Below are 71,602 nucleotides of genomic sequence, written 5' to 3'. Positions count from 1 at the left end.
TTATTTTTTAATTTTTATTCTAAAATTATCTGGATGTACAGTTAGGATAAAGTTAATTATTTACACTGTTTAAATATCTTTTCATTTAAGATTAGTTATTTAAATTATTTTAATATTAAATTTGACATAAAATATACTTTATCAATTGAAAATAATCACATTTACTTTATATATTTTTATACGTACATATATATTAACTTGTACTTTTTTTCTCCTAAAATTTTTGTATTCCGTCCATATTTTAAAAATTTGAAAGAAATGATGACCTAATAATATACTATTTAAAGTTTTTATGTACTATTAAATATAATACATGTAGTTTAATTCATATTATTGTCTTCTTTTATAAAATAAAAATTTAATTTCACACCTCAATTAGAAAAATGTGTGTACTGTAATATTCAAACACTTTGAATATATAGTATATATGCTAAATATAGATTTTTTTTTATCTTCTATATTTTTATCTGTGGAGGAGGCTATTGTCACATTTTATGGCTAATGCTACTCGCGTTTTGTTGTTATTATTTCTAAAATGTCTTCGTTAATGTAAGTTAATCACTTTGTCTATTGTCGTTACCCTATTTTAGTAGTGAAATGTTCTTACTTTTTTTTAGCTGAGTTTGTTTATATGTTGTATTTGGAATTCATATTATTGAGTAGGAATTGTTTAATTTATACAATTTAGAGGAAGATGAATTAGTAACTCCATGTCCCTTCCTGCATTAGATTAATGAACATGACAATAACATAAACATAGAAATTTGTAAGATAAATATACAGCTTTTTTTTAAAATAAATCAAAATTTCTCAAAACAAATGAATACATGTAATGAGATATATGGTATAATATAATCCATTTCTATCAAAATAATGATCTAAAAAAATACATATATTAACATATAAGTAAATCTTAGTAATGTTTGAAATATATGAGTTAATAATAAAACCACTCTTAAATGAATAAACATACTTATAACCAATGAATTGAACATTCAATCATTTCAATTAAAATTTTAATAATAATTTATTATTTATAAATCCTTCTTAAATTTATCGTATTTTTATTTTTACTCCATTTGTTAACTATTTTTTTTGTTTGCTATATCTAAAATCTAAAATAAATTGTTAATTTTTTTCTATGTCAACGCACTTCTTTATGTAAATAAGCATGCTTAACTAAAGGTTATTTTAATCAAGGCTGTGAAAACCGAATCAATCAATAAATTAATAGAATGAAAATAGTCTAATTAAAATTGACCATAATCAAATCAATTTAATTAAATATAAAATAAAATGATAAAAAATTTAATATATAATTTTAAATATCAAAATTTTATAATTTTTAGACTAATAAAATTTCACAATTTTACATAGTATGTAATTTTTCTATAATTTATTATTAAAAATTTACAAATAAATTTAAATTTTAAAGTCTATAACTAAAGAAAAGTAAAATGCCCATAAATGATAAATACATAAAGTTGTTATACAAATGTTTTTTAAATAATACTAATAATAGTAATAGTAATAATAATAATAATAATAATAATAATAAAACTAATTCACACAAATTTAGGTTATTGGATTGTTAAAAGAGAGAGAAACCATTTTTTTAAAAATTAAAACAACTTTGTTTTAGAAAGATTAACACTAAACCAGAAATCTTAAAAAAAGGACCGATTTACATGATTTACTGGTTAATCACTAATTCGTTGATTTTTTTACGAATTTTTTATCAAGCAATTTTTATATCAACCGAATCGATTAGAAGATCGATTCTAGATTAACTTAGTTAAATTGGCTAGTTCATTCGATTTTTCAGACCATGATTTTAATGATTTACTATACAAAATTTTACTAAAATTTTATCTTAAAAACAAAGAAAAAGAAACAAACAAATTGTGGCTCCCCAAATTAATTAGCTACAGCTCTAGACCTAGATTTAGTGATCTTTAAATGTATACTTTCCAAAATAAACAAAATAAATAGTTTATTATTGAAAATAGTTGTTTTAAAATTTTCTAACAAAGTCACATAGAAGGCATGTCTGGCTAAATAAACATACTTAAATAAAGGTATTTTAAGGATAAATATATAAAATGTTACTAGATTTTTATCTTTCATGTTAAAGAAAAAATAAAAGAAAAACAAACAAACAAACTCTTGCAATGACACTTCCCCAAATTAAATAGCTGGACTTGGATTTGGTGACTTTTAAATGTGTATGTACAAAAGAAAATAATTTATTATATATGGAAAAGAGTTGTGTTTGAAATTCACTGTCAAATTTTATTATATTATAAAAGATAAGATTTACAAAAAATTTATAAGTGTAAAATGTTTTTTACTTAATAAATTAGTTTTTGAGGTTAAGTTAGGTCTATTTAATTTTAAATTTAATACAGTATTAAAATTTATTTTACGAGTTAATGTTGTTGGTCATCTGTTCACATTCCAGATGATAAAATTTGCATGCCAAGGAGTATATTACAAGTTTTACATCTCAAAAATAAAGTTTTTAAAAAATTTATAAATGTGAAACAAAGCTTTTTTTTATGATTTGGAGGGAATTTATATGTTTATTAAAAGAATTGATGTTTCTCTTTGTTGAGAAGTGTTTTTGTTCTTTCGAATTTAAGAGTCATTTGAATAAAATTGTAGAGAGTAGGTTGGAGACATAATATTTTTACCATCCTCCTATTTTGAATTTTCAATGTTTCGAATTCGTCATTTTTAATGGTAGGGTGATGTTTCTCTTTGTTGAGAAATGTTTTTTGTAACACCCCGTTACCTTAAGTCTTACTCGCGCCGTAAAGCGAAGGATAACAAAGTGTCATGTCAGTTCTAAGACTCGTATAATATTATGTATATATATAGAAGGAAATAGTAATACAAGAAGACCGATGAAAGAATAAAAACTCAAATTGCATAAAGCGAAATTACGAAACACAAAGTATTCACACACGATAACTAAACACATAGGTACGAATAGAATAAGATATAATATATATAAAACCTTGTAGATAACTCCATGATACACAAGGTAATAATTTAAGTAAACAAGAGTGTGTGTATATATATATATAAGTGTGAAATACCAAAAAGAGGACTAGTCACCGCCTGCGAAGTTTAGACCGGCTAATCAAATTGAATACAACAGAGTTTTGAAGTTTTAAACAGCAACAACCTATCTCTCAAGTTTTTAGAAATAAAGCCTCTAAAGCAACAACGTTAAATATACAAAAAGTGAGAGAATACTACAATAAAAATAAAGTGAAATAAAACTTAAAGAAGATCATACTTTGCCCTGTTACCACATCCGCAAACTCACCGTGGTGGGTTGCAATCTGCATCTGAAAAAGAACAACAATATATGGTATGAGAACCGGAGATTCTCAGTATGGTAACAGTGCCAATATATAAGATGTAAGGTTCCGGAACGCCAAAGGCAATCCTAGAACTTCACATCGATACAGATATTCAAACTTAGAATAAATAAATAACTTAAACCATAAACAATAAACATGGTTATCTAAATTTAGGAGATTTCTAACTAGTACTAATCACAATGCTGTATCTCAAAGCCTTCACCAACCTAACCTCCATGCGATCCCATCGCCACCGTCTACCGAGCCTCCTCAATCCCATCAGAAAACACAGGTAATGCAGACAAGTAAAGCACAAGTAATATACATATACAACAAGTAGACATGTGATTCATTTAGGCATAACTAAAGTTAAGCATAGCAAACAAGCATATAGAAGATGCATATGATGAATGACTGTCCTATTGGTTCATGATATCACTTGTCAGTCTATAAATGCCAACCCGACACATCCTCTCAGATGTAGCCTTCCTGCCACGCCAGAGATATAGGCTTTGCACACTCATGCAGCAGAGAAGGAAACAACAACAACTGTCTTATTATAAATCATTCCAAAGATATAATGTTGGGCACACTCTTGCAGTAGAAAAACTGCCACGCCAGAGATATAGGCTCTGCACACTCCCATATAATCCAATAATTTCGTCATTCTTTTTCAAGTTCTCAACTCATCATAACCATCACCGGTTTTCAACTTCTCAAATTCATCATAAGCATTTCCATTTCTCAAAAAATCTCTTCAACCATATACCTCACAACTCGACATTCACGAACTCAAACTAGAATTACACAAACCTTCAAAACCTATGTCACCGGCTTTAATCTCAAAACTAAAAAGACCCTTTTTATTCCTTTATTATTTTCTCCTTTGATTCAAGACCCTAAAACTGGCAAAAAGGTTTTAAACAAGTGTTACAGAAGTTTGCAAGTCTGTCGGGAAGGTAAAATGGTTAAAAAGAAGATTTTTATTGAAAAATAGGGCAGTGTGCGTACACATGATGTTGTTGCATACGCAAAACTTGCAAATTTCACAGAATGTGTGTGTACACTAGAGTGTGTGAATGCTCTGAATAGTAGGTATATCCCTGTGTGTGCGTGCCCACCAGAGTGTGCGTACGCACGTTTTCTTAAAAATTACAGGATGTGCGTGCGCATAAGGGTGTGCGTATGCACAAGTAAAAACATTACCCCTGCTCAGAGCACGCGCACAGCAGTGTGCGTGCGCACACAAACCAGAACTCACAATTTCTGCAATAACACAGAAATCAGATTTCTGACACCAACTTCCAACGATCATATCTTTTCCTACATAATTTCGATTTTCACAAAATCTATACCGTTTTAAAGCTCTTTGAATTATCTTTAATTTGATACAAACTTTAATCAATTTCAAAACCCATAGCTCAAGATATGATCTGTCAAAATTAGCCTAAAACCCATTTTACCAAAAATACTAAATTCAATTTTACCAAATCTCTCAATTCAAAACTAAACCAAACCAAAATATACCCAACTTCATTCCAAAACACTACCACATACTACATTCTACTATTCTATTGCATTTCCATCACTTCCACACCTAATTCACTCAACTATTACACCATAAATCAATGCAAATCCACAATTTCCAATTCAATCATTAATCAACACTCATAATCATTATTCACAATTCTCACCAATTCATCTCTAACATCACAAGCACTATCTTAACAATATTACATTATTATACTCATCAATATCCATCATCGCACATAATAATCATTATCACTCATCATCATCATAATCATATATTGCACATTCCAATATTCCATATACTCATCTTCATCATACAACATAATTTCATATATAATTAAGCATACACCAACACCACTCAATCCTATCTGGTCCACTTATCTAAATGTCTAGAAATATTACATATTACATAAAGAAAATCAAAACCGTACCTTGACTGATTCTCAATATGTATAACACACTAAAACTTGGATCCCACAAGCTTCCAAAAAGCCAAGGCGACTCCAACAAGTACCAAAGCTCAAACTAACATCAAACCTAGGGTTCACAAAAATAACTAAACACAAAGGTTTAGTAAGACCTTATCTTACCCAACAAGATTAGAGGCAAAAACTAACTATTCCAATGCTAAATCACCCCTAAACAAACAAAATTACAAAATCTACTCAAAAACCATAACAAAAAGCACGAAAATGCTAGGGTAGAAAATTGGAGTGAGAATTTATAGTTCTTACCTATAAAACTTTGTTAGAAATGATGGGCTCGGTGAGAGCGACGCGTGGCCACAAACGGCTCGTCAATCGGAATTTCGTAACTCAAGTTACAAACAAAAGAATGAGAGTGTGAATATTAATCTTCTTCCTCCCTTCTCTCACCCAGCAGCAGCGCCCCTTTCTCTTATTTTGGAGTGGAATGAGCTGATTTGGCTCATTAATAAGTTTATATATGTTGGGTCTTTGGTCCAATTTCGGCTCGATCCAATTCGTTAGCATTTTTGATACGTTTGACCCACTTTGGGCTAAAACCTTTAAGATTAGCGCCTGATTTTAAATTCTAAATTATTTTTGACCTTTCAAAACAATAAATCAAAATTTTAAAATCTTATTTTCTAAAAATACACGGTACCGGACAGACTACAGCCGGTATTGCTGGCTTAAGCACCGATACGCATTTTTACAAAAATCTTTTGCAAAAGATATATTTTCCAACTCAGAAAAATTCATTGAATTCAAATTCCACCTTCATATTTTAAAAAGAATATTTTTATATTTTTTAACCTATTTCGGACAATTAAAATTATTATTTTATTAAAACAATTTTATGTGAAAAACTCTGGTTCTTACATTTTTGTTCTTCCAAATTTAAGAGTCATTTGAATTAAATTGTAGAGGATTGGTTGGAGATGCGATATTGCTACCATTCTTCTATTCTGAATTTTCAGTGTCCCGAATTTGTCATTTTCAATGGTGGGGGTGCACCTGCAAAGACTCTGACGCTCAAGTCAGCATAGGTCGCAAGAGACACTAAATTAGAGATCATACCTTAGTGCACGTATTTAGAATATTACATATATTATGAGACCACAATAGGACCCATGCTAACTTGAGCATCGGAGTCGTTGTAGGCGCACCCTCCACCATTGGGAATGACAAATTCAAGACATTAAAAATTTAAAATAGGAGGATGGTGGAAACATCGTATCTCCAACCTACTCTCTACAATTTTGTTCAAATAACTCCTAAACTCAATAGAGCAAAAAGACTTCTGAATAATAGTGCCATCTGTGGAGACACGTCACTTGTCACATTCTCTTCTTTCTAAGTTCTACCCCAAGATGAGTTTAGCATGAGATATGTTCACAAGGTGAATAATGTAGAAAAAAGAGTAGAAAATGCATGGTCACAAAAGACAAGTATTAAAGCACATAATACAAGATTTTCACCAAAGAGGTAAAAAGGTTTACAAATTTAAATTTGTGACTATATCACTATACACTTTAAATGCTTATAATTGCTAAACCAATTAAATGGTCAATGATTTGGAGGTTTAGTAACATCGTAAAAGTTGTGAAGCAAGAATCGAAATTTTTTTTTTGCAAATTTACCAAAAAATACAACTTGACACCCACAGATCGAAGTTTACAAAGTCGAAAGACGGAAACTCGTTCTCATGTTGAAAATTTTAACTAAGTTCCTTGAAACCAAACCACATTCATATTTAAACACGTACAAGTATGATTTGTAACACCCTACCACACAGAGCTTTACACCTAGGATGTAAAACAGAGGTGGTGTGGTATTACGACCTCTAAAATAAAAATATATAATTATACATAAGAAAGGATATAGTATAGTAGGAGCCTTGAAAAACGGGTAAAGCATAATCGCAAAATAAAAAGCGCAACACTCAGAAAATGGAATTACTTGCGTGCTAAGAAACCAAAAGGTTATAGATATGAATAAGCGAAAGAGTGAATAGAGAGCCAAGAATACGGCATAACTAGCTCCTGATTCAGCCTGCAAAGTCAAGGTGATCGGAGAATATTTACATACATATACAAGTATCCCAAAACATGCAAAATACAGAAACAAGGCCTTAACTCTCCTGTAACCTCTATGAGGAACAAAATAATCAAGTTCTTGGAGAGAAAACTAAGTACATATATACATAAACTGATAAACACAAGAACCCAGGAACCGCTCCGCTTTAGGGATCCATACGCCTAGCGAGGTACCTCTCGACCTGCATCTGAAAATAATAACACAGTATGGGGGTGAGAACCAGGGGTTCTCAGCATGGTAGAGGTGCCATGCATATAATATATAAGGTCTTGGGAATGCCAGAGGCAATCCTAGAACTCCAATATACAGTTATAAAACTTAAACTCTAAGCAGAAGCCATAAAAGGGGGTAGGTGACCTAAAAGGTTCTAAACTTACCTACCCTAATCCTAACATTAACCCCAAACCGGTCCACCCTTCCTCCGCTCCCCCATCACCAATGATTCAGCAGAGACAAGCAACCAAACAATTTCACACAAAAGTAGGAAACAGATAGTGCAAGTAGCAAATATAACGGGTAGCATAAAATATATTCAGTTAGGCAATCCCAAGTAATGCATAGCAGACAAAACAAACAAATGCACATGATGGATGCCTGTCCTATGGCTGATGAGACTCATCTATCGGTTATCCAGCCAACCTGACAAGTCCGAAAACCTTAGACTGTCCCTTGTCGCGCATCCCCATGAGTCTATGCATATATTTCTCATTCATTCATCATTTATACAATCATTCATTCATTTATATATCACTCAATGGGGGATATTCATTCTTGAAAATTTATATGTGCCCGATCACCCTTACGACGTAGGGTCAACAGAGTATCGAGTTTCAACCTAGAACACGTGGTGGCAAGCCATGGTTCTGTTACCCAGGAAAATTCGTATCTCAGATATCATTAATTCATAAGCCGTTTAATATTCATAATCATTATATAATCATTCATCATAGCCATGGGCATCAAAACTTCATTTAACATCTACATCTTTTTCTTATAACTCATCATGTTTACCCTTTTCTTCATCCTTAAGTTACCTTAATTCCCTAGCTTCAACTAGCTACTAGGCTTAGTATTATACTTTATGACTAAAAGGATGAAAATAGAGGTTTAGAAGTCTAAAATCTAGTTTAAAACACAAAAATCTAGTTTTGCAGGAAACAAGGGACACGCGTACGCGTGAGCCACGTGTACGCGTGGGAGTATAAAAGGCAGCTCGCGCGCGCATTCCCTTACCATGCGTACGCGTAGGCGAGAACCTCATGTCACACGTACGCGTGGGCCATGCGTATGCGTGGTCATGCATGCTAGTTCATTACGCGTACGCATGGGGCTACTCGCGCACGGACAGTTTAAAATTCTATACCACGTGTACGCGTAGATGTACGTTCTTAAAAAAAACACCAGATCATCCAGAAAGCTGCATAAACCTGTAGTATTCACCTGCATAATACATAATTCACACTAAAACTTCTGACGTGCATAACTTAATCATTTTAAATTGTTTTTCTTCCGTTCTTCGAACAGCGTAAACTTTACGAACCCAATTTTCATTTAAAATAAGTTAGAAACAAACTGAGGGTCTGAAAGCCAAGTTATGCCTCGGTGAAATTCGGCAAAAAACCAACTTTTTGCAAACTTTTAAAATCTCATTTTCAACCATGACAAATCCTATGCCAATAATCACCAAACCTACACTTTTCAACACTTCTTCATTAACACATCAACCACCGTAACAATTATGTCTCATACCAATAATAATGCTCATAGATTTCCTCAAAATCCACCATTCAAACTATAAGTCACAACTTTAAAATTTATTTGCTTATATCCTCAATTCATTTAAAATAAGTTAGAAACAAACTGAGGGTCTGAAAGCCAAGTTATGTCTCGGTGAAATTCGGCAAAAAACCAACTTTTTGCAAACTTTTAAAATCTCATTTTCAACCATGACAAATCCTATGCCAATAATCACCAAACCTACACTTTTCAACACTTCTTCATTAACACATCAACCACCGTAACAATTATGTCTCATACCAATAATAATGCTCATAGATTTCCTCAAAATCCACCATTCAAACTATAAGTCACAACTTTAAAATTTATTTGCTTATATCCTCAATTCATTAACAACAATCCATCAATCATCATCAACCAACCAACAAGAAACAAACCAAAATAATTCATCAAATCACTAATTATCCAGTAAGCACCAAATCAAACATATCCATCATTAAGATACTAAACATTAAATACACACCTGCACTCCAACTTATCCTACAGTCATCTAACCTAAGTTTTCACAAAATATTATATATTAAATGCGTGAAACCTAAACCATACCTTGGCCAATTTCCGCGTATTTTTCCAAGGCAACCCATTAGGCGAGATTGCAAGCCTCAACACCAAAAATTCATCATCTAGTTTCCAACCCCAAGCTTTCAATTAAGCTTCCAACGTTCCTAATTAGCTTCATACCACATATATACACCTCACCTATACCATATCATGAATATCCATACATACACACTTAATTTCCAACATACATAACCAAGCAATCCAATAGGGCTTGATGATTCTCACCTCACCAACAGAGAATTGGGACAAGACTCGGCAAGTCCACCAAGTTAATTCAATCCTAAACACCGAAATTACACAAAATCTCAATACCAAAGTCCAATGATTTTTGAAACTGTAAATGGAGAAATTGAGTAAGAAAATGTGAATTTCTTACCTTACAATGTACTGGGCTTTGTAGAGCTCGACGCCGGGTATGCCTGGCCATAAACGGTGCGACGATCGGAGCTCCGGATCAAAAGTTACGTAGATTTGAAGTTGAAGTGAGGGTTAGGTTTTGCTTTTGTTCTTCTCGCTCCATGAAATGTTTTCCAGCATAAATGATGAAGAAGAAAGGAAATCTGAATAATTGTGTATTGAAAAAAATTTATGAGTCAACTAATCTAAATTTGAAAAATCCATCATTCAATTGTCTAAATAATTGCTTTGGATTGGAAAAAGTTTCATTTATAGGTTGCACTTAAATGAAAAAATTCATCAAGCAATTGTTTTAAGAGAAATAATTTCTTTATTTTAAACTCAACATTTTCATGATTGAGTTACTATTTCATGCATAATAAATTTAATAATTATTGATTTTGACAACACTTGACTTTAGTCTGATATGTCTTCATCGGAATCTTGAAAACTCGGACGCTTGAGCCTACAAGCTACGAGTTCGGAGTACCCACCACAGGAAGTCCATGAAACCGAATAAAAAATTCAAAAAAAATATTTCAATATTCAAGGAATGAAAACGTTGACTCTTGATTTTAGAATCACAATATGCAAAGTTTTATTAAAAAATCTAGCTTCTAATCTCATAAATCAAGGTAGTAACCTATGATTGATAGAAGTTATGGTCAGAATTCGGACTTTATAAGAAAAATAAGCAAAATAAAAAGTTGCTCTACCTTAAAGGATGAGACGCTTGTGTTGAGATATGAAACTCGAAAAATCTTTCTAAAAAAAAGACATACTGAGTTTGGGGGTCTGTTATAGAATATTTCTATAGTCCCAATACTAAAAATCGGATTCAAGAGTATAAGACATTTTAAGGAACTGGTTTGATAATTAAGTATTCTCTCGGATTTCAAAAGATATGTTACAAAGAGGACACTAACTCCTCATAGCTCATTCTAATGCCTAATAACTCAATTTCATATGGTTAATTATTACATTGTAACCATCATTCTACTATTAAAGGAGAATGTTATAATATTAACTATTAAAGGCTTAAGAGCATCGTATGAAGGGAGACCACAAAAGGCATCAAACATCTTATGATGAGAGTAGCTCATGAAAATAGCAATCCACCTAAAAGAAGCTTGTAACATGGCTCAGGATTCGGTGGTCCCAAAATGTTTGGACCATTAAATGGTCCCATAACAAAACATATTTTTTAAGTTTTTTAATAACTGCTAAATAGTCCTTTTTTAAATTTCATTACAAATTAACCCCATATATTTTATTTAATTATAAAAATTATTTTTATTTTATGAATAATTATTTTATCATAAATCTATCATGTTTATTAACAATCAAGAACAAAAACAATAACAAATTAGATCTCCTATTGATCCTAATAAATTTTTTGGCTATTCCAATCGATTAAAAGATTAAATTTAATCCGTCACGTTCGTGAGGAATCATAAAATCGTGTTTCCTTGAAATTCAATCGATCGATTGAATTATAACTTTTCATAACCCAATCGATTGGACTACAGCTTGTTATCACAAAATAATGGTTTTCGCATCGATTGGTCATATTAACCAATCGATTGAACAATGAATTAAATGTAAATTTTTTATAATTCAATTGATTGTTTAGAATTTTCAATCGATTGAATGCTTCAAAACAAGCTGAGATCTCACTCTTCAATCGATTGATTGTGATACCCAATCGATTAAATTCATGAAAACAATATGGATATGCCAAATTCAATCGATTGAAGTGTGCTACCCAATCGATTGAAATGTGTATTAGCAACTTGAGGTCACACTATTCAATCGATTGGTTATGTTACCCAATAAAAATCTTATCTTTTTATTTATCCTACAAAATAAAAATTCATATTAATAGTTTTGAATAAGAGAATTAAAATAAAATATAAAAATAAACCTTGAATAAAAAAAATACAAAGTTTTCAATCTAAAAATATAAAATAGTTAAAAGATAAAAAATTATTTAAATATGATTTTTCAAGACACTCTATGACTTAGATGAATAAATATTATTTTTTAAATGAATCATGATATATTGATACAAAAATTATTGTGTGTAAATTTTTTTTAAAAAATAATAAACCTCTCTCGTTAATAACAATATTGGAACTTAAATTTGAACGCTAATTGATATTATATATTGTGTAGGTACTTAGAGTATATTAAAAAAATATGTTAATAATTTGAAGAGAAAATTTATTAGTGTAAATTTATTTTTTTTAAAATTATCCTTATTGAACTATTTTACTTTTATTCCTTCAAAACATATCTTAATAAAAATATTTGTAACAATAATTTACATCCAATAGGAATATCTTAAAGAGGTTACTGTAAAAATGGGTAGAAATTTTTTAATTAAAGAAATTGACAAAAAAAATTTTAATAATAAACTTCTCTTTAAGAGTAATATTAGAATTTAAATTTAGACACTAATTATCATTATATATTGCATATAAGCATCAAGAGTATATTATTAAAATAGTATGATAATAATTTAAAGAGAAAATTTATTCTTTGTACATTTAATTAAAAAAAATTACCTTGTTTAAACTATAGTGTAAGTGGAGCCATTTTTATAATCTTACGATTGAAAGTGAGCAATTTTTTTAAGTGAAGCAGTTACTTCATTCTATCATGGGTTAATGTAAAATTTACAGAACGTGAGTACGTGATTGAGTATGTAGTTGTAGATTATAAAGATAGGGGTAAAATAGGAAAAAAATATTGGACACCAAACCCTCTATATTCCTATTATATATTGTTATAGATAAGTATGGTTTCTTAAAATTTTGGGGTATACAGGCCATTACTCGCCCCCTCTAAGTCCGTCCCTGATTGCTAGCTAATTAATAATAAAAAATAATAACATCTATTTACTTTTTAGTATTTCTCAATATCTGTGAATTAATAAAAGATAAAAAAATATTTTTTTATTACATAATCAATTTCACGAATAAAGCATCGAAGCGAATAATTGCAAAATTAGAGATTCTATTCACTGACCTCGATTTTGTAATCAAAACGATGGTTTATACTCTGAACACTACAATGAAAAACTTGATTGGATTGCTACAACGATGATTAACAATGAAGAAATAATGGATATTAAATAGACAGATAAAAAATTAAAAAAAATGGATATTGAGTAGATGGATGTTCCAAAGAAAAATAATGAAATTTTTAATAATCAAAGAAAATGATACACGATTTCAATGGTGATATTAATAATTGGTGATGGATTATTCACTAATTTATAATGTTAATATTAAGGAAAAGATAAGATTAGAGTATCTAAATCAAAATAAAACCGCAAAAATTGAAGATAGAATTTTAAAGATAAGATAGATGAATAACAAGATAATTTCTAAAAACGACAACAAGATTGAAATAGGCGTAGTACATATTTCAATCGATTGGGTAGCACACTTCAATCGATTGAATTAGACAAATCCATATTGTTTTGGTGAATTTAATCGATTGAGTAACAAAAGCAATCGATTGAATTGTGAAACCTCAAGTTGTTTTGAAGCATTTAATCGATTGAAAATTCTAAACAATCGATTGAATTGTAAGAAACACACATTATTAGTCATCGTTCAATCGATTGGGTATATGATCAATCGATTGATTTTTGCGAAAATCATGCTGCCCAGCAATTTTCAATCGATTGTTTAGTGGTAAATTGTAATCCAATCGATTGAGTTATAATTCAATCGATTGGTTTGATAGTCCAATCGATTGGTTTTCAAGGAAACATGATTTTATGATTCCTCACGAACGTGACGGATCAAATTTAATCTTTTAATAGATTGGAATAGTCAAAAAATTTATTAGATCAATAGAAGATCTAATTTGTTATTGTTTTTGTTCTTGATTGTTAATAAACATGATAGATTTATGATAAAATAATTATTTATAAAATAAAAATTGTTTTTATAATTAAATAAAATATATGGGGTTAATTTGTAATTAAATTTAAAAAGGACTATTTAGCAGTTATTAAAAAAACTTAAAAAATATGTTTTGTTATGGGACCATTAATGGTCCAAACGTTATGAGACCACCGAATTCGGTGCCTTGTAACATCACATCCTCACGATATATGCATTATTTTAAATACATGCACTAAGGTATGATCTCTAAGTTAGTATCTCTTGCGATCCATGTTAACTTGAGCGTCGGAAATTTTGCAGGTGCACCCCACCATTAGGAATGACAAATTCGGGACATTGAAAATTCAGAATAGGAAGATGGTGACAACATCATGTCTTTAATCTACTCTCTACAATTTTATTCAAATAACTCCTAAACTCAAAAAATATGAGTCATTCATGTACATAAATATAAGAGTCAGAATTGTTACATTGTAAAAATTTTAAAAATTTAGGTACATAAATTAAACTATTGAAGGTTAGATTTGTGTATTAAATAGCAAATTAATTAACTTGATTTTTGTCTTCCACACCCTAGTTAAACATACCATACTCCAATAACATTGCAAAATATCATTGTCTCCCCAATATCAAAATTAAAAAGATAAAGTATTATTTTGGTTTTCAATATTTATACTAAATCCTAATTTAGTCTCTAACATTTTAAATGTCTTATTTTAGTCCTAAAAAAATTTAAATGGGTTTAATGTTGTTCCACTATTAAATTTGATACGAATAATTAACATGTTGAAGAGATAATAACGTTCGATTTTAGTATGTCAGAGAAATTGACCTTTAACAATCACCAATATAAATTATTTTCCTTTGATTTTAGAGCGTTGAAGATTAATTGTTAAGGTTTGATGTTTTATACGAAAAAGAGAATGAAAAGAAGAAGTATTACAAAAAAAAATTTAGTTATGTTTTTCTAACACACAGAAATAAAAAGACATGATTTAACTAAATGTATTTTTAATGTTCACGTTACTCACTCCATTAATTATTCATATCAAATTTAAAGGTGGGATAATATTAAATTTGTTTAAAATTTTTTAGATTAAAATAAGACATTTAAAACGTTAGAAACTAAATTAAGATTTGACCTAAATATTAAAGACTAAAAAAATATTTTATCTAAATTAAAAAAATAAAAAAATTTTCGGATTTTTCTCTGAAAAAATAAACAAATATTATTTTCAAAATTAAATTATTTCAACTTTCAATTCTCATAAATAGCTGACTTACTCAAATTTTTAAGCTTTACAATGGGTAATGACAACTATTACCATTATCTCCAGAATACATAGGAGTACACAGGAATAAGTCATATTTTTGTTAGAGAGGTGACCATATTTGATAACCTTTGAGAGGTTTGATCACTTTAGGATCTAATGAATGAAATTCTGAATAACCAGGAAATATCCCGTGACAGTAATCATAGGAAATATTTTTAGGTTTTACCCATATCAACGGATATTCGTGTTCTTTTGTCTTCATATTCAGCAATTAGATGATCTTAGATGCTTTGGAATTTGTGGATTGAAACATGCAAACAAAGGAAAAAGTGTGATTAACGAGATAGAAGTTGGAACAAAAAAATCTTTGTTAATATGACTCATTTTTGTGTATCTGTGTATTTATAGAGACAATGATAACGGTTGTTATTGCCGCCCAGTGATGATAATGGATTTTAGGGAGAATTTTGGTGAAGTTCGTCAGGAGTGCGGCGAACTCTATAAAATTATAGAAGTTCGCCGGAGGATGAGGCGAACCTATCCTAAAAAAACGCATTTCAGAAATTAAAATTAAAGTAATTTATCTTTGAAAATAATATTTTTTTATTTATTTAAAAAAATCTAAAATCTCTCACAAAATGAACTTAAATTTTAGAGTTAAGTTAAACTCACTTAATGTTCCTGTCTGGGACTTGGCTCCGAGGTATAGATCGGCATCAGCTGGAAAAGTGTTGATGACGTCCTTCTTCGATATGTTGCACCGAAAACTCCTTCCTCGTCCGAGCAGTGTGGAGTACCTGCAAAAAGGACTCCGATGCTTAAGTTAGTTCCAGACTAAGAATCAACAATATTGTGACTTTTGTATCTGTATTTTTGGTGTGTAAAATCGTTGTGTTTAGGCTTTCTGTATAGCGCTATTTAAATCCGGAAGGTGTGGCCGTTCTCAGTTCGAGATCTCCGGTAAAATATCCAAGCTGAATCTCGAATATTTCTCCTAGAGCCGTGTGATTTTATTTTGACATAGTAGTAGGTGTGCTGTTTGTTAGTCGTGGTCTATCCGAGGTATGACGTCAGGCCGGTTTTATAGGTACAGATCACCGCCCCCAAGCTTGACTGGCTACTGGTCGGAAGCAAGTTGAGGTTTTGTTTGTGCTGTTCAACGTCATACCTTATTGACCTATGTGCGAGCCCCTAAGCTTAGCGTGGTGCCGACCTTATTATTGAGGAATGATTTGTTAGAAACGTAAATTATTTAGAAGGAAACTTAAAGTCATTTAAAAATAAAAGGGAAATAAAAGTCACATTTATTGGCACTTGAGTCCTGAAGGGGCGTTTGGGGATGACTATTAGTGGGTCTTTGAATCAAGGTAATCATGGCTATTGATATGTTAGTCATGTGAACAGTTTTTCGATCTGACGGTTGGGGATTAACTGTAAGTCTGATCGTGTGATAGTGTTTATTGCATTGGAAACCTTTGTAGTATTTAGGAAGTTCTTTCATTGTACTTCTTCAGAGGAAAATGGCGTCGAAAGGTAAGTGTGTTTTTCTTTTTAATTCTTCTTTCCTTTTTAGTTCTAATGATGAAGAAACCAGAGGATAAATTAGTTGAGGTCAAAGATGACCTTTATGAATGGGTCTACGCAAACGTTAAGTGTCGCGCGTCCCTTTTTCAGAACCCCAAAATGTTAGCTTCACTTAATGCCGCTAACTGGGTTCACAAGGGTTTTGGTTATGGTGTTGAACTGATGGCTTGTAATGAGGAAGAGAGGGTTTGTGTGAAAAGGGGATTATTGGGCATACTTTTATGTTTACACCTGTTTGTTTTCTGAGATGAACGTGAAACTTGCATTCACAGAATTCGAATGCATGGTTCTGACACAGTTGAACTGTGCTCCTTCTCAGCTTCATCCTAATTCTTGGGCATTTCTCCATGGTTTTGAAAATCTGATGACATTTCTGAATCATACGCCTTCTTTGAACATGTTTTTCTCACTTTTTCAATCGAAAGGGGTCCGTAGGGGCCTCTGGATAAACTTGAGTAGTTATCAGGGGGTTATTTGTTTTCCTTATTTAAATCTTCTTTCAAAAGCTTTAAAGAAATGTTTTTAAAAATTCGATCTTGCGAGACGGAGTATCCCTTTTTTCTTGATGAAGAGTTGGGTGAGAAGTTTTCTCTCTATTGGTGTCCTAAACCCATGCAGGTTCTTGATGCCTTAGAAAGGTCTGAGGAGGATGATTTCATTTTGGAGTACCTTATTGAGTGTTTTTCCTCTGGTAAATTGTTGTCCATTGCTGAGCTTCTAAAGCTCAAAAGTGACTTTGATTGGTTGAGTAATTATATTGGTGAGTGCTTTGTAGAATCTGTTTTGTTTTGTTGTTCTGTTTGTTGTTCTGAGAAAGCTTCTGTGTTTCATTTTTGCTCTAGGTGGAAGGGTTCTGAGCTTGTCTTCGGCTAAGATGAGATCATTCTTGGAGAAGAAGAACGAGGGAAAAGATGTTTCGACCAGTGAAGTTGTGAAGGAAACTAATGCTGATGTTGCCCAATCAAGTGCGCATCCCCGTGGGGAGGATCGAAAAAGCCATTAACCTGAGGAGTCAGTTGAAGTGCTTTCTGTTGTTGACTTGGTTTTCACCGCAGAGGTTAGGAGTGGTGTGATGAAGCAAATGTGCCTGCACGGGTTTGCCTCTGGTGGCAGCTCAAAATCTGTTTGGAGTGACCATTTTCCTTTTAGTGCAGAATCCTTAGGATATTCAGCTATTAAAAGATGTCGACAAAGAGACCCCTAGTCAATACCTGCAGGTGAGTTTGGTCCTCGTTTGCTATTTATTTGCTGTTTTGGTTTAGTAATTGTAGTCGTTGTTCTTTGTAGGTGATGGCTACTAGGTTACTGTGCATTGGTCATAGTACCGAGATGTTAGGAATTGAGGAAAAGAGAGAGGTGGATAAAGTGAGTAAGCTTGAGAGGTCGCTTGCAGAGAGGGCCGGAGTTATTGTTGATTTGATAAAAAGGATGAAAGATATGGAGACTAAAGCTGGTACCTTGCAATATCAGATTCAGTCGCTTAAAGAGCAATTGAGGGAATCCGATGTAGAGAAAGGGAAACTGGCGAGTCTTGTTCAAGAGTTGGAGGATGAGGGATTGGAGTTGTATACAACAGGGTTCGACTGAGCTGTGAGTCAGGTTTCTATTTTTGCTCCTGGTTTTGAGGTTAACCAGTTCGATGTCACAAAGATAGTCGTGGAGGGTAAGTTAGTTGATGATGAACCTGGAGTAGAAGTCCAAGATGAGACTGCTGATGCAGCAGCCAAAGATTGTTAATGTTTTGTTTGTACAAGTTTGTTTTAATTGATTTTGGACTTTAGTTACGTGTATTAGAAAACTCTGTGAATGGTGTGTATGACTTTGTGTGCAACTCGTTTGTGTTGCTTATTTTGAATGCACATTTCTTTTTGCTAATGAACATGCACTTGAGTAGAATGTATTGTTTTAATAATTTTGAATGATATTTGATAAACTTGAATGACATTTGATGTGCTTGAAGTGGTCGGCCTCGTTAAAACCTCCCCGAGTAAAACCCTCTTTGGGATAAAACTTTGATAGTAAGAAAAAGAGTACCTTTCGAGCTTCAAGTGTTTATAAGCAACTAGGTGTGATTCAATTGTAGTGAGGAGATGTTCCAAGTATTTGGTAAATCAACTCCCTCCAGAGTTTGTAGAGAGTATGCACCTCGGCCGTGCTCCTTTGTAACTCGGAAAGGGCCTTCCCAGTTGGTGGCAAGCTTGCCTTGCCCCGGTGATTTTCGAACGTCTTCGAGGCATCTGAGAATGAGGTCTCCTTGTTGTAGTAGCCGAGGTTTGACCTTCCTATTGTATTTGCATTGGATTATGAGCTGCATTGCTTCGTGTTTTATCCTTGCCTCCTCTCGCACTTCCTACAGTGTGTCCAGTTTGGCATTTCTTGTTTGGTCATTTGTGTCTTCGTTGAAATGGTTTGTTCTGATTGATTCTTGAGATATCTGCACTAGAATTATGGCGTCAGATCCGAACATTAGTTTGAAAGGTGTTTTCTTGGTTGAGCTTTGTGAGGGGGTGTTGTATCCCCAAAATATTTTGGTTATTAGCTCGGCCCATTGTCCTTTTACGAATGTTATTTTTTTCTTTAAAGCCTGCAAAATGACCTTGTTAGCTGCTTTGGCGAGCCCATTGGTCTGTGGGTGCTCGACTGACGAAAAATAGTGTTTTATATTTAGATTTTGTAAAAAAGAAGCTATTTTCCTATCAGTGAACTGCCTACTGTTATCAGTTACAATATCCATACGTAATCCATATTGGCATATAATAAATTTTCAAATGAAACTTTTTACCTTGTCCGATGTTATTTTTGCTAGTGGTTGGGCTTCTATCCACTTTGTAAAGTAGTCGATTGCCACTAGTAGAAATTTTACCTGACCCTTTGAAATTGGAAAAGGACCGAGTAGGTCTAGCCCCCACTTGTGGAATGGCCATTCGATCTCTGAGGTATGTAACTTCTCGGCTGGATTATGGATGATTGATGCACATTTTTGGCAATTATCACATCTTCGGACCTTGTCCAAGCAGTCTTTCTTTAGTGATGGCCAGTAGCATCCTGTTCTTAGTATCTTTGCTGCAAGGCTTTGGCCTCCTACGTGTGTGCCACAAATTTCCTCATGTGCCTCCGCCATTGCTAGGGTGGCATCTTCGTCTCCCAGCCATTTGAGCAAGGGTCGGGAGAATCCTCTTCTGTAAAGGTCATCACCAATAATGGTGAAGAAACTTGCTTTCCTCTAAGAGAGCTTATGATTTCTTTTTCTGTTTGTGGTATGGTTCCATGTTTTAAAAAGTTGATATAAGAGGTTCTCCAATTTTTCACCTGTGATAAACTCATAACAAGGTTGTTGCATGTACTAAGTTGTTCCAATGTTATTTAAGACAAATTAGACTATATCCCTACTTTTCTCGATATAGCTAACTTAGATAATACATCAACAATACTGTGACTTTTGTATCTGTATTTTTGGTGTGTAAAATCGTTGTGTTTAGACTTTCTGTATAGCGCTATTTAAATCCGAAAAGTGTGGCCGTTCTCAGTCCGAGATCTCCTGTAAAATATCCGAACTAAATCTCGAATATTTCTCCTAGAACTGTGTAATTTTATTTTGACCTAGTAGTAGGTATGCTGTTTGTTAGTCGTGGTCTACCCAAGATATGACATCGGACTGATTTTATAAGTAAGGATCACTTAATTTCAAATTTAATAAATCTCTTCGTTCATTACACAAGACATGCCTGCCTTTTCATATATTAAATTATAAGATTTTAGATTAGATATTAGATTAGATTATAGTCAACATAAGGTATTAGAGTTACAAAATTAACACAATCACCCTATAATTGCCATCCAAAATGGATATAATAATACGAACACATGAATTTGACCAAAATACTACAAAATATTATTATGCATGAATAAAATTACTTAGCTTGTTTGACAAAGTTTCACTAAGTTACTGTCTTATTCACAACAAAGTCGTGGCCTGTGAATATGTTGATATTTGTTTGCGGCGACTATAAAATGAGAATAGAATATAAAAATACTGCTGCTTCTATTATTAGCATAAATTGTCACAGATGCTGAATTGCTGATAGCCACTTTTTGAAAAATTGGTTCTTTTTTCTTAACAATTGATGGACAACTTTGTGTAGTAGTCAAAATTCTTACTTGCATGATCGTAATATGAGATTAATAATATTCGGGTCAATCCTCAGAATTTTGAAAATTTTTTGTTCTATAGGATATTTTCTTAGTATTATAATCCCTCACGGCTAAAACTAAAACATTTGTTCAATATAAAAGGAATCTTCCTGTTGAAACAAATCTTTCAAGATATTTTCTACTTATTCATTCCTATAACTATTGACTACAAAAGCTTTTTTTTTTTTGTTTCCCACGGTATCCCCCAACCCGGTAGGTCAAGAACTAATTCGTCGCGGTACTGAGCTCCATTTAAGGGTTTGTCGCTGGCCAATGGGTTGCTGCATGCACAAAGCGAGATTCGAACCCCCAACACTTATTTAAGCGGACTAGTGAGCTAACCACTAGACCAACCCAACTTGGTTGACTACAAAAGCTTTATTAGAACTGTCATATGGTTTGGGATAAATTTTAGTTTTTGTTAACGAATATTATTAAGACAAGGACACTTGTTAAAAATATGCTAAAAGATCATTTTCTGTTTTTCTAACATTTTATGTTTTTATAATAAATACATCGATAAAAAGATTTTTGTTTTTATAATAAATATTCCTCTAATAATGAAGAAGTCGTTAGTGTTCAAGGTGAAGATGATAGAAAATAAAATTAAAAAAATTGAAGATAAAATTCGTGATAAGAATCCATGTCTCATATCTAATATTTTTATCCTAATTTTTGGGCAAGACAATAAAATAAATATATTTTGTGTGTATCATTGTGTATTAGCATGTAATATTAAAATTTGTAGTCACCAAACAAAATATAATATTAAAAAAATTAGGGCCATCTCATTCTTTATTGGGCCACAGAGATGTATCCCGAATTGCTTTAACACCTTTTAGCCCCATCTCATTCTTTATTGGGCCGTATAATTCCTAGGCCCATTTTGATTCATTACTGTCAACTAACTTAAAAAAAACACCCCTAGATTAGGAGTTATCCGATCCATCTAACCAAAAAAGATAAAAAAACTCACTTCACTGAATAGGCCGCCACCCCGCAGCACAGACCGCACAAGTCTTCTCCGCTTTCTTCCCATCCCTGACTCACCACCGCCGGCCGCCTGCGTTGTGAATTGTGACCAACCACGACGACGGCCCCGCCGCCGCACAACGCCGATTCTCCTTATTAGCACCGCTCCAACCTGGAAACACTTTCTCAACACAACACTTTTTAGACACCCGATACTGGTATTCCATTTTCTTAGCTTTGTTCATTCCACTCTATGTGAATTGTTTAATTAATTGTAATTTTCAGCTTCCTTTTGTTTTGTGCCCTAGACTTGAACTAGAAAGCACGATAGAAGAACAGAAGATGGAACACCAGGGCCTGAACCTTATGGATCAAGCATTGGGATTTCACAGCAACGTGACGCAGCAGCCATGGCCTCTGTGCGGTCGCTTCGTGCTTGTGGAGGATTGTGTTGACACCAGTGGTGCGTTCGTTCTTCACCACATTCTCAAGCGCTCGTTCACTTCTCGCCCTTCTTCTGCCGTTATCTTCCTCGCTTTTGCTCATCCTATTAACCACTACGACCGTGTTCTCAGGAAGCTTGTACTTTTCTCCTCTCTCTCGACATCGCTGTTTCTTAGAATTTAACTTTGAATACTTCCGTTCTGAAGAAACTTTACATAGACATTCAGTTATTGTTTATGGATTACCATCTTAGTAGAAGGGGTTTAGGGTTTTCATACATGCAAATGGACAATGTTGATTTTAAACTGTTGTTATTAGTGCATCAAACTTAAACTCTTCTCATTTCCAATATTTCTGTCTATCAATTGCATCATTTCCACACCTTGAACTGTGCTTCGATTACATGCTAACTGGTTACTTCTAGGAGTCTGCAGTTTATTTACAAATAAAATGCCTTTATTTTCTTTATGGATTGTATTTGAATTATTCATATTTGCATATGGTAGGGTTGCAACTTATCTTCTCAAAGAGATAACGGGAGATTCTTTTTCCTTGACATGCTTATGTTGCAGTGTCCAGGTGAGGAAATTATTTATTTATGTTTGGTTGTTTTGATTCTGTTTATAACTTTTTCTAACCATTTGTTTTTACAAAATTAATTGATATAAAGCTTGTAAGTTGAGATACTTAGGTTATTCTAGTTCGAGAAAACATATTTTGTTTTCATTTCTTGTTTTCAAAGTTAAGCAAAAAATTGTCACCTTTTTCACCGTCTCTTGTTTCCGACATGTTGTAAAGGAAACATGGAAAAGAAAACAAAACATTTATGGTTTTAACGTTTTGTTATAACTTACCATTCATTAGGGGCTGTAAGTCTGTAAGTAAATTGAAATATCTGCATTGTCTCTGAAGGATCATACACATGGCCAAATAACACCGACATTATTGATGACCAGTTGAAGGAAAACCAAAGCACGATGGACTTGCTACTGTCTTTGAGAAAATTGAAAGAGCAATCAGTGAATTACATCCAGAAAACAAGAAATTTGTCACTGTTGTCATAGATGACATCTCGTGCCTTGAAGTTGCTGCTAATGGCTCATCAAATGATGTTTTAGACTTCCTGCATTACTGCTATACGCTAACATCAGAAAATGTAAGATAACATTTGCTCGATCAGTTTGTTAGATCATTTTAATATGGTTCTGTTCTTTATTTCCTCTCTTTTCTTGTCACAGGGCTATGCACTTGTTGCACTCAATCATCAAGATATTTATTCAGATGGAGAGAGGCCTGCCTTTATGTTAGAGATAGAGTACCTTGCTGACATCTTGGTCAAGGTTGATCCATTAGCTACTGGTTTAGCAAAAGATGTGCATGGACAGGTTTGGTTCTATCATTCTCTTTAAGAAGTTCATAGACCAGTTATTTATAATGTTCATGCTAGAAAGTAATGAAATCTTTTGATCGAGACCAACCTCTCTTTGACTTCTATTTGATAGATGTTGACACCCAGAAGGCACTCAGCAGTTCCTTTCTTTTCATGACTAATTGCTAAGACTCTACAAACCTTATGTATTTTACTCATCTGTTTGCCAAATAAACCCTGCAACTACGCTATTATTGTTTTGGGTGGCAGTTAAGGAGACTGAAGAGGCCAACTTTTAATCAAGAAAAGTGTGAACGTACTCAAGGCACCTTTAGAGCTTGGTTGATTTGTAAAAGCATTTTTTTAAAAGGATTTGTGAAGAAAAAATTGAAAACAATAAAATCTTATATTTCTTCTCACTTTTTCCTTTAAAAAATCTTGAAAACAAAAAACATTGAAAATGAAAACAAAATGTTTCACAAACCCAATAGAGTTTTCCAAACATAATGATTAGTTTCTCTTCGTTTTCCTCAGCCACCTTGTTTGAGATGAAATTGTGTGAGATAACCTGTGATCAAGAAACCGTAACCCTTCTGCCTCACTTTATATGAGACCACTTTGATGACAATGTTGTAATTTGGAGGCTTGCTTTAATTGTCTTCCTGTAACATTTGTCTTCCTGTAACATTCTAGTGTATCAGCATTACCCTTAGCTGTTCCTTCATGCAAACATACCCTTCACATCAAAGGATAGGCCTCTTCTGACCCTCTTTCTTGGTATTCATCCTACAACAGCTTCCTAAAGTTTCTTCCTTGACCTGTTCACTAGACCTGCAACATTCAACTTGTATGAATTACCTGACTATACCACTGCTTAACATATGAACTTGAAATATTCGTTGTGTTTGGAAGTCTCACATTGGAGGCTACCTTGTTTGTCTTATCTGTCAAATCAATATGGGAACTTTGATACCAATTGGTAGTTCAGGTTAGAAGTTAGATGAACAAACAATTCAAGGTCAAAAGTTTGGTGATGGAACCTTGTGTTATCCAATATCTCTCTTCTAGGTTAAAGCAGCTCTGCAGAGGTGAAAAGAATGTTTACAATAGACCTTCAAGTAGTTTGAGAGAGTATGGCCCTCTCCACTCCCCAAACAAGAGAGTCCAACCATTGGTGAAAATCTCATCATGGGTCCCAAAAGAGTATATAGAGTTTAACATGATCGTGTGGATTTTTAAATTGAGAGGATCTACACCCCCAACTCCCTGTAACTGGACTACCCTTCCTGTACATTATCTCCTCTGATCCATGTTATTACATTCTTGTCATCTAAATCAAATCATTTCCCAACAAATTCTATTAAAAGTGACAGGATTTGAAGTCAGGAAAGGTGGAACTACATGTGATGGTAATGCTAGAACTTGAGAGGGGGGAGGGGGGAGGGGGGTTTGAATCCAGTTAGTTTCAAAAACAAAATTCTTTGCTCTGGCAAGAAGCAGATTATGCAGGAGAATTTTTTCATATTATCTCTAAAACCAAAACAGCACAGAGTAGGGAAGAAGAGAATCAGGCAAGCATGGTGGAATTTTCACGATAATCAAAACTGATTACATACACCAATACCAATGAATTACAACCTAATTCATCTAGTATCAACCACTAAGCTTCTAACCAAGTCTAGTCACCACCAAGTGCTGTCCCAACTTGGCTAAGGGGAACCCAACTGGTTCAACAGCCACCAAGTGCTATCCTAACTTGGCAAGGGAAACTAATCCTAGTCCAATCAAGAACCAAATACACAGAAAATATCTTTGGCTTTTTCAACGTATCTCTCTTGCCTCTTCTCTCTCATGGCTTTTTTATTTTTCACCTCATCATGATTTGCCTTTTTTCTCAATTACAGAAAGGTAAACATCAGATAGCTATAACAATGAAATCTAAAATGAAGCACAAAGATGAAGGAAAATAATTCTGCATGTATAAGATGATGCTCTGAAATTTTCACTCTATTTTCCTTACTCTTCAAATGTTGTTGAGAGCCAGCTATATAGTGAGTAGCTTGCTTCTTTGAATTGGTTCACTGCCTCTTCTTTTTTTTTGCTGATTCTGCCTGTTGTAGCTGTCCTTTTCCTGGCGTGCTTTCGTTTCCATTTTGCACCATTACAATAGCTGCCCGTTGCTCTGCATTTTTGTTTTGTTCTACCCAACTTTGCTAATGATCTTGTGCAGTTTGATCTTTTGCTGTCCTTATGTCCTTGCTGTCCCTCATTCTTCATAGTGTAGCCAACTGTCCCTTTTTGCTTTTGCTTCCTTAGTCAAACCATGCAATGTTGAACCATCTCTCTTGGTATGGTGATTCTGATTTTTGTACTCACCATCACCATTGGGCTGAAGCTTTGATTTGAGCATTGTGGAGTTTTTGCTGAACCTTCATGATGTGGGCTGAGTGAATATATTGGGCCTGCACTACTCATAAACCCATTAGCACATTTTTGGGTTTTTAACCCAATAACAATGTTTGTCATCATATTATCACACTAAAATTAATTCTAACTCAACAACATGGATTTGGAAAATTATATCGGTTCTCATTTTTGTTCTATTCCAAACAAGTTATTTCAGTTCCACATGAATTCCATTCCATTCATTTGTTCTAACTGCACCCATACGAAGTTTAAAATTTGCTTTAGTTGCTTCATGCTCAATTTATCTTTGAAATAAAGCATGGCAGTTATACAATGCAATTGATATGCAAAATCTATAAACAACATGGAATTGTAAATTCATGTGCTAAGGCTTTCTTATCCTTGCAAATTATCAAGTAAATAGGAAAGAAGGAAGAAACTCTTTATTGTTAATCTTTCTAATGTTGAATTATGTTCTAGTGACAGTGCAACTGCAGCAATTGCTTCACTTTGCATGGAAGTTTATAATTTTTCTTTTCTGTTTAATGGTGACTTAATATTGGTAAAACTGTTGCCTGAACCATGAATTTTACCACATTAACGTCTAGTTACTTTGTCTTGTTAATTATTCATCTTTTTTGGATTCAGGTGATGGTTTTAAATAAGGAAACACAAAAGCAGCAAGGAATTTCATCCATTAAGGTTCAAAATTTTCATTTCAAGATCAAGGAAAATAACATTGAGTACTTCTACGCTGGCACAAGAACCTAGATCTGAAGAATATGCTTGTACAGAGTTGTTTAATCTTGAATGAGACAGTGATTTGTGCATCTATTGTGTTAGACACTTGCTAGTTTTGGAAGAAGCTATTCTTACTTTCAATGAGGATCTTCTTTATTTTGACACAAAAATGGTTGGGTTTTCTTTTTTATTTTTGGACAAACGACTGGGGTAACCACCAAATAAGGTAACTGATCTCGTGTTGACTGTAGGCACTTCAATAGTTGGGATAGTAGCCCAATTTTTTGAAGGTTTTATGTTTTAGGAGTGGATGGAACACTCGAGATTTGGCTAAGAGATGACAAATTCAAAATATTGAATTATTAGATCGATTATGTTTAGGCACGAAAGACCATATTGAATTTGGTGTTCTTTGCGTCTTGCATTTATCGTAAGGTGAATACGGGGTGGTTTTTTGTAGGAAGCTGAGGTGAATCCATGAGTTCTTGGTTGAATGTAATATGTTTACTGTATTAGTTCATCTAAAATTTTTATTATTATTTATATTAATTTATAAAAAAAATGGATTAATGGACATTTTAACGACTATTAATACACTAGTATTTAACAATCACATTGATTTAAAATTCTTAATCCCTAATATCGTACGTACAGTATTTTGGGACGAAAGTAATATTATGATCTATAATTTATCTAAAATTTTTCAGAGTTAGAAACGGATGGTAAAATAGTGAATCTGTTCTAAGTTTAATGTTGTTTATTAAAAGTTCATTTCTCTATGGTCGTGATTGAAGTCAAACACGAAATAAGTAAAAGTACATCTAATTGTAAAAGACATTCTAATATTTAAATCAATACACACATATATTTATATATAATGTAAAAAATAGAAAATTAGATATTAAGCATACATGTATAAGATGTTAGATATAAAACATGCATGATATAAAACTTAGAAATAGTAGAAGATGATCTCATGTATAATGTATAATGTTTAGATATAAAACTTACAAGAGTTCTTCAGAAGATTATTGAATTCATAGAAAGAGATGGACTAATGAAGTTTTCTCTAATTCATAGATCAACAAACTTGGTTGCAGAGCAGCTCGTTAAATAGGATGCTAAAGATCAACTTACTCATGTGAATCGCCTCATTCCAAATAAGGATCTGCTTCCCTGATGCAGTGCGATTTGATTCATTAGTTTAATGTCTTTTTTTTTTTTCTATTTTTTGCTTTCTTAGTTCTTCTTTATACGGAAAAAAAAAGATGCTTTAAGTTTAAGCATAAAAATTCTCTCAGAATTTTCCTTTAGTTGAGAAAATGTAGATGTATTAGTATGAAATACATCTTCTCGTTTTTTTTTTCAATTAAAAGAATAAAATATAATTTCTAATTTTTTAATATTTTTGTATATATTTTTATATTTTTTTGTTTTATCTACAAAATATATAGTAAAAGATCATATTTTATTTTTTCAAATGAAATAAAAAATTGAAAATATCCATTCACATCTTATATAAATGTCTCGATTAATTATGAAAGAGATTTTAGTTTTGAGATGTACAGTTTAAGTATAAAAGTTGGTATTAATAGTTATTGATGTAGTGGAAAGATACAGTTAATATGCTTTTTAAATTCACATTTTAAGGTTATCAATTAAAAAAAAACATAAAAAATAATAATAATGTTACTTTTAAATTGATAGTGCATTAGTTCTACTCTCTCTTAATTATAATCTTTTGCCTTCTTCGAGAATTATCCACCATTTTTATTGTTATGATAAAAAAGTATCAGAAAATATTAATATGATAAATAAAAATTAAAAATAATTTTAAAAGAATATATAAATAAAAGATAATTTATGGAACTAATACAGAGAAAAAAAGATCTAAATAAAAAATTAGATTTATAGAGAAAAATTTTAGAAGTATATGATCTACGCACATAAGTCGTAGTAAGACAGAATATATGAAATGTAAGTTCGGTCAGCGAAGGAAAAACCCTAATATAAAGGTGAAGATTGAAAAAAATATCCTAAAAAAGTTAAAAGTTTTAAGTATCTTAGGTGCATCAGAATAATAGAGATATTGAACAGGTGTAAATCATATTATCTAAACAGGTTAGTTAAAATGATAGAGTGCATCTGGTTTTATATATAACAAAAAAGTGCCTTTAAAATTTAAAGGTAAATTCTATCGCACTGCTATTAGACTGGCTATGCTAGTACAGAGTGTTGGACGGCCAAAGAGGAGCACAAATATAAATTAAGTGTAGCAGAGATGAAGATGTTGAAATGAATGAGTGATCATACGTGATTGGATAGAATAAAGAATGAAGATATAAGAGAGAGTTGGAGTAGCGCCTATTGTGAAAAAAATGATAGAATCGCGTCTAAGGTGGTTTGGACATGTGAGAAGAAAACCGACAGAACTTGTTATAATGATGTCGGGACACACTTTAGTAAAGATGTGGAGATTCCTCTTCTATAGAGTACATTGAACTAAGTTATAGTTCCATGCATCCTTTATGAGTCTCTTCGCCTCTTTTTCTTTATCTGGGAGAACATCGAATTTGAAATATTTGATCATGAGAGTCATCTAATCCAAATATAGGTTTGTGACAATTAGCGCGTCCAACTTATCGACTTCTTTGGTCATTGAGATTTGTAACTCCAATAAAAAATCTAAACCGATTAAAGTGTTTATGTCTTCTTCCTCTTCACAACGGTACCATTTTTCTTCAAGGGAAGCAACGTGTGGAGCCGCTTCTTGTCTCGTAGATCTACCATAGGTTTCCGTGTTTTAGTCCAGCGGGATACATCTCATCTGTTCGACAGAGTATTAAGTTTGAATTTTTTGTTTTCGTAGGTTATCTTGGCAATGTGTCAAATTTTGAACAACAAAAATATTTGAAAGATTTGAAAAACTCATATAATGTTAGGAGGGTAGATGAAATGGAAAAATGAAAGATGAATAAGAGGTAAAAGGTAGAGAAAGATTTAGAAGACTATTTATGAGGTGGTCAAACAAGATCTATATATAAATGGTCTCTTTATAGACATAATATACGATAGAGTTCAATAACATTGTTTGATCTACGTAGCCGATCCCATCTAATAGGACAAGGTTTCAATATTGTTGATGTTGTATATAAATAAAAGATAATTAAAGGAGATTAACATTATTAATTTGAGAGTAATATTATTATTTTTCTTAAAAAATATAAAATTTAAAGTTTTAACATATTTATTAAAAATTTAATTTTAACATTATTCAATTTTAAAATTTTAAATAGTTTTATGTGTACATCCAATTATATAATATTGTATTAATAAAAATAACTAATTTTTACATAAATCGCATGAATAATTATTCGAAAGAATAAATATAATTAAACGATTTTATATAATATTTTACATTTATCAGTGTATTAAAATTATACTTATTTATTAAAATAAAATATTTAAAAATTTCTTAAGAAATGGATTACATAATGGCATATGAACGAAACGAAACGCATGTCGTTCAGAGTATCAAATATTACCGAATTACATTGATCACCGGTGTGCTTCCGCCTTCCAATTTTCTGTTACCAGTTACCTCTTCCCTTTGGGCAGTTTTTCTTCACTTTCTCCTTCTTCTCTTCTCTCAGCAAACCCTACGAAACACTACCAACGCATTCCCATTTCCCAATCTGGGATCACCGTTTTCGTGTTCCTCGCTTCGTTCACTCTCATCCTTTGGTATTATTTTCTTCCCCCTTGTTTTTGTTAATTGCCTTTCCCTCCAACTTCTTTCTCTCTACCGATGCTTTGATACCGGAACTTTGTTTTGTTAACTTGGTTTGTTATGTTAATATTATGGGAATTAATGGTTAATTACGTGCAATTAGTCATCGTAATTTTAATTGTTGCTGTTCTTAATTTTGGATAGCTTGTTAATAGGTATATAGGCAGAGGAAAATGAAATTCAGCGAAAAGATGGTTCCATGTTTTAGAAATTGTGAGATTTTGCAAACACTTATCAGTGTAGAAATTTGACTGTAAGGGGACTGTGTATGCCATGACAATATGACATGATAGCATTTAAGAAAGAGAAAAAAAAAAAGAAAAAGAAAAATTGGTTACCAACTAAGAAGTAAATGCTGTGGTATACAAGTATTTTGTTTTATTGTTACTATTATTCTTAAAACTACTAAATACTTTATATCATTGCATGTGCGCATACTAAAGTTGCTTCTGATTAAAGCTGGCTCTTTGGAAAGCCCTTTGATAATTTATTTTTGTTTATATGCTCATTGTAATTGCGTTCTGTTATTTATCGATATGTGCAGCTTTTAGTTGACTGAGGAGGTTACTGAGAGCTAAGCTTGTGAAATCCAATCCAGTTTTTCATTTTAACCGCTGGTCAATTTGCTAAGAATCAGCAGCACATGAGATCTGAATTGCCAAATTGAATTTGATGCTAGATGTGAAACAAAAGAAAGATTACCTACGTGTGTGTTACTGGGTATTGTCATAGATATATAAGCACATGCATGCTACAGGAAATAAGTAGGCTTCTGTTTTGGTTTATAATAGAAGATCCTGGCTAACAGAAGGGCTGTCTAATGTAATGGCAAACTCTGTCAAAGTCAGGCCAGGAGGTATGTTGAAAGCTGTACAAGAGATTGGCATCTACATTCATAGGTTTCACAACCTCGACCTTTTCCAGCAGGGGTATGCATCAACTTCTATTTTTCGTCTTTCTAAGTTCCGTTATGAGTTCTTACTTGGTCAACTGATATCGGTACTTTATTATTATTTAGATGGTATCAGATTAAGATTACTATGAGATGGGAGGATAATGAAAATACATCTTTTGGAATTCCAGTTAGGGTGGTTCAATATGAAGGTAATTGGTCAATATTGTGCTCTATTAGTAATGTTGCTTGTTCATTGTTCTATTGTCTTTCTCCTACTCTAAATACCAGTTCCTTACAGATATGAGATATCTACTGCAGATGAGCTTTTTAATGATTCAATCATCTTCCCTATTGATTTTTCATTTTTCCCTAAGCAACACAATGAGGAGATTGAACTGTAAAAGTTTCTTCCTCTAGATCTTTGTGAAGAAATGCATTTCATGTGCAATTGATTATTGATATAATTGCAATAGCTGCAGCGGAAGAGATAGCCACAGTGAAGTACTTTTGGTTATAGGGGAAAATGTATTGCTGCAATTGAAAAAAGAGCTGTAGTGAAGCAATTTTGGCCAGAGGAAAATGTATTGCCGTAATTAAGACCATGAATATGAGTATATGATTTAGCAACAAGACTTGCCTTAAGAGGGCCAACCCTGTCTAGTCCTATTTTAATAACATATATATGCCTATTGCCTATTGGTAACCAACATTTGACTCCCTTGGAGGTTATTGAATTGGTATTTGTAAAGTAAGTCGTAGATATAGATTGAATATTTCAAGGATTTTTCTTGATTATGCATTTGACTGTGGTTCTTGATTTATTATTCCGTAGACATTTTGTATTTCAAATTAGATTTTGTAAAGTTACACTGTTCTTCGTATGAAAAACTTTTAGAGAGCTATTTCAGTTTTGTTTTGATGATTACTAATAAGGTTTTTTTTTTTTTTTTTTCTGGCAGCTCCTGAGCTGGGTCTTGGTAGTGTATATGGTATTTGGAGGATTGACGATACAGACTACAGTTTTTCAACTCAACCCTTTCGCATAAAATATGCTAGGCAGGATATTTATTTATGTATGATGATCTCATTCAACTTACCACTTATTGGATTTGAGGTAATGATCACTCTCTCAATTTAAGTAAATGTTACAACATTTTAATAAATTTTTGTTTGTGTAATTTTTAAAATTCTAACACTTTGTGATCTTTACATTTATGAATCAAAATATCTTCTAATCCACTGTGTACTAACACAAGCATGTCAAGCCAATCTAGGCACAAGCGATGGATCGGCAGAATCACACATTAAAGAATTGACATCATTATGTTTTTCCCCACACGATTATATCCTATTTCTTTTGTCTGCTCTAAAATTGTCATGTCAAGTATTGACTCTCTTAAATGATTAAGTTGTTGCATGATGCTCATAAGTCATGATTGATTTTTGTATCATATAAGCCCCATCATGCAAGCCCTTTTTGTGCTTGATTTGTGTAGCACCTTCACTAACAGAATACCGCACTTAAGTCATGGTATCATTGATAGCAAGGACATTACAAAAACTTACCTTTATATCTACTTAAGCGTGGTATTCTGTTAGTGAAGGTGTTACAATTTGAACCATGAAAATAGACTTATGCTATAATAGGGGGAACAGCAAGGTTGTAACTATTGACTATGTGGACATGGGGGCTTTCATATTATGCCAAGGACCTACTCTCTTAGAAGTTTAAGCTACTGGTTGGAGACTCTATTGGTTTTATAGTTATAGCAAAAGTATTTTTGAGATCAACATTCAATATAACCAGTATTGAATTGAGTTTATTAAATTCTAAAAACATCATATCAGAGTAAATCCCTCAATCACAACCCCTTTCCTCCTTGATAAACCAATATGGAAATCCAAAGCTCCCTCTAAAGTTAAATCCTTTATTTGAAGAGCTGTGCTCAACAGAATTAACACAAATGGCAATCTGCAGGTTAGAAGGCCACATAAGGCCATTTCCCCTGATGCGAGTGTGTTATGTGTGGGCCTGTGGGGTAAGCTCAAAAACAGCCTCACATTTGTTTTTGCACTGCCATATGGCTGATTAGGAACGAAAATGACAGGATGAGGTGCTCCGGCACTGTCATGGAGTTCTTTGTTTGGTGTTGTTGGCGAATCTTTGGTGTGCCCTATATCGCAAGATTGGCTTCTATTGGCCTGGTTTGAGGGTTTTGGGATATAAAAGAGGCAACATCTTTGTGGTAATGTACAACATATGCCACTGTTCGGAGTATTTAGCTCGAATGCAGTTTGCTCACTTTTAATGATAGATTTTTGGGAAATGTTGCTGTATGGGATAGAATTAGGCGTCAGGCATCTATATGGTGCAAAGGACATGATATCTTTAGAGGACTTCCCCTCTTAGACACGTTTAGAGACTGGAAACCTGCGTTTCACTTATGTTTTGATTTGCTTTATATTATTCTATTTGGGAGGATGTCTTTTCCTCTGCTTTTTTGTATCTTCTCTACCCTATCTTAATAAAATTCTTTTGTATTGAGAAAATAATAATATTCAAGTAAATAAATGCTTTATAGGAACTTGTTTTACTTTTATCTTATTTTTATCTGTAATATTTGTAAGGTTTTTCTTGTCATGTTGACACTTTCATCTGCTCATATACAGTTTTATATATAAAAACCAATCAAATATGTCGGGAGGATTTTGCTTTAATCTCTAAGACAAGCTATAGAATGACCAAAATAAAACTACTCAACCCTTTCTAAGATTCTAAGCATCCTATTACTCATCAATTATATCTTTCATCATTTATTTCTCGTGTTCAGTATTCTTGTTTCACTATATTGTGTTATGTGGCTCTCTCAATTGCAGGGCTTACCAACAACTGCTGTAATTCTAAAATTTGAGCTTGTGTATGCTCCCACATTTGAAAATGGGTGAGTGATAAAAGTTGCATATTTATTTTAAAGAGCCAAAAACACATGCTTGTTTATTTTAAGTTGATCTCATTCTAGTAAAATCAGCATACTGACTGGAGTGTATCCTGCACAGTGCTGACTTGCAATCTTCTCTAGATGCTTACCCTGCTGCTGTCCATGAATTCCGCATTCCTCCTAAAGCTCTTTTAGGATTGCATTCTTATTGTCCGGTCCATTTTGATATGCTACATGCGGTGCTTGTTGATGTCAGTGTACATATTAGTTTACTGAAAGCTACCTCGTCCCAGAGGGCATTGAAGGTACCCAGGTTTGTCATGTTTCTTGATTTTTTTAGTATGATTATACTAGATATATATTAAAATTGATAGCATTTTTCCCCATTGCATGTTTGATTTCATAGTGTAACCTGTTGAGTTGCTCCATTTCAGCAATTCTGGCAATGTTGAACTTGTTGCTGATAAAAACGATGACACATTGGACCAAGTATGCTCTAATTCATTGTGTGGCTATCTACAAAATTTTTAATGCAAAAATCTTTCTTTGCATGTCTTCATGTTTGTTTTCTTTGCTTGATTTATACCCTAGGCTTCTAAAATAACTGATATCTTACATAGTGTCCCTGCGTATTATTTGTGCTAATGTTGTTTTCTTTAATACACACAGACAAAAAGGCAGCAAGTTCATAATATTTTATAATATATAGACATCTAATTATTATATAAAATAAAACTACAAGTCACATACATATCTATCCTAATAAATAGAAATGAAGTCATTTTTCTATCATAATAAAATAAAAGAAAAAAATCATGAAATATATAGAAATTAATCATAATATATCGTCTAAGATTCACTTTCATATTCTAGTATAATCTACCCTATTTAAAGATATGATAAAGATTATATGAGGAGGTATTTTTCTAAATCATTTAGAAAAGTGGTGTTAAATGTTTGGTTTTTGTATTATAAAACTAGGAATGTTATATATTTCTTCCAATTGATTTAGTTCTTTTGATATTCTTATCATTCATTAACAGAACACTTTATTTGACCAGGAATTGGGTGAATTTGCTTCTGTCGATTTGAAAAATGTCACGTTTGTTAAAGCATTCTTCGCAGCTCGTGATATATTGCTTGAAGAACTACAGAAGCTTAACGAAGTAGTTGATCAACCTATTGATATTACAGAATTTGTATCTAAAAAGAGCAGCACAAATTTATTAAATTCTGTTCTGGAATCAAATCAGTTCCCAACAGATGTTGAACCTTCAGGACAAGGCAAGCCACAAATTGATCTTGAGGTCCTTACTTTTGTTTCATGCTATAGACTATTGACTTTCCATTTATATCAATTTTACTATTTCTTTTTTTTATTAGTTGTACTTTGTATTCCTGTACAGGAAAGAAATAGTGATCCAGATTTTCTAAATGTTGAGAACTTTGATTTATTGGCAATTGATCAGCTGTTGGACTGTTTTCACATATTGGGAGATCAATTGACACACTTATGGAGCGTTTTTCTGAAGTTCCACAGGTTTGCTTTTCATCACATCATTAGAATTTAACAGGAAAGAATAGGTATATCTAAGTTTCGGGTCTGAATCAGATTCAATATTGTAGCTATTTTTGCTATGTACAACAACAACAACGACAAAGCCTTGTCCCACTAAGTGGGGTCGGCTACATGAATCAAACAACGCCATTGTGCTTTGTCATGTATCATGTTTATAGAGAGACCGTTTACATGTAGATCTCGTTTGACCACCTCATTGATGGTCTTCTTAGGTCTTTTTAGGTCTTCCTCTGTCTTTCGCCTCTTGTCCATCTTCCATCTCATCTACCCTCCTGACTGGATGTTTTATCGGTCTTCTTCTTACATGTCCAAACTACCTGAGACACGATTCAATCATCTTTTCCACAATGGGTGCTACTCCAACTCTCTCCCTTATATCTTCGTTCCTTATTTTATCTAATCGCGTATGATCACTCATCCATCTCAACATCTTCATCTCTACCACACTCAGCTTATGTTCGTGCTCCCCTTAGCCGCCCAACACTCCGTGCCATAAAGCATAGCCGGTCTTATAGCGGTGCGATAGAATTTACCTTTAATTTTTAAAGACACTTTTTTGTCGCATATAAAGCTAGATGCACTCCGCCATTTTGACCAACCTACTTGGATCATATGATTTACATCATATTTAATCTCCCCATTATCCTGTATGATGCACCCAAGATACTTAAAACTTTTAACTTTTCGTAGGATGTTTTCTCCAATCTTCACCTTTATATTAGGGTTTTTCCTTCTCAGACTGAACTTACATTCCATATATTCCGTCTTGCTACGGCTTATGCGCAGACCATACACTTCTAGAGCTTCTCTCCATAACTCCAACTTCTTATTTAGGTCTTCCCTTGACTCTCCCATAAGGACGATATCATCGGCAAAAAGCATGCACCATGGCATAGGCTCTTGGATGTGCTCTTGCTATGTAGTTGCAACATTTTCCAGCAGCATAATAACAGTTTTCCTGCTGTTAAGGGAGTTAATCTTTATAAAGAAATAGAAGAAGGGATTAAATTATGGGTCGGTGACATTTGTTAGTAACCAGAGTCTTGGAGAGTTGTGCAGGCTCTACTTTTCCTCAGATCAGTGAAATCTTAAGGCCCTTGGCACAATGCATTCATTGCTGTAACATAATTGCTTTATTTGTGATCATCTGTTCTAACACTTTCCTTTTTAACCTGCTAGAATTATTTTTTACATTTTTGGTTTTCCTTTTGTGCTCTGCTCTTGGTTGATTTCTTGGGGGTGTTGTTATTTGACATTCAATGTAATTGGCAAGCATTGTTGCACGTTTTATCTTTAAGATTTAGCTCCCCCCACTACACACATGAGGATGCCTTATCCTTTTTGTACTTAAAATTCTCTTTGTATGTGTGTTTCCTCCTGCAAGCAGATGTAATTTGATTTGCAAAGTGTTTATTTTGTAAGTTTTCTTGGGTCTGATAAGCAATTTTGTCACCTACTGTTCTCCTCATTAAGCCTTCTTTTCCTTGGACTTTCAGAATATATTTCCATGTTTAGTGCATATAACCTGCAATTTGAGTAAACATTATACGTGGTCTCTTCCATGACCCCGCATGGGCATATCCTATGTAAGATCACCTCAACCTGTTTTACCTGCTAATATTTACATCTTAATAGGAATAACAAAACAAAGATACTAGAATTTTTGCGTGATACATGGGCTAAGGATCGGAAAGCTGAATGGTCAATATGGATGGTGTACTCTAAGGTAGAAATGCCTCATCATCATACAAAAAGTGAGAGCGACGAGTCATCACATCATGGTGGACATAGAAGAGTTCCTAGTTTGTTGAAGGTATCTGAAGAGGTAAGCTCTTTCCTTCATATGCTTGACATATGGCTTTGCCTAAGAATTTTTTTTTTAGCAGAAGTCTAAAACCTATTTTCTCTTCTCTTTTTTCTTTTTTTTTTTTTTTATCACCAATTGTATACAGCCTCATCAGATTGCAGCTACACGTGCTGAACTTCATCGAAGAAGCATTGCACAAATGAAGGTATTTATCAACTTTTATATGTGAATCACTAGCTCATATTTTACATTTATTTATATATGGCCTAATAATGGATCACATTCTTGTAGATTAACAGTCGATCAATTCAAGACATGCATATATTCGGGGATCCTTTACGTACACCAATCGTCATTGTTGAACGTGTGATGAATGCACCACGTCGGACTTTGAGTGAAAATTCATACTTGAGTAATGTTGAATACCTAAGTTCCGATAGCTTTCAAACAGCGCACAGTTCTGACGCTACAGACACGAAATCTACACCCCTAAGTAATGCACAGGTGTTGAAGATTGTGGTCTTTGTGCATGGTTTTCAGGCAAGTCTTGTTCTAGTTGAAATTGTTGCAAAATATACCCTTCTTTTATGTTTGTAAGACAAGTATTGATGTGCTATCTCAGCTACCAAAATCTCCTTCTAATTCATTCTAGCGAATTCTTCTTGATTCCCTATGCTGATTTTAGAGTCAGACACTTCATGCCATGACCTAGGATTGACTAATATGCTCATGTTCAATCAGTTTTTCCGCCTTTTCTTTTGGAAGATATAAATGAGAATTTAGATTTGTGGAGACAAGTTGTAGAGATAGTACTTCGGGATTTATATGCTATAAAACAATATCTTTTAAAGCTTATGTTGTATGAGACAGAGTGTTGGCTGGTAAAGAGTCAACAAGAACAGAGCTTAGTATGGTAGACATGTAGATGTTTTCATAGATGAATGGTCACACCAGAATGGAAAGTATAAGGAACAAAGACACGAGGGATATAGCTCGATGGGTAGGGGTATAGGGAGACTTAATAAAACTTTGAAAGAAATTATTAAAAAGAATTTAATCATAAATAGGTTGAGTTTTACTGACATGATCCCAAATAGGGCACATTGGTATTATTTGATCCATGTAGCCAATTTTACCTACTAGGTGATAAGACTGTTTTTGTTTCTGTTTATTTCGGAAGGAACAAGAATAAGCAAAAATACATGTAATATAACATATTATAGACATCAAAATCCAATTGAAGCATTTCATTTCAACTGATTGCAAAGCATCATTTGGCTACATGTATATATTATTATATTTTATATATGCTTTTTGTGAAATGCTTACCCTTCATAACATAAAATGTTGTAGGGGCATCATTTGGATCTAAGACTCATTCGAAATCAATGGCTTTTGATTGATCCCAAAATAGAATTTCTTATGTCAGAGACTAATGAAGATAAAACAAGTGGAGACTTTAGGGAAATGGGACAAAGGCTAGCTCAGGAGGTTATTTCTTTTGTTAAAAAGAAAATGGACAAAGCATCAAGATATGGGAGTTTGGGAGATATTAAGCTAAGTTTTGTCGGACATTCTATTGGTAACCTCATTATCAGAACAGCGATTGCAGGTAACTCATAATTTCAATGTTCCAATGTTCATACGTTGACAGTTGGCACTAAATTTTATCCTATGGTTACAGAGAGCATCATGGAGCCATTTTTAAGATATCTATATACTTATGTTTCACTATCGGGTCCTCATTTGGGGTATCTTTATAGTTCAAACTCCTTGTTTAATTCTGGATTATGGGTCTTGAAGAAACTAAGAGGCACACAGTGCATTCATCAGCTCACCTTCACAGATGATCCAGATATTCAAAATACATTCATCTATCAGCTGTGTAAGGTACGAGAAGTTTTCTTTGAAGTATGTGATTAAGTGACTGGCATAAGCTATAATTTTTTACTCTTGAATACCTTGCACTTATACCATGAGCATTTACTATGCTTGACCATCAACTGTTTGCTCAAGTAAGGTTTCCTTGAATTTGAAAACATTAAATAATGTTGATTTGATTTTTATAATATGGTATCAACAATTTACATAATGAATTCTTCCAAACTGCTAGTAATCTCTTGACAATTTATCCTACAAAATGTTTGCAAAACGGCTAGATTAGTAGTATGCCTTTTTTGCTTTTCCATTTCAATAACTATTACTTTTCACATAACAATGACTATGACCCCACAACTTTTAATTGCAGTGAACAAGCCTTATCTTTTGAAATATGTTTCTTACTTTATGTTCATGCAGATGAGCTATTTTTGGTTCAAATAAATAATGAATTAATGTATACTGTTTTTTATGGTGCTTAAATGTATACATGGTTAGTTGCATATTAAAGAATAAGTGTTGATATAATGGTCCTAAGCATTTTCCTGTCATAGGTGAGTTAACTGCTTTGACGAGGTTCTAATGGAGTTCACTTTCTATTTTTTCTTTCTTTCAGCAGAAGACATTGGATCATTTTAAAAATATTATTTTGATATCTTCCCCACAGGTAGTCCCTTCTCTCCTGACTCTTGAATCCATTCGTAGAAAGAAAATGTGTTGACATAAATAATTTTTTTCCTGAAAAACTTAGGTTGTCCGGATAGAGGCACATAATAATTTTAAGAGTATGCATGGTAGTTTGCTTTTATTTCAGGATTAAAAGCCCGTTTGGAAAACACCAGAAGCTACTTTTTTTTACTTTTGAATTATGAAAAGTCACAATACGAGTGTTTGGTACCATTTAAAAAAAAAGCTTTTAACTTCCTGAAAAGTTAATTCATAACTTTTTGAAAAAGTAGAAATATATGACTTTTCCTTCTCGATAAGTCATTCTATTATTTCCTTAGAAAAATTGACTTTAAAACAAAAAAATCTATTTTATTTTTGGCTCTGTAAAAATGTTTTTCTGTTTCTGCTGGAAACACTAGCCCTTCACCACCATTTTCACGTAATGATTCATCTGCTGAAACTATTGATCTTCCAACACCATTTTAAAACAATGTTCCATCTGAATCACCTACTTTATATATTTCTTCCAGTTTTTTTTATTATTTTACCACTCTATTTTTATTATTAAATTTGTATTTAACATTGTGTGTGATATGAAATTTCAGTTTTTATTTTATTTTTTTCACAATGTGATTTTATTTTTAGATAGCTTGCTATTATTTTTATAGTTAGTTATAACAAGTTCTTGAGTTATTTATCCAAACGCTACAACTTTAAAATAAGTATTTTTATAACTAAAAATCCAAAAACAAAATAATTTATTTATAAGCTGCCATTAATAAAAGTTCTTATAGGGTAAGCTTTTTTTTTCCAAAAGAGCTTATTTAAGTTGTTTATCCAAACTGGGCCTAAGTAAGTTTGCTGTTAACTGGTAATGTTATTTCCAGGACGGGTACGTGCCATACCATTCTGCCAGAATTGAGACGTGCCTGGCTGCCTCACATGACACTTCAAGGAAGGGGATTGTGTTCATGGAAATGCTGAATAATTGTTTGGAACAGATCTACGCCAATCCCTCCGAACAAAGAATATTTATGCGCTGTGATGTCAATTTTGATACCACTGCCTATGGCAAGAATTTAAACTCTTTCATCGGGCGTGCTGCACATATCGAATTCCTGGAGTCTGACATCTTTTCCAAGTTCTTGATGTGGTCTTTTCCTGAACTATTTCGATAGGATTTCCTTTGATTTGCACTCCTATCCTGAGACATAAGGTGCTCTACTTTATTTATCAGCTACAAACAACAATGGTGCTCGGATTTCAGCACGTGCCACGTGGTATTCAAATAATGGAGAAAATCTTGCTGTGTTGGCCAAAGCAATCTACACATTTATGTTTAGTAGGCTGTGAAACTTTTGTTTCGATCACATGTATATCCTTGGAAATGGTTGAAATATGTGATGTAATTATTCTAGGTAATTAGATCACCGTTAGTAATTTTTTTTCTTATAAGCCATTATATGGGGTGGGGTTCTCCTTGCGACAGTCCTGCGTGGCTTTTAATTTCTATTTTAGGTTTGGTCTAAATGTTAGGATTAATTTCAACTTTCTTTGTATATACCTTAAAACTTTCCATTAACTAACTAAACAGAGAATCGTATAATTACGTTGATAGTCATGTACATACTCATTGCAGTGTTTCTGAAATATGGCAAATTGTTATAAAATGAAAGTTAGGTCTTCGGCAACCAACATAAAAATATAGCCGAACCCCCATGACATGTTATAAAATGAAACCAAGTATCACATATATATTTAAACTAAGATTATAAAATGGCTAATGACATTTGTCTTCTACGAGGTGTAAAGATTATACACTTTATCTCCGCTTAACTTTTAATAACAATTACCTTAGTTTATCTTACACAAATAAGGCAATTGTACCTCCTTGCTGTGGATGGAGTCGAGAGATTTTAATTGTGCCCGCCTAGATATAGCCTCATTATGTCCCAATAGGAAATCTAGAACAGGAAATGGAAGTCCAAAGTCCAGACTGGTCTGATATACATATTTTAGTTATCTTTTTTGCTTTAACTGAATGAGACCTGCGCGATGTGTGGGGCTGTAAATTAATGATATTATATAATAAATATTAAAAATTGTTATATTTTGTAGAATTAAATTAAATGTGTAAAGTAAAGTTAAATTTAAAAAGTATTTTATTTAAAATAATTTGTAGTACACAAGATTTGGATATTAGAGTTGTATGTACAAAATAACATTTTTATTTGGTGATTTGATTTTTGCATTTGTTTTAGTTGATGAACTTAGTATTCTTATGTGGCACTCGTCCTCCTTTTTTTATTGGTTGTTGTTAGAATTGTTACTTTCTTCTTTCTGTGTAGGTTCCTGTGAAGATATGTTCTTTATAAATTGTTGAGTTATATGCACTTTTTATTGTGTTGTTTGTTCCATCTTTACAAGTATGTTCTACTTCCGAATATGTGTCTTGAATTTGTATAGTTTTCTTTCTCCTTGATCTCTTGATGGATATGTGATCTTCGTCTAATGATATTAGTGTTGGCGAAGTTAGTTCCTATAATCAATGAATAATTTAAGTTAGAAATAAAAATGATGTCTAAAATAATTAAAATAAGTGATTTTTTTTAGTATTACCTGTTTTATTTGTTGTAATGAGTGTTGAGGTTCACTGTTTTTTGTTGTAACAAATGTCTTGGTAAGAGTGTATTGTTTAAAATTTTATTTAAGATTAAAATTATTTACATTGACTTCAAATATAAGTGAGGTTGCACAAATTTTTCAATTGGAGTGGTGTTTCAATGTCATTATTTTTTTGGAGTGCCATTAGATTTGAAACAGTTGTACACAATAATTTTTTTGCTTCGCCATCAAATAGTACAAAAGTTGTTGTACCACTTTGATTTGAAACCTTTAATTGAATTTTGAACCTAAAATAAGTATTGAGTTAGTAACTAATAATTTGATAGATGAGATTATCAAAAATATATAGTCACCTTATTGTTGGATAGTGTGGTGTTTGATTACATGTGTCACAAATGTAGTTATCTTCTTTTTCATATGCTTTCTTCTTACACTTTTCACATTCAACATAATTATTTCCATTGAGTAAGTTTGAGATGATGTGTAGTTCGAAAATAAATTTTTTGTACTAAATTCGATGTTATTTGAAGGAATAGTAATAATAGACTTATATAAGTAGTTCAAATAGTATGGAATTTGAATAGTTGTAACATAAAATTTATTAAGATTAATAATATTATTATGACATTTGTAATATGGATGTTTATTAGATTGAATGAGTTATTTATAGAAATTAATAAATTAATCATTAAAATTATAAATTTGTTGTATTGTTTACAACGGTAAGATATAATAAATATGGAAATATGGATTTAATGTCTTTATAAGTTACAAATTTGGTTAGACGCTTGACGCTATTAATTTCTAATTATTGTTGTTGGTAATTATTGTATTATTTTTTTGTATATTTTGTTTTTTTTATTTGAAAATAATAGATAATTTGGCAAAAATTGAGTGGTTGATTCTAAATTTTGTCATGTAAGCGATGTTACTGACATGACATTAGTAGGAGAAGAAAGATGTCTTAAAAGTAATATGGGTAAATTTATGTATCTACTTTTATATATTAAGAATAGATTCTTTTAACTCTGTTTTTCTCTTCTAGTGTTCATCTCTTTAGGTTAGTTCATCAGAGTCACAAACTCCCTTATCCCCTGAATTCTGATTTTTCCTTTTAAAGGGATACAACGTAAACCCAGGAGAGTGGGGTAAAGACTAAAGAATAAAGATATAACGTTTGTGAACTAACTTGAGTTGGTTGAGTGGTTAGCTCACTCGTCTGCTTAAACAAGTGTTGCAGGTTTGAATTCTGTCTTGTATATGCAGCAACCCATTGGTCAGCAGCAGACCTTTAAATGGAGTTCAGATCCGCAACGGATTAGTTTTTGTCCTGTCGGGATTGAAGGATATTATGGACAAAAAAAAAAGCAGTCAAGAATATTCAAATTGATACATCAGCAGGTTATTCAAATTATAGTTTCCAGTTACTTAAATAGTTGAAAAATAGATAAGAATATTCAAATTGTAGAGTGTCATTTTGTCATTCAGAATAAATGGTTCAAAAAGAGTATTTATTCAAAATTCTTTGCCCAATCTATTTGACAAACAAAAAACCATTAGTTATTGTTTCACCCTTTGCTTCTCTCCGATCATTCTATATTTGGCATGTTTTCCTCATTCCCTTCTTTTTTCGTTAAACTATTTTTTGTCAACATCTATTTTTATCTATTTTAACTATTTGTCAGTAACTGGAGACTTTATCTATTTTAACTATTTTTCAACTACAATTCAAATTTGAATATTCAACTATTTAAGCAGTCTTTATTATTAGTCTAATCAGTCATTGATACATCAGCAGGTTATAGGAGCCGCTAAGACTAATTACTTAAATAGTTGGAGACCTGTTAAAGATTTTTAAATTCTGAAAGACTGCTTTAATCCTTTAAACAAATAGTCTGGAATTGAAAAGGACATTTACTCAAAAATTTATCAGTTATAAATTTGTGGTATCTCTGTTTCTATTGTGTTTGTCTCTCACTTACACTCATCCAACATATTGCCATCGTTGGAGGCTTGTACTAATGTATAATGGCACATCTTGTGCCTTTGAAATGACCACACTCAAATTTGAGAAGTCGAGTTGTGGATGTGAACTCTTCTAGTATTTGTGTGTATGAATGTAGTGTGGCTGAATTGTTATAAACTTGTAATATGGAAAAAACACACACAAATTGTCTACTTTAATTCCCCTAATTTCTCTAATTTCTATGTTGATTTCATCACATTTTGATCTTTACCAATAAGAAAATTTGTTTTTTCATTGTAAAGATTTATTAAATTTCTTAATATTGTATTTTAAAAGAGATAGATATTTTAATGAAGACTTTATAATTATTTATATGAAGATGTTTTTTTTAACCATTAGATGATAAATTATAAAATTTGATTTTAGTATATTATAAAAACATTATTTCCTTTAAACTGCTACTTTCTCCCATAAGTAATGCTTTTAAAGTGTGACTAAACAAATATCTTCGTACAAGATATTTTTGACACCTTTATCAAAATACATACCTTTTAAGAGAATGGTCAATATATTATTGTTTCGAATAATTTGCTAAAATTAATCTTTACATTTGTAGAGTCCAACGTCTAAAGTACCAAAATTCAAATCCATTTAACTCAACTAATTAGATTCAAGTTAACCAGCTCACTATTAAAGAATGAAACAAACTATCGTCAGTCATTTTTAAGCCCACTCTTTACATTCACAAGATTCGAATGCGAAACTTTATTTAAATTGAACAAACGAAAAAGCACTCAAGACCAAAGAAAAAAAAAAGGAAGAGAAAGCACTGATCCTAGCTTGCTTCCAACTGATGCTAAAATAGATGCTGATCATTGTTTTCTGTAACTAAAATACAGAAATGAAGAACATCCAACTGCTATAGAATTCTAATTCTAATAATTATTGGTACAAGATTTTAGAAGGTAAAAACAGCTAGTGTTACAGTGATGACAAGTATCATGGTTCCCTCATTTGGGAACCTAATCTTTAGTATTTTCGCATGCTCATGGCAATTACAAGAACCTCACTACTAATTCTGAATAATTAATACAATAAGGTAAACAGATGAAACTTGTCAAATACTTAGCTCTCTGACAGTAAAAAATTGCATGTTGAATATATTGAAGCTGCAGCTGCATTAACTGCTAATTCTTTCTCTGAACCATCTAATCCTGTGACCCTGCACAACATTAAATAAATAAATAAATAAATAAAGAGATTTTTAATCCTGGAATACAAAATTTATTTCAATTCCTTCAGACACTGGGGATACACGAGACCAAAATTTCTAGGGATAGACAGAAAATTTAATAATATTTCTTTCTAAAAACACTTTCATTTAATTTTTCAAATTCTAAACTATCCCTCGGTTTTCATATTTATCTTAAACAAAATATAATCCTGAGACATAACTCAGTTTTATATATTTTATACTAAACACAATATAGAAACTTAATTTAGTCTATATCTCTCAGTCTCAATCTCCCTTCCAAATGCAGTCTTAAGTAGCATTTGTTTTGAGATACTGAAAGACTGAGACTAAGTATCAAGTTTGTTGGCCCAAAAATTGATACTAAAATTTCAGTTTTTGTTTTCAAAATTTTAGTATTTCAGTGCCTCCAAAAAGTAGAAAGGTAGGGACTGAAATTTTTTTAGAATGGAGACCGAAACTTTAATAACATTTTATACCTAAAATATCTCCATTTTAATTAATTCTAACTTTACCCTTTGTACAATTTAAATTAGAGCTTCATTCTTATATTAATCTTTGTCTCCCACTTTACACCAAATAAAATACTGAGATTTATTTCAATCTCAGTCTCTCTTCCAAACGCTACTTGGTAGTGTTTGTTTTGGGATACTGGAACTGAGAATTGAGGACCGAAACTTAGAATTGTGTTTGGTAGTTAAAAACTGGAATTAAAATTTCAATCCTAGAACACAATTTCAATTCTTTCAGTACCTCCAAAAAATGAGAAAATAGAGAACTGAAATTTTTGGAAGAACTTGAAACTTTAATAACTTTTTTTCCTCAAATGCCCTGATTCAAAATTTCATATTCCAAATCTACCCTTCACAATTCCTCCGCTGCCAACACTTTCTCACAATCCTTACTTCTCACCCCAAACCCCAGCCCACCTCCCACCCCACCACCACACTGCTACCATCACCAAATTCCACCACCACCAACAATAATAATACCAAAAATAACGATCTCATAAACATGTGTCAAAATCAGATTCAACAATCTCATAACACAAGATTACAAAATCAGAACAGAAAAGAGAATAGTGGGAGATATTGGAACTGGAACTACAGCGGCAACGAATTGGAACTCAAATAGAGGCGGCACGGCAAGCACAATAGGGAACAGACGGCAGACCATCGGCAAGCACAGCGCAGAACTGGAACGCACGACGGCAGAACACACAACGCAACGAACACAACGCAACGAACACGACACAACAGAACAGGACGCAACGAACACGATGATTGACACAACGGTGTTGGGTGCTGTCGTCGCCGTGGAGGGATGGAAACCGCCGCTGTGTGTGTGTGAGAGAGAGAGGGGAAAGGACTAGGGTTTTATTTTGTTTTTAATTAGTAAGGGTATTTTAATAATTTCACTTATTTAAGTTCCCATTTTTCATCTTAAACCAAACAAGATACTAAGACATAACTCAATCTTGTACACTTTACACTAAATACAAAACAGAGACTTAATTTATTTTCAATCTCAATCTCCCTTCCAAACGCTACTGAAGAGTATAGAAGAGGCAGAATCAGTTAGGCTAATCTGTTAGATAGTTAGGGTTTCCAACTAAAATAGATCTTACAATTAACTTAAGCATGAAAAGTCCCTTCTATCCCTTTTACTAGCTTACTAAATAAACTACTTTGCTATGTATATAAGCATTGAACTGTGTTTAAACTCAGTAATAATAATAGAATGAATATTCACTTCCTCTGATCAATTCTCTCAGCTCTTTCTTCTCTCTTCCCTCGTTCTTCTCCATCCCTCTCTCTTTCTTAAACTCATGGTATCAAGTGATTCAGATTGAGCATGGATCCTCCCTCCAACACCTAGGAAATCTGTCACTGCCAACAATTTCACCTCCTTCGCGTCCTTTCCCGAATATCTCTCCACAACTCGAAGATTTAAACTTTCTTCTTTGGCGACATCAAGTCCTATCAGCATTAAAGGCAATCGCCTCTTTAATCTCATATTCTCATTTATCAATGTGCTTTTCATCCTCTACAACTTGCGTCGCCAAAGGATTCTCTCAACAACTGCGTCTCTAGCGAGTATGAGCTTTGTGATGAGCAAGATCAGATGCTCCTCACATGGTTGACATCGACGAAGACCAAATCGGTGCTCACACTTATTGTCGATTGTGAGTTCTCATGGCAAGTGTGGGAGAAACATGATCCCTGCTTTGCATCGCGAACAAGAGCATGTGTACAACAATGGAAACTAGAGTTGAGCATCATATCAAAGACTTTGCAACCTCCTAACAAATATCTCCTCCACATTTGAGCTGTCATGAACACCTTGGCCTCCGTTGTAAGTCCAGTCTCCGAGCAAGAACACATTGTTGTCATCCTTGCTAGGCTCGGAAGTGAACACGAAGCATTTGTCACCTCCATAAACATCAAGTCTAAGCCCTACTCTATGCCTTAAGTGGAGCCATATCTCATGACTCACAAACCTCAAGCTGAATCAAATGCGAAGTTCTCTGCACACTAGTTCTTCAAGCGCATTTTGCATCCCAGGATAACACAATTTTAGAGGCAAACATGGTGGTTATCGTGGTGGTAGATCTGGTGGACAGATGACAAAGAGCCGGAAGGGTGACTCGGAACATAGTTCCACAATTTGTCAACTATGCCAAAAGCCAGTCATACTAGTTTCAACACCTGGCCTAGGGTTGATCAAGGGTTTCAGCCTACACCTCCATGCTACCACTGTATGCCAACTATGAGTCTATGCTTCTAATCTCCTCACTACATTGCTAACTAAAGTATTTCTCATTCTCATTATTTTCCTACTGTCTCGCAATTCTGCCCCTCATGCATATACACCGAGACCTACATTTCATTCATCCAAACTCCCTTCAAATGCCCGAGTTACTCCTACTAGGACTCCCACACCATAATTTCACACTTGTTTGCCTCTATCGCAACACCTGAATAGGTGATAGACTAAGCTTGGTATCCATATTTTGGAGCAACCTCAGATGTCACTCCAGAATTCTCAAACCTGCATCACCTTATCAGGCATCTGACCAACATCATGAGGTAATGGGCAAAGTTTGTCTATCTCTCACACTGGCAGATCTATCATAAACTCCATTAAATAGCCACTCAAATTACACAATCTTTAGCACTCAAAGTAATAACTGTTGTTTAATTTAATTATTATATTTAGTTGCCAGGATATATATTCTTTTATCATGATTTTCGTAAAAATGGGTAAACTCTTATAAGTTGTTTGATCCATAGCAAGACTTAGTAGTGTCGTTTGATCCATGTAGCTAATTTCATCTAGTGAGATAGGATTTTGTTGTTGTGTAAAGTCTTATAAGTTTAAGACTTGAGTTTCTTAATCTTGAGACTTCATGAGTTACATACATTCTAAGGTTTGACAGCCTCAGTCATCTGGACCATTAGCCTTAGATACTATGTTGCACAAGAGCAACTTATAGTCCATCTCGTACATAAAATCGGAAGACTCTTGAGAAAATTTTAGTAGTTTCAATGCAGTGTCAAAGAAAAACACACTCTCTTCTAGTAACAACTCTAGATCAAGGGAATTCTTGATCACGTAAAATTTATGAGTATTAAGGGAAACAATTATTTATTAGAGTGCTATGTGTGAACAGGATGGTATTTTCCATCAAAAGATTGCATTAAGAAACCTCTATCCATGTCAGAAGATATGGCTATATAAACAAAACCTCTTCTAATGCAGAAAGCTTGACTTTGACATATTGCCAATCTTTATAAGATACATAATAAATTTACCTGGAATCATTTTCAGAAGTTCCCATCTGCTGCAAACCATATGTAATGTTCCAGTTTACTTGTTGCAGACCTTGGTCACATAGCACTTGCTTTTCTTTTACCTGATTCAACCAACTTTCCTGAAATTGTGAACCAAAAATACTCCAGATTTGGATGAAAAAGGCACAAATTTCTGTAATTGAATCACAAATAACTGAATCATGAACCCAAAACCCTAAACCCTAAATCTTAATGGATTTCCAATTTATGCAAAATGCTTTTCTTTCAATTTCGAATTTCTAAAATGTCCAATATATGTTTTACATCTTCTATCCGAAAATCTTCTATTTTCATAAGGTTTTCGTGACTGGTATTAAAAAGGTCCAATAATGTATGTATCTTGGACCTTTTGAGACATAAACCAAGGAACTTCACAAAGTTTGTATCTTATTGGAGGAGATGGAGTGGTATGTAACCATAAGGACATAAAAGTATAAAAACTCAGATTCCAAGTTTTGGAGACACAACAGAGACTCATGCTAAAACAACATTGTGTTACCAAATTTCCAAGAGTGACAATGAAGATGACAGCATTAAGATGTTTCAATTTTAATGTATGTACACCCCCCTTTTCTCTTTTTTCCCTCCCTCTCGCTGTGCTTATCATTCATTTCACTATACCATTGCATTGCAGATCTAAACGAAATGCAAATAACCCTTAAGACCGTGCAACACATATTTTATTTTATTTGTCCTTTTCAAACTTACAAGTTGTTTTTCCTCTTCTGAAAGTGCTTCATCCATGTGATCAAACAACGCAGTCCATCTTGCCCGATGCAGATCTGCTGGTTTGCTTGTGGAAATTCCCGCAGTCATTTTCGCAGCAAAAGGGTCATTTTCTTGATTATTTGCAAATTCCTTTGATATAAGAAAAGGCAACTCAGTAGTGATTACAGCTCGAACCCTCCTCCTACTGCGGCGCAAAGCTAACAATGTAGAAAAAAAAGTTCGAAAAGCAAACATAAGCAATTACACTTCTAAAAACAGCTCAAACAGAATAAATATGGCCATTACCCGAAAGACGCCCTTTAATGTCTTGATATAGAAGCTCCAACCATTGTGAAGCAACAGTAGCAGCTGATAAAAGAGAGAAGAATCAACATCAGCAGAGCCAAAGAAGCACATGTAAAGAATTAATTTCCTACTATCTTAAACAACTGCTAAATCTCAAACACAAACAGAAAATATGGTGGAACAATTGATCCTTCCTTTTATTTATGCATTACATGAAACTATTTAAAGATATGCATAAATGAAAGCGAAGGCAAACATCTAAAACTGAAGAGAAAAAGAAAAGGGGGGGGGGGGGGATAGGGAGAGTGGCTAGCCTTTTAGGGAAAGAGAAGGAACGATTGCTAAGTTTGATGATTCCTCACTTGACAAAGTGGTCGAACCCATCAATGCCTTCGTTGAAGATGACAATTTCAAAGCTAAAATATCATCTCCTCTTTCAAACATCGAGTGTGACGAACAACTTCGAAGGTTAGATTTCTCTAACTTGTCACGATCACAAACTCTACTATCCATAATCCAAGGGGAATCATTCATTTTTCCCACATGTTTTTTCGTATGTCTGCTCCCATCAGCCATATAATCCAAGTCCCTTTTTCTGTTTTCAGTGCTTACATTTGTTCGGTGTGCAGTTTGATTACTCCCAGCATTGTTGTGTTCATTATTTTCAGACCTTACAAGAGCTTCAATTATTGAATGGACCTGCTTTCTATTTCTTACATGATTTATAATTCCAGGGTTTAGGTCATTAAGTAATCCACTTGGAGCAGCAATCTTTGTAAACCTGCTTACCTGTTCTCTCTTAGCAATTTCCATCTTTTTCTTGAGCATTTCATTTTTGCTTTTCCTCCCACGTTGTTTTGGCACCGGAATGCCTCCATGAGACGAAGAGAGAAACCCATTTTGCTTCATCTCCTTCCATATCCTCATTGGATCCTTCTCCTCTATTGGTCCAGAGCAGCTTCCACTCTCTGAAACATCTTTAGATTTAAGATGACTGTATCCTTTATGACGATGTGTTGCTTCCAAATTGATAGAGCTAGTAACATCTTCTGCATTAAGATCGACATTAATTCCCCTTGATATCATAAGATTGCCACCTTGTTCCTTCTCTTGCTTTGATACATTAGTGAGATTCTCAACACATCCGCCTCTTGTATCCAGAGAGGAAAATTTGCCCCCACATGCATCATTGTTAAGATCGAGATTCCTGGGTCCCTCCTGGATTACTTCCCTCTTGGTTTCCTGTTCATCGAAAACATCCATTCCCATAGCTTCGGGGATTTCAGCCACTCGTGACACCAACTTCTCACTAACTGCCTGCCAATCACAATCTTCTTCCTGGCTTGTAAAATCTGAATAATGAGTACTAGTTTGTGCTGCAAAATTCCAACTGCAAATTATGGTTTTTACTTGACGAGAAGTGCAAGTTATGGCTAATACTAACACAACAACCCGTAACATAGGTATGAAAATTTTCGTACAGGATTCAAATAAATAAATCGGAAAATAAGTCCAACTTGCAGTTATGTTTTTGAATAAGTGATAACCAACATTTAAATGCAAACAAGCTGAACATCAGTTACAAGATTGAATTTAAAAATTGAAAACTTCTAAAACATAAAAATCTAACATCCACCACTAATAACCGATATTTATCTTAAAACTTATTTTTTTATTGAAAAAACCGAATTTTTGTTTCCAATGGTGGCGGGGAGAAATGTAGGAGTAGATTGAGCCAAAAATATGAAGTTACCCGCCGACTGAACCACGGATTCAAGATCCCTAATTTTGACCCGTTTCCGAGGTAGGTCGTGCTTCTCTCTGAAATGGGAACTTCCACGCTTCTCCCCAAAAATCTAAAAGCACAAAAGTAAAGAAAAGAGGGAAAATTGGTTCAGATTATATAGTAGAACGAACTGCAACACTAAAATCCAAGACCCTATACATTAAAAATCCAACCTTGGAGTCCGATTGTGTAGTTAACATAGACTTTTCGGATGTAGCAAGTTCCGAATTGCAGTGTGCTTCCATAGTAACACAGTAGGTATCATCTAACAATCTAAGAGTTAATAATTCCCATATTAGGTTTTGAAGTTAAAGGATCAAGAGAGAATAAGAGAAGAAAAGGGAAAAGCAGCTAATAGAGTGTGGTTCGGAGAATTTAGGGTTGGTGGGAAATAAAAGGGACGATGGATGAATGGATCTAAAATTAATTTGAATAAGAGAGAGAAGGAGGGAGCGGGGTTTTAAATGTTGTGCGAGCAAAGTAAAATGTATTTTTGTTTCAAGGGAAGGATGTTGTTATTGCAACGTGTGCTGAAATGCTTAAACATGTGAGGACGCACAAGAAAGGTGGCTTGCTTGGTTTATGTCTCTTTATGATGTTCAAAATATTTTAAACAAAATCAAATCCACATGTTGGAGGGAGAAAGGAGTATGCAAGGAGGGAAGAGATAAGTAATTAATTAAATGGATAATTTATAATCAATTTTAGATTTATTACTTTTGATAAATAAATTGGTTTTTTCTTCATTTGTAATCAATTTTTAATATACATGTGGAATAAATAAATTCTTAATAAATTTTATAATAAGTTAATTAAATTTTAAAAAATATTATAAATAAATTAATTTTCTTTAAAATAATAAAAAGACTAATTTATCTCAAAAAAATATTCAAATTCTTTTAGATAATAAAAATCTCATTGAAAATAAAATACTTTATCTAAAATTATTTGAGAACTATTTTTTAATGTTATCTTAATTAATTATCGCAAATTGAAAATCGGATAATATTTTTTTTTAATTTAGATGTTTTTTTTACTAAATTTTAAATATTTTACATGATAATTTAAATTTACGTACCTTTTAAATAAATAATTAAAAAAAATATTAATTAGCTACAGTTTGTTGCACTAGCTAATATAATAGAATCGATAAATTTCTCAATCTTTCCGTTCTTTACTTTTTTCACTCTTATTCATTTAAACATTTTATTTTTACTTCACTCCATTTTCCTTTTTTTATCTATAATTTTGTTTTATTTTCTATAATGTGTGCACATTTAGAATAACATAGTTTTTAATGAAATATTTTTTGAAATAAATAAAATAAAGTCATTAATTCCTAAATCAAATTAATACAACATTATATGCTAGAAATGTTTTTTAAGGTTAGGCAAAATCAAAGTACTCCCAATTTATTTTGGTTCAAAATTGAAGTACTCCCCATCCTATTTTAGTGAAAAATTAAAATGATTTGTCGGGTCGTATATGATTTTGTTTCAATCTGTATAGTCAATATGATGTGGTGTATCCAAACAGAAAACCAAAACAAATTGCTGAATTTTGGATGATTTTTATATTTTGAATCGGTTTTTGTGCAATTCAGTTAGTTTGCAATTTCATTTCTTATAATGCCTGACGTTCATGCACTAAAATCGTTCTTGAGATTCCAATTGCACTAATTATGTTTTTTAGATTGAAAAAAGTGTATCATATTAGTCCCGATTCATTTTCCCTTAATGACGTGATGATATGAACGTGAACCGTAAGTGACACATGTCACCATGATTTGGCCACGTGTAATGATATGATGATGTGGTGACATGTGGCAGGCTAATGTGGATAGTTGTGCTACGTGTTACAATGTTATTTAGCCACGTGTCTGTTTGTATCACGTGTCGCAACAGTATTCGTCTACATGTCATCTATTGTCATCGTTGTAGATGCATCAAATCAGTCCCCCACTTTGCATTAAGTGACTCATTTTAGTCTCTGAAATTAAATGTCGTGCACCAAATTAGTCCATTCACCAATTTTTTCTCATTTTTTTAAAATTTAAAATTTTCAATATCTTAGATGCACTAATCTCAATTCTATTTTTTCATATATCGTTTAAATACAAGTGCTTTCATAAAATTTTTTAAGATTTTAGTTTTAATTATACAATTTTTTTTAATAATTTAACATTGGTAAATTTTGTATATATAAGTATATTATTATAAAAAAATAATTATATAATTGATTGGACACTTTTTTTTTCATAAAAAATATGTGCTTTTAACCACATTTGTTTGAACCGGTCAGTTCGACCAAAAACCGAAAATCGAACTTAATACCGATTCGGTCCAAGCTTTAGACGGTTCAAAAAAGAGAACCGAAACAAACCGGTTAAACCCAATATAAACCGGTGAAATCCAACGAAAATCGAACCGGTCCGAGCCGCTCGACGCTGCCAAATGTCAAGTTTGGGATGAATTTGGAAAATTTTCCCAAAATGGTTCAACCCTTCCTCCAGGATAAAATAAGTGTGCTTATACCACCAAGCTGCAATGAGTCTCATAATTTATATACAATTATAATACATATAGCATTCTTTCTTTTCATTTATAATTTATATTCAATTTATTTTAATTTTAAAGTCACTCATTTTTAAATCAATTATATTTTATTCAACTATAAATTTTATTAATTATATATAAATTAAAAAAAGATAAATAAAAAAATTTAATTAATCACAATTTATTTTTTCTTTTCATAATTATATGATATTTATTAATATTATTTTTTCAATATATTATTTTGTTTATTGTCTTCATATGAAGTTGATAGTTGAAAATCGCTAAATGATATTTAGTTAAACTTGTCGAATCATCTAATAGTTCTTAAATATCAACTTCAAAGAAAAACAACTGTATGTGAGTTTTCACCTATAATAATATAATGATAAAATAAATATAAACTAATTAATAAAGTATTGAAATAAAAAATGATAATTATTTTTATAAAAACAAAAATAAAAATACTAATAATAAATAAAAATAATTAAATTTTATATAATTATTTAATTATACCGAGTTAACCGGTTCGACCAATGACTCATCGGTTGAACCAGTGACCCAGTGACCAGTAACTTTACTGGTTCGGTTCTGACAACTATGCTTTTAACAAGAAATCAATAATTAAAATATACATTATTTTTATTCTTATGAAATACATGTTTTCGTTATGTGTAAATGAGCTAAATTAAAGGTACTTTAAGCACTCTCACTATCATCTCCGACCTTGCAGTCTAAACAAAAGAGGACGGAGATGGTAATGAGGGAAGCTTGAAATGCCTTCACGTCAACTCCAAGACGTCGGTTAGGGGTATCCGCAAGAGAAAAAAATATTTTATAAAAGCACTAAAAGAAGTCAGAGATAGTAGTGAAGGTGCTTTAAATTTATAGAAAAAAATGAGAAAAAATTGTTTAAGGAACTAGTTTGGTGCACGACATTCAATTTCAGGGACTAAAATGAGTCACTTAATGCAAAGTGAGGGACTAATTTGGTGCATCTACAACGATGACATAATAGATGACACGTGGACGAATACTATTGCGACACGTGGTACAAACGGACACATGATCAAATAACATTGTGACACGTGGTACAACTATCCACATCAGCCTGCCACGTGTCATTGGTCACCACATCATCATATCATTATACGTGGCCAAATCATGGAGTGACCCGTGTCATTTACTGTCCACGTCATCCAACCATGTCATCACGTCATTAAGGAAAAATGGGTCAGGAACTAATATGGTGCACTTTTTTCAATTTCAGGGACATAATTGGTGCAATTAAAATCTTAGAGACGATTTTAGTGCACGACGTCAATCTCAGAAACTATTTTGGGGTTTAACTCCTAACTGAACTGTATATTGCGAGTTTATATAAATATCACTTAACCTAATTCAGCAAGTCACAGGTTATAATTGCACATAATACCAATATCCTAATTTAAACGGTGAAAAAGGAAAATGATGTCCTTGAATTTAGGCTTAATTTAAATATAGTATTTTGAAAAAGGTAAGCACAAATACTTTATTTTGTGTTTGATAAATTAAAAAATCATGTGTTTATATTTAATTAATTAATTCTTAAATTTAGCTCTTATAATATTTATGGTTATTATAGTATTTCGAATTCTAAAAACGATTTTACTCAATATAATTGCTGCTTGTACAGTTGTATTTATTGAAAACCATTTTTAATTTGATATGCCAAACATAAATACTACAATTTTTAAAAAATTATCTTTTAAAAGTTAATTTTTATAAATTACTTTTTGAAAAAATAAAAACCTTTACTGTTCATACCCTGGGTCGAGCTGTCAGACTCGGGATGTTCTACAGACAAAGCGACCGACCTCTTCAGGTCAGGACAAACCCGACCTCTTCTCAAAGAGCTCGGCCAAGTCACAGAAAAGCCCAAACAAAGGGCCCAAATAGAGGAACACATCCCAAATCCAAAGGCAGCCCAAGCCCATAGAGATAAAGGCGGTTCCCTTAAAAGATGACCTCACTTAAAGATAAGATAAAAGATAAGATAAGATAAACTAACTTATCTTATCCACAGGAGGCCACATCTCACCATTATAAATACGCTGGAGCACCCAGGTATAACTCATACTCTGATTCTACTCAATACTTGCTTAATACCCTTGCTAACTTAAGCATCGGAGTCCCTTGCAGGTACCCCCCACCCTCTGGGGACGAATGATCAGCACCACCACCAAGTACACACCAGCTCCGGCCGCTGTACACCTGCCGGACACGTCGGCTCCGACCAACACAAAAGATCTCGTCCGAGATCGACTTACAGTTTCAGGTAATCTTCGAAACATTTACCAAATCAAATTTTAAAGAATTTAATTGAATGGTAAAAACTAATAACTTGAATAGAAGAAAAAAGTTGATTACTTTTTAAAATGATAGAGAAAAAATTAAAGCAAACTAAATTAATTTTAGAAATCATTTTAATGAATTTTGAAATTTGACAAAAAATATATATCCACACAAATTAGAGTAAACTATCAAAATGATACCCGAAAGTAAACATTGTTGACAAAAAAAAACCCAAAAATTGCTAATAATAGAAAAGCCCCTCAAAAGATTTAAAAATACGACAAAAATAATCAAATATTAAATATTAAATATATATTTTAAAAAAAGACTTTAGAAATAAGAATTCAAAGCAAATATGTAATTATTATTAAAAAAAAATTTCATCCTTAAAATTTAATAATTTTATCTCAAGTGAATTTTTTAATTTTTTTTATTGTGAATGACCATTTTTTTAAATAAAAAATCTAGAGATTAAAATTTGCTCTAAATATTTTTGTTCATCTTCTAAATATTTATTCAAATATTGATACAAAAATTCAAGACAAATGAATAAATCATTTGCTAAATACGAAGGTTTTTGATACTTACAACAAATATAATATTTATTAGTTTTTTTTTTTTTGTTTGATCACATTTTCAAATCATTAGGAACTGAATTGTCGATAACATCAAGGACTTTTTAATCAGCGGCTGGATCTTTCAGACAGCGAAATTGGTAGTTAAGCCCACAAATTGCTTGTTATTTATTTAACAAAATCGAAGAAATGCAAAATGTATACACACCATGATTTAGCCAGAAGTATCAAACACTCGAATGGATCTCATTTAGTACAGACCAAGTCATTACATATAAGTATAACACCCGAATTTTCAAGAGAAAACTACATCCTCAAGCAGTTTTACAAAAACTTGTATCTTTTCCAAAAGGAACCGTTTGAAGTGGAACAATGCGTTATGGTGTTCAATTCTATGGACCCGTATAAGATGAAGCATATTTACTCTTTCAGCAACTCCTTTGCCTTGTTTACCCAAGTGTCATAAATCTCAGGCAAAAACAGAACAAAGTGGACCTGAAATAAAATTTTAGAATTTAAATACATAAATATTCACCAATCAAATTTGTACTTTTCAAGTCATAAAAGCATTATTGTACACAAATCTGAAATTTTCACCAATTAAATTCTCACTTTTCAAATAACTCAGTAAGTTGTCTCATGGCTCATATTACAATTCTAGATGTTACTTTTAATTTATGTGTGTACGGCGGATTTTGAACTTTGGAACACTATGCTTAGAATAAAAAAAAAAAAGAAAAAAAAAAGAAAAGTGTATACATACTACGTACGGGACAATATACTGAATACCCTACTTATCATTGAATAAAATGTGGATTCTATTTGGATTAATTGATTTCACATTCCATCTAATAATAGATAAAGTGATTGACATATTGTTCCAATATAACACAACTCAATCACAATATTGAGAATTGAGTTTATTTGGATAGTTATATAATAACAACTAATTTGATTATACAATATAAGTTATTTTTGTAAAACAAAACTCTTACATTAACAACTCCCACCAACAACTATATTATTTTAACAACTACAGAAAAAGGTGAGAAATGTGTGTGTCAGTGTGAGTGTGTTTATCCTTCTTTTGTGTAGTTGTTGATATTTTGTTGCTATGTAAAATTACTGAATAAGAGTTGAAATGAGCTTCCAAGACACTACTAGTCTTACATGCAGTCAGTTTTAAGTGCTCTATACTATTACGCGGTAAACAACAATATCAATATTTTCATATAATCTCTGACGTAATTATACGCAAATAATCTTTATGTTTTACTACATATGATTAGATAATTACGTAATAACGTTTTGCATTCACAATGTAATCTGTAAGAAGCTTGGTTTATAGTGAGATATGAGAAAGACCTTTCATAATTGTTGGATCAACATTGAAGGCCAATATTTAAGTAAATTAGTAAATTACACTCACCTCCCCTCTAGTTATCCAATCTACACTATCTTCCTCTAACTTATTTTTGACATGAAACATCAATGAAACCCTTTTTCTTCTCTCTCCTATACCAAACCACCATTCAATCATCTCTTCACCCTCAAACCGAACCCATAACCACGCCCCACTCCCCTTCCCACCACCACCATCATCACCACTTCTGAATATTTAGTCACATTACTAATAGGTTTCTTTAATCTTGGCCTATAATATTGCCGGACATCTCACAATTATCAAACACTAGTGTGAAATTACAGTGCTTAAATTTGTCAATATCTAAAGGGCTATTAGTAATGTGAATGTTCATTTTATTAAAATTAAGAATTGCAATGTATAGTTAATTATAACTATTCTTATCATATCTCATCCAATAAAGAAAAAAGGCGTAAACGTAATAAAGTACCTCTTTAAAGTCATTTGGAAACTCTTTTATGGAAGAAATAGCCACTGTAGCAGCTTCATCGTAAGGGTAGCTGAAAACATGCAGCATTATGCAATTGTTATGAAAAGCTTAAGGTCTATAGGAAAATTGAAAATGAGCTGAAAGGAAAGGAATTAAAACTATGAGATTTGACAACAGATTGGTCATTCCAAAAGATAGTGTTTGATATCATAATCAGCTATTTTGTTATTTTTTGGGTAGATTTTCTTTTAATTCCAAAGACAAACTCCTAAAACGAATAGCCACAATGGTCTTTTTATTCTTGGAAATAATTAAATATAAATCTCCTAAAAGCAAATCATTGGTGCAGCCACATTGGCTAGCCCTAAATGATCATTATTCATAATCAAAACATAAGGCTAAATACATTAAAATTTAGGATGGCAGGGTGAAAATTGAAAATGAACCTACCCATAGACACCACATGATATGGCTGGGAATGCTATATACTGAATGCTGTTCTCTTTTGCAACCTTCAAGCTATTTCTGAAAACCAATTTCAGAATACAATGTCACTGAACCAAAACACAAAAAGGATGAAACTTACTCAGATTATAAACTGAAACAAAATATTTGCACAGAGCATGGCTTTACAAAACCTACCTGTACGCATTCGCCAGAGAGGCACCTGGATTATTATCTGCATGGTAAATTGGTCCAACGGTATGAATAACATGAGAAGCTGGAAGCTTGAAACCTCTGTGCAGTGCACATGAACGAAGAAAAGAGTTTATAATAAATAACCAAAGGAAGTTATAGTATCACAATTCACAAGTATAACAGAAGTGCCATTTTGTTATTACCATTGGTATATATTCCCTTTACAGCAAAAGCTGTTTTTACATACTTTTTATTGCCTAATTTTCACAAGTTTAAGCTTCATTTTAAACATGCTTTCTAAATGTAATTAGAACTCACGGCGTGATCCTTGCTTCCCCTGTTGGGCAGCGGATTCCAGGCCTGACTTCTGGAACCTTGAGGCAAGCTTGAACAAGATCTGGGCCTGCAGCTCTATGTATAGCTGGAAGTCACATAAAATGGCGTCATTCGTAGCTAGTTTGCTAGATCAATTCTTACCAAAAAGTATGAAAACTCATCGTTGAAACTTTAAGGAATCAATTTGAATGCAACTGAAAAAGTTTTGCATTATCGTCCGATCACAAACAACTGCATATGTAGTTGACTTTTACCCAAGCTATTTGAATAGTCATGCAAACCTAAGTATTTAATTGGAAAAATAGTTTTATACTGTCTATACATAAGTACTCAATTCTAGATGCTGAAGCAAAAATGATGAATTTTCTATTCCATTCTTCTTCTTCAACATTTTCAAATTTCAGGGAGCATATTTGAGAACAATAACTTAAACGCGTTCAAAATCTTTCTAAGCTTCTAAAATTAAAAAAGAAAAAAAAAATTCAGTTACCTCCGTCAGCTCCACCACCTCCAAGCATTCTCTCATTGGCAGGATTCACCTTGCACGAAAAAAAATCGCATAAGAAACACATTGACCAACTTGTTTTATTTATAATTTATTTTTCAAAACCATTCTTCAAATAGAAATAAAAAAGAGAGAAAAAAGAGGGAAGTTTTAGCATACTATTGCATCAGTGGAACCATCAATGGACCACTTCGTGATATCTCCCTTCTGAATGACCAGAGCGCTCGACGCCGCCGATGACAACGGAAACCGAACCTCGCCGTCCCCACCGCCACCATTGGAAGAAGAAACCCTAACAGAAGAAGAATCCATCGCGAACGCACGGCAATTTCTCACGCTAGCGTGCGAGTTCGAGCAGAATCTGAGGCTCCTCAGAAGAAGTTTTGGACCTTGCGCCACTGCTACTCCAGAGAACGCTGAAGTCATTGTTTTCAGATTCTTTGGTGACGCTGATGTAGACGATTCTAGTGTGGAACGCTTCTGTTACGGTGCGCTTCATGTAAAATGGAATGTTCACGTGGAGTTATGTGAACCGTTGGATTGTATTTGAATTTTTGGTTATTATATAGTGCTACTGCACATTATTCTCTATCGGTGTTCTGTTTTTATTGTAGCACGTGCAAACGAAGACTTTTGAGTTTTGACCTGAGAGGGTGTTCGTTAAGTTGATCTTCTTCGATTTTTTATTTTTTGATGTGTTCCTATTTTTTTTCCGATCCGAAACGCGATGGGGCGGTCTCGGTTGGATGCGCTCGTCTCCGTGTTCGTTACGGTGCACCCGCACGAGACCTCTGCTCTGCTTCACTCCTTCTTCTGCTTCTTCTTCGTGAGTTTCTCTGCACAGAACTTCAAAATTCAACTACTGTGACAGCTCGCACGCTTCTGCTTCTTCGTTTGATACAGTTTTTTGTTTTATTTTTTGGTGCAGATTTTGAGTGCGTATTTCGTGGTTCTTCCTTTGCGAGACGAGGGTGCTATATCGTTGGGCTTATCGAATCTACCAGGTTTATTCGTTGGGTCTTTGGTGCTCACACTCATTGCCGCACCCGTTTCATCTCTCATCTTTTCTCTCCCTAATCTTTCAAAAAACAAGGTACTCTTGAATTTGTACATGTATTTTATTCTTTCTACTCATCATTAGGATATCTTGGACTGAATTCTCATAATTCATCTTAATATTCATGCACTCATCTTATTCACATAATTTTGAGCAACTTAATTGAACATTCCCCCCCTGATGCACGGCCAATAGTTCGTTTTTAATTCCTCTTAAGATTTTAAATATCGCTCTATGACATTTTGATCATAACCTGTTATATGTGAGGGAATTTTAGAGTGGTATCTTGAACTTGGAACTGTAATAGCTAGTTAAATAGCTCAAAATACGAAAATAAACCACCGCAATGGCTGACTCAAATTGTAACTTGTAAGTGAGCCTGATGTTGGTGATCAAAGGGCTTCGACAGTGTTGGAGTTTGAGGATATGAGGAAGCTTTGTACGCAGGGGAGTACTATGAGTGAGGTGTGATGAAACCCTAGAGGACAAAAGAAATTAGATAGTTACTTGAAATTTTGGTGCAATAGATATGTAATGGTGTATTTTATGCATCCTAACTTAATGCATATCAATGGGTGACCAATGGTGTAATTATACTCTGGGAAAATCATTATCACTAGAAAACATGCTTCCATATTTAATTTTTATTAGTCATTTTTGTCATATAAAATGATCGAAAATGGTATATGATAGTTATTAATTTAAGTTTGCTTGGATGTGATGCTGCAATGGTTCTCCTTTGTATTACAGGCATTGGTTTCAATACACAGGTTCTTTAGCATATCACTCATAGTCTTCTTTTTTTTGTGGCGCTCCTCATCAACATCTAAATTGATAGTAAGCCAATAAGATAGCTGACCAATGTTTTGTTCTGAACTTCTTGTTCACTTCAGTATTATTTATATTTGATTGTGTTAAATTAGGGTTTTGTTCTCAGGAGTCTACTACTTCGACATATTCCTCAGAGCAAGATGGGAAGATTGGTGATCAAGGCAGTCCTACACCTCCATTAGGTTGGGATAGCCATGGATGGTTCTATATCTCAGTCCGAATTGGATTGTTTCTTTGGGTATATATTATATAACAATGATAATTATATTTACTATTTTATGTTCTAATGTATAATTTGACTTCTTTCTGCTGCAAGCATGCTTTAATAGACATTGTTTTGATCTAGTTTATACTTTTCTGAAGGTTGCGTTGCTTAATCTAATCACAATTTCTTCAACTTGGGCAAGGGTAATTGATGTGATGGACAGTGAGGTTTGTTTATAGATACATTATTTTTCAACACAGTCTAGTTATTCAGGGCTCATTTAACTTGCTCTGTGTTCAGTCAGGTTCGAGATTATTTGGATTTGTTGGGGCTGGTGCTACACTTGGACAACTTTTTGGGTCTCTTTTTGCTACAGGAATGGCTTTTGTCGGGCCATGTAAGTATGCATGTACCCTTACAGTCCATTGACACCTTTCTCTTTTAGCTTTTCCTTGCATTAATCAAGTTTCTTCAATTGCAGTCTTGCTATTGTTTGCTGCATTACTGTTGGAATTTGCAGCAAGGACATCAAGAGGGATAAATTGTAATTCATCTAATGCTGAAGAGGAATTGACTCCTATGAGGTGAACCATATATTCTTTTCTTCATAGTCACGTGAATGAGAACTGGGAAGAATTTAATTTTCCATAATTAATGTGCTATATACCTTATTTTATCCAGAGGGGGACCTTGAGGAAGTGTCCAGCCTCTAGAACTAGACATCCCTATTTCCATGAAAGTTAATGTATTACTTTATTCAAAGAAAACTATTAACTTGATAAAGGTGTTCATATGATTTCCCCCCTCCTTTGCTTATATTGTTATCCAGATAAAATTTTTTGTTCTACTATCTATGATTGTATTCAGAAGAGCACCATTTCCCGTTAGAGTCCACGCCCTATGTTACAAATCAAGATCAATAAAGTCGTGTACATAACTCATGAAGAGTTCTCACTTACATCAATCAAGGAATAGAGTCTAAACATCATTCAAACAATGTAGTCTCTTACAGATTGCCAAAAAAAAACTTCATTAGCATTATTGTCAATATAAAAATCAACCCAATTACTGTTAAAAAAAAGCAAATTAGTATAAAAAATGGAGAATTGACTTAATACCTAACAAAATAAAAAATTGGGAATAGTGACGGTAAGAGAATATTTAAATCTAAAAAGTACCAAATGTTATAGGAAAACTTTTCTAGTTACATTTTACAAATCAGAACCGGTAGATAGCAACAAAGACACACTTAGGCATATCTTGGATTGCATGTACCCGTAAAAATATTTTTCAAGGTAAATTGTTTTTCCTTTAGAAAAATGTATAGTGCAAGGCAACACGAATATAAGATCATAATTAGATATTCATTTGGATTTAATATAGAGAATCTGATTCCAACCATGAAAATGGAGCCGATGAGAAGAGTGAACATACTGTTAGAGCTTCTCCAAAGTCATCTACTTCTTTATCGAGACTTCAAATTTGGCCTATATTTGATGGATTGTGGCTTATACTATCATCAACTTACCTGTTGCATGTATCATTGTTCATCTGGCTGAGTGCAGTTATCTCTTCATTCTTCTACTTTCAGGTAATGTAATTTTGCACCTGTGATACAATCCTTGGTATTCAATTTCATTAACAGCAATTCTATCATAGCTGAATGGTAAATCTATATTGCTATGTTTAAATTCTACTGTCATCGTTTTCTCCTTGTAGTTCTCTAAGATTCAAGTTTTCTAAAATTCAAGTTCTCTAGAGGACTTAATAAAGAAATAGAAAAATCTGAAAGATGACTTAAAAAAGCAAACTATTATATATACTGAATGCTTGAGTAACAACATAATATTTTTTATTGGTTTTTATTAATGCCTTATTAGTTTTCAACTGTTTTGCTGTTTAGTGTCATTTCAAAAATCATATATGTTGGGGATCTGGATTTCATGGAAGAGACTAGAGAGTATCAAAATTGTTTAGAGTTCTAATAAATAACTAGTGGTTTCTACTATAGTAGGCTAAGCTAGTTTAGACTAGTTCACACCTATGTCAGCTAGGATAACTGCCACAGTTGGCAGTAACTGATTATGTTGGGATTCCCTAAACTATCCCTAGAATAGTTATATGCATATTTTCAATCTCTGCATTTAAATACATGATTTTATATTTCTCATTCAGTTGATTCAATAACATCTCAGATTAAGAACGAACGCTTCATGCAGATTCTCTCTACTCTGTCAATTTTGTCAGTTGTTTCGATCTATTTCAGTTCTGTCATGTGGTTACCACATTTTCCTGCTGCTTGGTTTGATTTAGATCTGAATTGTCTATTTTAGACTCTGATTGAATAGACTGTTGTTAACTGGATATGTCATTATTTGGCCTGGTTTTTTTGTAAGGAGCTGAAAGCTCAATCACCTCCAGCTTGACAGGGACATTTGAAATTTTTGCACTTGGACTGAGAAGCTACAATGATATTGATTAGGCGTTTCTTAGCTTTTACTGGTTGATAACTCCATTTATCTGCTGCAAACATCCTACAAGAATATGAATGTCAATCTACACAATTCTCTCGCACATTTAAACTGAATAACTGTTAGTTTTTTTTATGTATGGGCTCTCCAAAACAGTCATTTTTGCTACATGTTTAAGGATGACTTTTTGAAAGCCATACAATCTATACTTGCTGCTGAAGTTTTCCCGTCTGTGGTTGCAGAAAGTAAGTGTGATTGCCACTACAGTTACAAGCTCTCTGGGAAGAAGAAAAATGTTTGCAGAGATAAATAGCTTTATTGCTACTTTTATCCTTGTTGGGCAGCTGTCCATGACGGTAAGCTGTTTCGAAAATGTCTGCTGGATCTTTATTTAAACTTTCTCTTGAGTGGAGTTTGAAGCTTTTCCTAATAAAAATATGAATAATAACTTTGTTGCAATGCACCGTTTATCCTGCTGTTTTTTGTATTTATTAGGAGTGCAATTCTCATATCTTTTTGTGACTTAATTTCCAAAGTAGTATATTTTGTGGAATAAGATTAGAGATGGGCCCTATTTGGTTTAAAGCACATATGTGTATGATCTTCTAAAGGTCATTTATCTCTAGATATGTTAAGCGAGTGGGGAGTTTTCTATTTTGGATAAATTTCTTCTCCTAGGTAAAAACTGCTCAAACTGTGTCACCACAAGTTCAATAAACTAATATTTTAAAAATATATTATATGATAGGATAGGCTGTGCCAATTTCTAATTTTCTATCAATAGGTAGCCTGTTAGAACAGTTTGATATTTAACTCAAGTGTTACTTGGGCCCTCCTAGTTACATCTAGGAGACTCAAAACATGATGTTTACTTGATGAAAAATCACAATAACTCAGAAAAACTCAAGGAAAACTAAAGGAGTATAACATGTTAAGTCTACGTAATCTCAACCACATCACACAAGGTGGTCGCAACTATTGCTTAGGCAAACTCTCATTTATTCTCTTAATCTTCCTTTACCTCTTCAATTCCTGTTCTCCTTGAATTCTTCATCTTCAGAAATATAAAACTCCACCAACAGCCTTGTCTTTGACCATTCTTGTACACTTCTCATTTTCTTTTGCTAGTTCACCAAAATCAGATCATCATCAGAGTCTTGCTCAACAAAATCCTGGACTCCTGGTTCTAGTTAAACACTTTAACAGACTCATCTATGCACTCAGTCCAGTGATTCGCTTAATTGTTCACTTTTTGAATTATTTGTTTGTCTTGTTATAATGTCAGTATTTCGGTTGCATTTCTGCTCATTTTAAAAGTACATATATTTTTATTGTAATACAGGGGCGCATTCTTACTGTTGCTGGGGTGACTATAGCTATATGCTCTGCACCTTTTATTGGCCTTTTAAATTTAGTTGCTCTAGCTGTTTGGCCGGACTGGCTGGTTGTTGCCACTTGTGAAACATTAAGAAAGGTTATCCTCTGCAACTTTGAAGTATTTTTCATTACTTTAAGGGCAGAAATAAGAGTTGGAAATGCTTTGTTTCTTAAATTCATCTTGATATCTTGCAACGAAATACATAACTGCAACCTGTTACTCTATGAGCAGCACATTGTTGATTAACTGTCATCTTAAGATTATGTGAATTTTCTGTTCGTATTCTATGACTCTGCAGGTTGTTACATATGTTGTGACAAGGCCTGGAAGAGAACTTTTATTTACTGTTGTTTCACAGGATGAGAAGTACAAAGCCAAAGTATGCTCTTCTCTTTTCTGTCATCTTCCCTTCTCTCCTGATTGTCTTATTTTTGCTTGTAGAATCACATTCAAATAGTCAAGTTCCATATTTTTCACTTTAGGTTCAACCAATGGTTTCCCTGCAATACCATTACAATTTACACAAAATTCAATTGGCCACAATTGACTGAACGAATTTTGTCAAGACAACACTCAACTGACTATATCCTGATGCAGATATGCATTGATGTGTTGGTTCAAAGACTTGGAGATGCTGCAGCAGCTGGAATGTACAAAATACTTTTTGGTACTCTCAAGGGGAAACCATCAACCGTTTCCCTTTATGCTTTGCCTGTATGTCTAAACTTATGATTCTTCATGTCTCTGTCAAAAATATTACTCAACTGTTTCGCAAATGCCCTTTTTCGTGTTTTATATTTCGTGTATGTAGGCAAGATTCGATGAACATTATTTCTTTCTCTAAACCAGGTTTGTATGTTGTGGATAATCACAGCATTCTATTTGGGTCGCCGGCAAGTAGAACTTTCAAAGCACCATCAGATTGCTTCTAGTTGATATAGGATTGAAAGTATAGTGAATTATATTTAAGGAACAGAGGGATAGATATGTTCAGAATGGGTAAATCAAAAACCTCATTGCACTGGAATTATTTATGGTGCTTTAATTTTGCGGAATTGATGAGTAGCAGTGTGAATAGTTGAAGCCAGTGCAGCATGCGAACAAGTATAGAGAAAAAATTCAGGAGAGGGAAGAAAGAAGAATCCAAGAAGAGAGAATATAGGCATCGTTCTCACCAAATACATGCTAACCACTCCACACAGTCTCTTTTGATGGATTTACAAAAAGAGGACTGATTAATCATCTTAAGAGATGTGTTTTGTTATCTAACATTTTTTGGAAGTATGTACCTTTTACCTCATGTAGTAAGGAGGATATTTAAGAAGCTTTTTGAGTTTATATTATACTCTTTTCAACATAATGGAGATATGTAAGAAGTTCCACAGAATCTTAAAGGATGCTTCTGATGAATACCAAGAGCTGTGAAGGATGAGAAGATGAGATAGCAGAGCTGGGACACGTCTCTCTTAAGGAAATCTGGGAATTAAGAACTAATTTCGTCTCGTGATATAATTAGAGCATTCATAACATCGCTCTCATGATATTTTTTAGGGTTAAGTACGATTTTGGTCCTTAAGGTATAGATTAAAAATTTTTTTCGTCTCTGACTTATTTTTGCATACACAATCGTTCCTAAGATTCAACGTAGTTTTAAAATTGTCTTTTGGACCAAAATATTCTTCATCACAGCATTTTTTTGAAATAAAGAAAGAAAGAAATGAGAGATTGAGAAGAGAGGGAAAATGTGGGAAAGAGAGGGAAAGAGACATAGAGAGTGCACGAGCTTGTTGGAAACGACGTGCTGTCGCCGTTGCCTCTGTACTCTAAAATCGCCACCAAAGAAGGGAAGAAGAGGAAATCTAAACCCGTTCGCGGAGGAGCACGTCCATGAATGGGTGTGGTGGAAACGACATAGTGGAGAAGACAGAGTCGCTGTTACTGCTACTCCTCGCTGTTACCACTGTTCCTCGCGTGTTCGTTGTTGTTCCACGCTCGTCGCCGTTGTTTCTCCTTCTGTATCTTCTATTTCTACTTCTGTTTTTTCTGTTTTTGTTTTTGATTCTATTGTTGTTGATGACGCGGGGACGAAGAAGAGATGTTATTCTTGAATTTGGATACTATGTTGTTAAATATTGTGTGTTTTTGTTGTTGGTGTTTCATTAATGGTTTTTTTATAATTCATTTTTTTTTCATTAATGGCTTCTATGTTTTTTTTTTAATTTATAATTTTTTGTTAGGAATAATTTAATCTAAAATTTTAAAATTTAGATCAAACAATTTTAAAATTATGTTAAATTTTAGGGACAAAAAAAAGTTAGAAACGAACAAAATTTTCAGTTTATATTTTAAGGACTAAAATCATTATTAACCTTATCTTTTTATTATATCACATTCATAAAATTGTTCTCATGATTAAAAAAAAAAAAAAAAAAAAAAAAAAAAAAAACGAAAACATGCCATCCAGGGAAATAATAGGCTAAGAGGCATTTAGACGACTCAATGCACGAGAGACATGAACTTGCCAATCCAAAGCTAAGAGACCCTGAATTATTAAAAAGGCTGATTGTGTGGGGGACAATTATCAATCAAAGAGACAACAGCTTAAGACAAAATAAAATAGGCAACTACTCCAATAAAATTGCCTTAAAAAATATAACTTATTTGTTTGACAATATTTTTACAATATATGAAAATTAAGTCTTATAATTTATTATTTAATGATTAAAATAAAGTATCTTTACATGATGCTAATAATAAAATTTTCATTAGAGTAGCCACCAATAACAATAAGATATTGAAAACAAGATATAAAGAACAGAAATATTTATTTAGTGATAAATTAAAACAAATTATAAAAGTTTAATTTATTTTATTTTTTATTCAAAAATTTTAAAAGAAAATATAATAATAAAAAATATAGTTATAAAAAATTAATAAAAAAATAAATTATGTTTCTCATTAATATCTTAATATCTTTTCTGTCAAGATGAATATAAAATACATTAATTCAGTGTTTCTGAACACAATGTTTTTGTTTATGTTTCATTTATCAAACATAATTTTGTATCTCAGTGTCCTGTCCTTTAAACAAACGCAACCTAGCTTAGAAGAACAAAAATATTACATATAAAAAAGTCAAACTACTAAATTAATTATTATTATAATATTAATTTTTATATACTTTTAAGGGCAAAAAATCCTAATAAGCCAAGGCAAGTTACAAATTACCTAAATAAGCCAAAGTGAAATTCGTTTCAGCAATGAGTCAAGCCCTATTTTTATATAATTCGAACCAGCAAGGTTCGAAATAGTCTTCTTAATAAATCGAACCAGCATAGTTCGAATTAGGGACGAAACTTTGAATGTAATTCGAACCAACCTGGTTCGAACTTCAATCCAACGTAATTCGAACAACCTTGGTTCGAACTATAGCCAAGTTTGCAGTGTATGTAATTCGAACCAACCTGGTTTGAATTACCCTTAGCGTGGCTCCTTCATAATTCGAATCTACCTGGTTCGAATTACTAGTGATTCGGCTATATAAGGAGTTCGAATCACCCTCATTCGAACCATTCTTCCTTTCCCCTACCCCACCAAATCTCAGAGAAAATGACCCAGATTCTCTCCAACGAAGACCTGAATGGAATACTCTGCTGATGGGGGACGATCCGGCACGGTTATATCGCCTGGACGGA

At 33.0% G+C, this 71,602-nt stretch overlaps 5 protein-coding genes across 11 annotated transcripts; 3 read left to right on the top strand and 2 right to left on the bottom strand.

Moving 5' to 3' along the window:
• Window positions 1–22,139: 22,139 nt before the first annotated feature.
• On the top strand, window positions 22,140–27,683 carry LOC130932908 (elongator complex protein 6). 2 transcript variants are annotated; one of them, XM_057862366.1, is made up of 6 exons: window positions 22,140–22,375; window positions 22,466–22,739; window positions 23,108–23,180; window positions 23,558–23,757; window positions 23,840–23,986; window positions 27,025–27,682. In XM_057862366.1, the coding sequence occupies exons 2-6, from the start codon at window positions 22,500–22,502 to the stop codon at window positions 27,145–27,147; spliced, it is 783 nt and encodes a 260-aa protein (XP_057718349.1). In that variant the 5' UTR covers window positions 22,140–22,375; window positions 22,466–22,499; the 3' UTR covers window positions 27,148–27,682. The 2 variants fall into 2 exon arrangements, with proteins under 2 accessions (XP_057718349.1, XP_057718350.1); XM_057862367.1 differs by having other exon boundaries at window positions 22,156–22,375; window positions 22,443–22,739; window positions 27,025–27,683.
• A 2,973-nt stretch (window positions 27,684–30,656) lies between these two features.
• On the top strand, window positions 30,657–42,418 carry LOC130935365 (uncharacterized). Of its 4 annotated transcripts, none has more exons than XM_057865071.1 (16): window positions 30,657–30,861; window positions 31,452–31,836; window positions 31,926–32,011; window positions 32,762–32,916; window positions 34,680–34,744; window positions 34,860–35,054; window positions 35,176–35,230; window positions 35,803–36,048; window positions 36,148–36,281; window positions 37,956–38,145; window positions 38,273–38,332; window positions 38,419–38,667; window positions 39,481–39,739; window positions 39,812–40,017; window positions 40,625–40,672; window positions 41,562–42,418. In XM_057865071.1, the coding sequence occupies exons 2-16, from the start codon at window positions 31,733–31,735 to the stop codon at window positions 41,850–41,852; spliced, it is 2,343 nt and encodes a 780-aa protein (XP_057721054.1). In that variant the 5' UTR covers window positions 30,657–30,861; window positions 31,452–31,732; the 3' UTR covers window positions 41,853–42,418. The 4 variants fall into 4 exon arrangements, with proteins under 4 accessions (XP_057721054.1, XP_057721055.1, XP_057721053.1 ...); XM_057865072.1 differs by having other exon boundaries at window positions 36,211–36,281; window positions 40,622–40,672; window positions 41,562–42,417; XM_057865070.1 differs by having other exon boundaries at window positions 40,622–40,672; window positions 41,562–42,416.
• Window positions 42,419–46,028: 3,610 nt separating this feature from the next.
• LOC130936407 (uncharacterized) lies at window positions 46,029–53,684 on the bottom strand. Of its 2 annotated transcripts, none has more exons than XM_057866472.1 (7): window positions 53,345–53,684; window positions 53,139–53,241; window positions 51,748–52,761; window positions 51,386–51,448; window positions 51,080–51,297; window positions 50,333–50,451; window positions 46,029–46,487 (listed from the first exon to the last, which is right to left on the bottom strand). In XM_057866472.1, exons 1-7 carry the CDS (start codon window positions 53,414–53,416, stop codon window positions 46,391–46,393), a joined length of 1,686 nt encoding a protein of 561 aa, XP_057722455.1. In that variant the 5' UTR covers window positions 53,417–53,684; the 3' UTR covers window positions 46,029–46,390. The 2 variants fall into 2 exon arrangements, with proteins under 2 accessions (XP_057722455.1, XP_057722454.1); XM_057866471.1 differs by having other exon boundaries at window positions 46,033–46,487; window positions 51,700–52,761; window positions 53,345–53,682.
• Window positions 53,685–58,833: 5,149 nt separating this feature from the next.
• On the bottom strand, window positions 58,834–62,437 carry LOC130933636 (uncharacterized). Its single transcript, XM_057863260.1, has 7 exons — window positions 62,125–62,437; window positions 61,951–61,999; window positions 61,443–61,545; window positions 61,128–61,223; window positions 60,936–61,010; window positions 60,486–60,555; window positions 58,834–59,127 (listed from the first exon to the last, which is right to left on the bottom strand). Exons 1-7 carry the CDS (start codon window positions 62,389–62,391, stop codon window positions 59,053–59,055), a joined length of 735 nt encoding a protein of 244 aa, XP_057719243.1. The 5' UTR covers window positions 62,392–62,437; the 3' UTR covers window positions 58,834–59,052.
• Window positions 62,438–62,596: 159 nt separating this feature from the next.
• Window positions 62,597–70,099, top strand: LOC130933635 (uncharacterized). Of its 2 annotated transcripts, XM_057863258.1 has the most exons (13): window positions 62,597–62,791; window positions 62,894–63,058; window positions 63,773–63,859; window positions 63,960–64,091; window positions 64,217–64,285; window positions 64,359–64,455; window positions 64,540–64,642; window positions 65,442–65,649; window positions 66,772–66,885; window positions 67,872–68,003; window positions 68,206–68,286; window positions 68,505–68,621; window positions 68,757–70,099. In XM_057863258.1, exons 1-13 carry the CDS (start codon window positions 62,693–62,695, stop codon window positions 68,841–68,843), a joined length of 1,491 nt encoding a protein of 496 aa, XP_057719241.1. In that variant the 5' UTR covers window positions 62,597–62,692; the 3' UTR covers window positions 68,844–70,099. The 2 variants fall into 2 exon arrangements, with proteins under 2 accessions (XP_057719241.1, XP_057719242.1); XM_057863259.1 differs by lacking the exon at window positions 68,757–70,099 and having other exon boundaries at window positions 68,390–68,623.
• The last annotated feature ends 1,503 nt before the right edge of the window (window positions 70,100–71,602 follow it).

This window comes from Arachis stenosperma, chromosome 6, assembly GCF_014773155.1.
Source record: "Arachis stenosperma cultivar V10309 chromosome 6, arast.V10309.gnm1.PFL2, whole genome shotgun sequence".
Lineage (NCBI taxonomy): Eukaryota > Viridiplantae > Streptophyta > Magnoliopsida > Fabales > Fabaceae > Arachis > Arachis stenosperma.
The sequence above is the reverse complement of the archived record's forward strand: the minus strand, read 5'-3'. Positions and strand labels throughout refer to the sequence as shown.

Bases quoted from the DNA above. Each gene is read 5' to 3' on its own strand.
- LOC130936407 (XM_057866471.1), bottom strand. From the start codon at position 53,416: ATGGAAGCACACTGCAATTCGGAACTTGCTACATCCGAAAAGTCTATG. The intron at 51,449-51,699 runs GCTAGCCACTCT...CTCTTTTATCAG, and splicing joins TCCTTCTCTTTCCCTAAAAG to CTGCTACTGTTGCTTCACAA. The intron at 51,298-51,385 runs GTAATGGCCATA...CTACATTGTTAG, and splicing joins CATTAAAGGGCGTCTTTCGG to CTTTGCGCCGCAGTAGGAGG.
- LOC130935365 (XM_057865070.1), top strand. From the start codon at position 31,733: ATGGCAAACTCTGTCAAAGTCAGGCCAGGAGGTATGTTGAAAGCTGTA. The intron at 34,745-34,859 runs GTGAGTGATAAA...TATCCTGCACAG, and splicing joins GCTCCCACATTTGAAAATGG to TGCTGACTTGCAATCTTCTC. The intron at 38,333-38,418 runs GTATTTATCAAC...ACATTCTTGTAG, and splicing joins GAAGCATTGCACAAATGAAG to ATTAACAGTCGATCAATTCA.
- LOC130933635 (XM_057863258.1), top strand. From the start codon at position 62,693: ATGGGGCGGTCTCGGTTGGATGCGCTCGTCTCCGTGTTCGTTACGGTG. The intron at 65,650-66,771 runs GTAATGTAATTT...CTGTGGTTGCAG, and splicing joins CTTCATTCTTCTACTTTCAG to AAAGTAAGTGTGATTGCCAC. The intron at 66,886-67,871 runs GTAAGCTGTTTC...ATTGTAATACAG, and splicing joins TTGGGCAGCTGTCCATGACG to GGGCGCATTCTTACTGTTGC.
- LOC130932908 (XM_057862367.1), top strand. From the start codon at position 22,500: ATGGAACACCAGGGCCTGAACCTTATGGATCAAGCATTGGGATTTCAC. The intron at 23,758-23,839 runs GTAAGATAACAT...TTCTTGTCACAG, and splicing joins ATACGCTAACATCAGAAAAT to GGCTATGCACTTGTTGCACT. The intron at 23,987-27,024 runs GTTTGGTTCTAT...TTTTGGATTCAG, and splicing joins CAAAAGATGTGCATGGACAG to GTGATGGTTTTAAATAAGGA.
- LOC130933636 (XM_057863260.1), bottom strand. From the start codon at position 62,391: ATGACTTCAGCGTTCTCTGGAGTAGCAGTGGCGCAAGGTCCAAAACTT. The intron at 61,546-61,950 runs GTAACTGAATTT...TGTGACTTCCAG, and splicing joins AGGTGGTGGAGCTGACGGAG to CTATACATAGAGCTGCAGGC. The intron at 61,011-61,127 runs GTAGGTTTTGTA...ATTGGTTTTCAG, and splicing joins TCTCTGGCGAATGCGTACAG to AAATAGCTTGAAGGTTGCAA.